General features: G+C 39.8%; 1 protein-coding gene across 1 annotated transcript; it reads right to left on the reverse strand.

The window, feature by feature from the left end:
* Positions 1–22,030: 22,030 nt before the first annotated feature.
* RFX6 (regulatory factor X6) lies at positions 22,031–56,798 on the reverse strand. The gene is made up of 19 exons (XM_051614205.1): positions 56,612–56,798; positions 56,151–56,307; positions 54,381–54,504; positions 52,794–52,855; positions 44,747–44,824; positions 41,555–41,582; positions 38,214–38,321; positions 35,802–35,879; positions 35,595–35,708; positions 33,730–33,779; positions 32,780–32,939; positions 32,243–32,387; positions 30,851–30,960; positions 28,660–28,777; positions 27,456–27,578; positions 25,842–26,051; positions 24,808–25,317; positions 23,608–23,826; positions 22,031–22,469 (listed from the first exon to the last, which is right to left on the reverse strand). The coding sequence occupies exons 1-19, from the start codon at positions 56,796–56,798 to the stop codon at positions 22,303–22,305; spliced, it is 2,748 nt and encodes a 915-aa protein (XP_051470165.1). The 3' UTR covers positions 22,031–22,302.
* Between the last annotated feature and the right edge of the window lie 15,291 nt (positions 56,799–72,089).

A 72,089-nucleotide genomic window follows, 5' to 3' on the forward strand; every position in this document is an offset into this window, starting at 1 on the left:
CTAGTGAAGCATGTCACCAAATGTCCTAATTCTTTCACAGGTTATGTTCTTCTGGAAGTTACAACTAGCCCCAGCTGTTGAAACATTTTGAAGACCAATCATACTGATGAAGGGTTGCTTCATGTGTTGAAACTCCAACCAGTAGTCCAAATGTAGGATTACTTCTAGTCCCTTTGTTTTTAGAACTGCTTCACTTACTACCACATGCAGGATTTTCCCCTCACAGGCATCAGTTTGGTAGGTCATTTGCAGGATTGATAGTTTTGTAAGCTCAAGGCAGTGATGGACCTGAAGGGTTCACTGGTAGAGTAGCTGCATGCTAAAGATACAAACATATAGGTATCATATGGAAAAATCTGTCTGTAGTTAAGTCTTCATTGCCAGAGAAATAGAAAAGGAGAACATGAAATCTGGTGTTTTCCTCTCTCAGGTTCTTCTATGAGCCTCTGTCTTCTCTAACTTGCAGCACAGAGAGGAAATGATTTTGGGGGAACCAGAAAACCATTCATATAAATAGAATTCTTAGAAACACTAACAAATACCATATATATGTATTCCTCTTGGTGATTCCTTTCTTTCTTAATAATACGTTTCTTTTTGGTGTGGGAGGAGTGATACAAAGGACTATGGAAAGAACATATTTTACTATAGATTTTACATTAGGATATATTCAGCTGTGTTGTCAGTTAGGAGCACTGCTAGGTGAAAGCATGTCTTGAATTTACCTTGAAAGTAAAAATAATGTACAGCTCACGACACCTGTGGCTGTAGCATAGATAACCAAAACACAGGTAATTGAATGTAGAAATCCAAAGTCCTTAATTCTATCATTTCAAATGGTGGGGTTTCTTTCTCTTTGCCTTCACAAGAAAGTCTCCACAGTCATGTTTGCAGTTTACATTGTTTTGCCATTCTTTGACTCTATTCAAAGCGTTTTCCTCCAGGCAAAATAAAGAACTAGAATGAACAAGGGTTTTTTGTAGAAATCTTTGCTTATCCTCCTCCTATACTTTTAAAATGTGTAAACAAATCTTTTAAAAGTTCATTAAAATGTGCCCTATCTTGCCTTTTATTCTGTTGATGTACAACTGGATGATTTAGCAGGTGGCAAGAGGAGAAAAAGTTTGAATGGAAAGGACCTTGCTGAGTGCCAGTGACAAACAGGCAGAAGTGGGAGATATATGTATTTTGAAGATTTGGGTTAGGAGATTGGCACTGCTGAAACAATGTAATTTGAATTATGAAAAATAATTAATGATTATTTTTTAAGGCTTTCAAGGAGTTACACTACAATTTGTTTTTACATAGATTTGTATTTTAGCAAAGAAAATTATAATATGTTATTAGGAGAACTGAGCATGAAATTAAAGTTTTACCATAAGGGAGAGGTATCAAGACACGTTTTAGAAACACATTCCTAAACTGAATTTGGCCGTGAGTCTATGCAGGCATGAGGGTCACAAGCAAAAAGAACACACAGCTCATGCTAGGCTTAGTGAGATACTTTTGAGCTTTGTAGTAGATCCCATAATAACAGATTTATGCCTGAAAATATCTCTTTGCTCTCACAGCCCCTGTGAGATAAGGATGTGTTAGCTATTCCATTAACCCTTCCCCATTATCTCTATGGTTGTCTTAACAGAAAAAAAAAAAATCATAAGAAAGTTCATGACTGAAACTCGCAATAAAAAGCTTAATTGTTAGGCATGAGCCAGCATGTCCTGAGAGCAGCTGGTATTCACTCATCACCCTGGATGGTCCTGAGGGCAAAATGGGAATTCAGGCCCCCATCCTGCCCGAGTGGGCTGGAGGACACGAGGATGGTAAGGGAGGCACCTCTGCTGTGCGGGGATGCTCTGTGCTGCGTGGAATGTTTGTTAGAGCGTGAGAGGAGTGTCCTTCTGCAGGGAGAGAGGGAGCAAGCAGGGCAGCTGGGCAGTGGCAGGGCTCCGAGTGGGGGGAGATGAAAGGAGGAGAAACTGAAAGCAAGTATGCACGCCTCCAGGTCTCCAAAGGCTAAAGCTGTTAAACTTTGGAACTACACTAGCTCCAGGAAATAGCTGAAGTTCACATCCTATCCCCACAGTCTGCATTTAGCTGCACATTTACTCTTAAGTTTATTTTTAATTTTATGGCCAGTCCACATGCCACTGGTTGGCCTATGTTCCTGGCCCTGCCATATTTACTTGGGAAATTCAAATAATTCTTTTTTTTTTCCCCTTGGTCACACAATGCTAAACCAAACTAACTTCCACCTTCCCCAACTTTCCTTACCTGTTAAAGGCATTTTTTTTTCAGATTTCCACAGTAGCTTTTGCTTTAGGAATATACAAGAAGACAATGTAAGCAAGCTGGCTAAAAAATTCATTAAGATTATTGAAAACAGTAACACAGGAATCTATAGCATTGTTAACAAAAATGAAGTGCTTTAAATAATTTTTAATCCAGAAGCTGAGGAATTAAACACTTGACCAAATAGTCAAGCCCCAGCCCTTCCTAAAACCAGGATCCTCAGTTCATACATCTGGATCTTGCCCACCTTAAACACAGCAAAGATCTGGCCAGTGAGGAGGCCAACGATGGAGTTTTGCCATCTTCCACCCCCCAGGGGCAGAGGGAGAAGGAGGAGGTAGCAGGAGGTGTCCAAGGTGTCCAGCCTCTTAGCATTGCAAAGCAGAAGATGGATGAAGAGCAAAGGGAAGCCCACCAGGAGATGCTCCTTTAGGCTTTCCTGACCTGCTATGGGAATAGAGGAGAAAATCCATCATCCTGGGTAACATCTGTAGCAGATGGATTTTCCTCACAAACACTAGAGGAATCTGAAAACCCACAGTAGCTGTAATTATGCCAGTTTTGACAATAATATTCATCTTGGCTGAGGTCAGGAACACACTTCTCTGAATGTGGAACATTCACAGGGAGTTAGTCATATAAACCCAGACGGCAAAGCCAGCTACAGCATGGAAGATTTTACTACAGATCAGGATTGAAGCTATGGTGAACTCAAAGTACATTGAAAATAAATGCCTTTAGAGCATCTCATATTAGTAGTTTCATAATACTGAAAGCCTTTGCATATTTAGTAGAGTCTTAAAAAAAACCCACAAGTAACTATGCCTACTTTACCATCACATTTTTAAATTGGTAAGTCACATTTCCTTCGAGGAGAAAATTCTATGATAGTTGGATGTGGGTTCAGGAGCAACTTCTAAAGAAACCTTCTAGTCCAGCTCCTTCAAGGATCCTGTGTTACGTGTATAGGAAACTCTCACCCATTCACCTCTGTCCTTAGCACTAACACTTCTCACCAAACCCCTGTGAACACTGCACTGTTTGTGTGGAATGAACAGCATCGCTTTCCACTGAATTTTGTTAATCACCTACATACGTGGTAGAAATCTGGCAGATAGTGGGAAAAAATGAAGTCTTAACTGGCACCACAACAGTGTTAAAAAGGGGATTAGTATTAGCATGTGCTTTGAATTCAGAGTAATAGAAGTAAAACCAGACACGTTTTGTTTGGCATCTATTTCATGTCCCACTGAAACTGGCATACCACCATTTGATCAGGCACGAAGCCATCCCAACAGATGGTCCCCAGCAGCAGCAGCCAAGAGACCATGTATGAACATCAAATGTGTTTGCAAAGGGCAGGGCTCCAGGCTGCCAATGTCAAAATTGTTTTCCATTCCCAGGTTCCGTGCTGATGGCTAGAGAGGCTACACAGCCTCTGCTCCAGCCCAGGGACCGACCCAGTGCCGTGCAAAGGGTCTGCTCTGGAGCCAGCGCTGTGGAGAAGGGGTACTGTCAGGAGTCTTATCAGACCTTCAGTGCCCACCCCCCTCTGGCCTTTTGGAGCAGAACTTCATTGCATCAGCTTAAGCATGTTCCTGGACACATTGTTTGGGTTTAAACAAAAAGATGGAAAAAGCATGGGCTTATGCTCCACGATCTTCTCAGGACTTGTGTAGATGTAAGGGCACCAACAGTGCTTATAGAATGGAAGCATCTGGGAGGCAATGAGACTTTTTTTTAGGGACCAAAAAAAACCACAGAGAAGCACGTTACTGTGTCAGTCACTATGTGTTGCAAGAAGAGATTTTTTTTTCAGTTCTGATTAGCTGGCTGCTGAGCAAATCTGTTGCTTGTGTTCCTGTGTTTTAGCCTACACAAGTTATGAGTCTTGTTTGAAGAATTAGGTGTTTAGTAATGCAGTGTGGATCTGAATGAGCCCCAGCTCTCCCTCTCCCAGTCATCTCACCTATACGTGCAGGGGCAAAAGTAATTCAGGCTCTCTTGAGCCGTTTGCAGTCACAGAGCACCATCCTCCTGAAGTACCTGAGTAGGCATGTGCTCCTACTTCTAGGAAAGGCTGGAGCACTGGGAATACAGCTGCTTCTTCTACAGCTGCTCGGCTTCTCCTTTCCTCTTGTCATCCTGCTCCAAGCATAAGGTGTTTTCACTGTCAGGCCAAACACTCCCTCTCTGTCACACAGCAGAAGAAAGAAGGTGGCAAGCAGGCCTACAACCTTGGAAGAATGACTGTAACACAAGTTCAGTGTCCTCCCTGCTGTGCCCACCAGTGCCTGGCCTGGGCAAATCCATGGGCATGGAGCAGGAGCAGTGGCAGGAGCTGAGTCCAGCTGGCTCCTCATGGTCATAGCTCTCCCTAGTGCACTGTGCAAACAGAAGAGACGCCTGAGGTCACCTAGATCTAAGGGGTAATCTCCACAGCACATGGCACACAGGGGTCACAGGCTGTGGAGAGGATTTTTCACCTCTTCATCTCCTGCGGGTTTTTCTGCTCTACAGGAGCCTTTACCCTTTTGTATTACAAAAATACTCTAAAGTTCCTTTGGAGTTCACAGTGCTGAGGGTCAGCTTCTTTTCACGCAGGTTCATGTCTTAATTGTCATTCACTGTGTATCATGGTGCTGTCTATCAAAGAGCTTCATAGAGCTTAACACGCCAGACACATAAGCATGCAAATATAGATATATGTATTCCAAATAACTTCTCTCATTGCTGAAATGCAGCCACCCCGCCATGAATTGTGGCAATTTTTCAACAATGTGCAGCTGCATTACAAAACCGTGCAGAATAGGAAGTGAAGGATACCTCATTTCAAGGAAACCCAGGAGGAATCTGAGGTTGACTCCACAGAATTAATCCCATGTGAATTTGTCTCCTGACCAGGTTAAATAGTTGGCAAGTGGAAAGGAAACAAGAACATATTTCATTAATACTGAGGCTTTAATTTGCTTATATTTGAATGCTTTTGTGTGTATGAACCTTGAAAATAGCTTGTGATTCAACATCAATGCTTTTATGCAGTTGTCCTGCCAAGTGAAACTTGTTTGAGCTCCATTGATGTTCCAACACCAACAACTGATACAATCTGTCTAAACCTAAATTTCCATTTGTTACGCTCTTTGCCAATACTAAATAAAGTGTCAAAATTTGAGATGGATCTGTGAATATATTGGAGAGCAAAAAAAGGAGTTGCATGCACTGATTTGTATATCCAGCAAATACCAGAAGGTTTTGAATAGCAAAAGGTCTTGAAGGCTAGGGTGCCAGAGCTGGTGCCAAACTAACTCCAAACAACTGTCCCAATAGCATCTCCCCTCATTAAGCCCTCAGGTGGACCAGCTTTAGAAAATGCTGACAGGGTCAACACAAAGGTGCTTCCAGCAAAGTCTTTCAGCACCACCTAATGAACGGCAAGGCTTTATTCCTGGCAACACCTGCAGGTCTGTGGGAATTCCTCAATCAAGTACTGAGCAAGCCTGGAGTCTGGAGCAGGAGAGAAGCAAAATGCATGGCTTGAAAATAATACCTCTGCCTGCAACTTCCTACTGGGAGCTCAAGGAATAAGTCAGAAACAGCCTGGCTGTAAGTTTTGCTCAGGTTTGTTTGACTTACGAGGTTGTAGCAAGGTGGGTGTTTGTCTCTTCTCCCAAGTAACAGCTGATAGGACTAGAGGAAATGGCCTCAAGTTGTTCCAAGTGAGTTTTATATTGGATATTAGGAAAAATTTCTTCACTGTAAAGGTTGTCAAGCACTGGGACAGGTGGAATCACTATCCCTGGATGTATTTAAAAGATGTATAGAGGTGCTGCTTAGGGACATGGTTTAGTGGTGGACGTGGCACTGCTAGGTTAGTGCTAAGAGCTTAAAGGTTTTTTTTCTGACCAAAATGATTCTATCTGGGTCAGACAAGACTTAGCAGCAGTCTTGCTACAGGTACTTTATGTTCTTTATTGTTCTGTTGGGTTTTTGTTCTGGTTTTTGTTTTTTGTTTTATGCTGTTGTTTGTTTGTTTGTTTTGGGGGGTGGATTTGTTTTTGCTATGTTTTAAAAACAAAATAAGCAAAGATTGTAGCAAAACCACATCAGCTCTGTGTGTACCAAGGAGCAGATTCTTCGCAAGTCTGACATATGGTCCTGCTTATCAGAATGGCAGCTCTCTAATTCCTCTTATTTCACCCATTTAAAACAAATGCTGAAAAAGAGGGAAGAGAAATGTCACAATTTTGTCTTTCTGTTATGAAATGTAATGATTCTGCAAGTGATGTGAGTATGCTTCTATATAAACTGGTAGCAGCACTGAAGCAATGAATTCTACAGTCATGTCTCTGGCCTTTCTAATTTTTATTATCTTTGTTGGTTTTGTTATTATTGTTAGTCCTTTCCTTTTGTGGGAGACTGTAGCATTTTGGAGAAGGGTGTGCAGCCAGTATAGCACTCAAGGACTTCTGTCATGTACGGATGCAGTTTCAGTTTTGATCTTTAACTGATTTTTTTTGCAATTCAGTTCAAATACTTACTGGACATGAGCATGTTTTCCCTTTTAAATTCTTCTTTCAATAGGCACAAAAGTGCTTTGATGCCCTGAGCCTCCTGGGATTTTGCTAACAGGGAGCATATGTGGGGGAGTTTTCCCAGCTTTCCAAGATTCTGCTGCCATCTCCTGATCAAACCTGAGGCTTCTCCTGCTGAAATCCGGCTGAGACGAAGGCTTGTACCTTTTCCCCTTCCAGAAAGGACATTAAATGGTTTTTGACCTCTAGCGATGCCAGTACCTGCTCTGCAAGGAGCAGCATCTCTTTCTGCTCACCTGCTCTGTTTCACAAGGATGCTTTTGCAGAGGACACCTGTGAGCAGGGTGCACTGAGGCTGGACTGGGATGCGGACCAGAGCTGCTGGGAGGTGCTCTGTGCAGGGCTCTCCCTGGTTTGCCCCAACAGGCATGGGAGAGGCTGAGTACAGGCTGTGCCCAGTGTGGGAAGATGGGGAACAATTCCTGAACTGAAGTCTTTTTAGGAAATTCAAACTAGATTTTTACAAAGGTTTTTTGTGGGTTTGTTTGTTTATTTGTTTTTTTTTAAGATATACAAACCCACCTTTTTTGATGCATTCACTACTTGCCATCTTCAAGGTACAGTCCGAGGCCGACAGGGACAGGTCTTTGCCCAATCTCCTCTCGTCTCCCTACCTCAATCCCGTGACTTTCCCTTTTCCCTGTGTGCCTCCATTTCCCCGTGCCCCCCAGCCAGTGCTGTACCAGCCACCTCCCTGCCACCCGTGCTGCTCCTGCCCCTCTCATGCAGCGATGGGCTGTAGCACGCCCCTTCTCCCCATGACGCCAAGGGCACTTCTCGTGTTTCCCCTTCCCCCTAGCAAAAACACTTGGCCACCGTTTTACCGCAAGCAGGGCACAGTTCGGAACGCGGATTTAGAAAAAAAAAAAAAAAAATTGTGCCGGGTCTGCCCTGAGGGTCCCGCAGCGCGTCCCGCAGCGCGTCCCGCACCGCGCTCCCGGCAGGGTCCGGCAGTGCCGCTGTGCCACCGGCAGGGGGCGCCCCCGGGCCGGGGCGGCGAGGGCAGCGCTTCTCCGCCTTTCGCTGCTTCACCTCTTGCGTTTTGTGGGCTGAGAGGGCTGGGGCTGCTCAGCCGAGGGAAAGGAAGACTCCAGCGGGACCTCGGAGGGGTCTTGCAGTGTCTGAAGGGGCTGCAGGAAAGCTGGGGAGGGACTTTTTACAACGGCTTGTGGTGAGAGGGCAGTGGGGAATGGATCAAAACTGGAAGAGGGGAGGTTTAGGTTAGACATTAGGAGGAAATTCTTTACTGTGAGGGTGGTGAGACACTGGAACAGGTTGCCCAGGGAAGCTGGGGAAGCTCCATCTCTGGAAGTGTTCAAGACCAGGCTGGATGGGGCCCTGAGCAACCTGCTCAAGTGGGAGGTGTCCCTGCCCATGCAGAGGGTTGGATCTACATAATCTTTAAGGCCCCCTCCAACCCTCTTCATTCTATGATTATGTGATTATTTTATATTATTTTGTTATTTTAATTGTTTATCCTGAGGGCAGAAACCCTACCCAGGTATAAGACTGCATTTTGCAATAATGATTTAAGGGACAGGCTTATTACTTGAAAGGAAGAAGTAAAAAGTTCACTGTCCAGTTCTACATTTATTATGGCAAAGTATTTCCCTCTCAGATATTCAGTGGCTCTCTTGCATCCAAACCAGAGTAATATTTATTCTTTACCCCCTACTCACCTTATTTATTTAGGTTTATTTATCTCAATAAATGAGACATTATTGGAAAGTCTTTTTAGCCATAAAGTATTAATTCAAGACTATGTTCCTTCTAATACAGGAGGAAAGACTTAATGGCAGCATACCACCTCTCTTAGAGTATGTTTTGTGTCACTAAAGTAATGGCAAGTGGAATAAGAGACAGGTGGTGGTATCTATAAACTCTGCTAATGGCCCCATCAACATATGTTTAATGTATTCTAAACTATACTTCACATCCTACTGTTGCTAGTACATTTCCTCTGGCACCTCTCCTCAACAAAGAAATTTGGAGAGGAAAGGAAACATTAATAAACTCAAAGTGTTTAGTTTAAAAGCAGATACAAAGTTTAACACTGCTCATAAGAAGGCTTATTTGACAGGAGATCAGCTCATTATAGACCTCAATAATTTTGTTGCCAGCCTTAGTGGAAGGCTTTGACAAAGGAAAGGCTTTTTAGATATAGTTATGGCCTTTCTGCTGCATTTGGTGTTTGATCATGTCATGCAACAGCATCACTTTCTAATGGATTACAAAAGTTGACCAAGTCATGAGACAGCCCTGGGTAAATGTTTGTTGGGAGGAAAAAAGGTCAGGTCTACAACAACAGCTTTTCCACTGCTTAGTTTTTAAAAATGTGTCTTCCCCTATTAAAAATGTGTTTTGTTTCCTAATGCACAGGTGTAATTCAGTCTGAATTTGGATTCCCTCTTTTTTGGTGAGGCCTTGAACAAGCCTACACTGCCCTTCACCTCCAGATTTTTGGAGGCTGAGTTTTGGGTGGTGGGAATTTACCTTCCTCCTCTTCCCTGCGCTTGAGGATCCAGCAGCATAGCAGGGCCACAACCCCTGGTAACGTCACCAAGTGCTTTGAGAGCACCAATAACAGTGATGATGGCACTCACAGTCTTTGTGCTGGCAGTTTGTACCCAAAGCCTTGCCAGTACACGCAGAGTGAAATCGGCAGCCGTCAGGGTGCAGAGCTCCTATGAAGAATTATTGCTGCAGGCATAGCCTCCTGGGAGTATGTGAAGTCAAGATGCAGGTAATTAGGACCAAATTCTGCCTGATCTACTGATGAAACCTCTACAGAAAATAAATATTTAGTGTGGTAGAGAAAGGCAGAATTTGGATGCTGTGGTTTCTAGCTGGCCCAAGGAGATTACCCAGTTACTGTCAGGCAGCCTGGCTTAATAGCTCTGTTATACTTGAGCACTCTCCTCCAAAGAGTTGTGTTTCTTGAAAAACATTGTAACTGCTATGTTAGCATGCTTTTCCTGGTGTTGTGCTCACCTAGCAATGATGCCAGACAAAACTCCCACCTGACCTGTAGTATTCACATCGTGTATCTTGCCAGCATTATCTACTCTAAGCTAACATCACTTGAATCAACCAGTTTTCTCATACTGTGCTCAGGATACAAGGCCTTTTCCAAAAGATGGACACTTGATGTGATATTGGGGCAAAGAAACAGAGTTCACTGTAAGTTCCAGTGCAGGAGAGATGAGAGTTTATGCACCAAACTTCAGCGGGAATTCAGGTACCCATACTCCTATGTATGACTATGTACGTGATCTGCTTAATATACTCCTGTAGGCAGCAGGTCCTCACAGCAGGAAGCCTCAATCCTTAGCTCCCATTGGGGCTCAGAAAGAGGAGGAGGTGCTTTTATTTCACAGCTTCTCCCTCAAGGTTATCTGCCTGGGCAAGGGGTCATCTTCCTCTCCTAAGGGAGAAGAGTCCTGCTTCCAGAACTGGGCACTGAACATCAGGCCCAGAGGTTCTGCATGAGAACAGTCATGAAAGAGATACTGGGTTAAATAAAGAATGATCCCAAGAGCAGACACAGCACTTGTGTCCCACACACACTACAGGTAGAGGCTGAGATCTGATGCAAACTTGTGGCTTCTGCCCAGGGCTAGGATTTTTTAGATGCTTTGACTGGGCCTTATTTGTTTGAATTGATTTCCTAGTTACAAGTACATGCTTAAGGGGAAAAAAGGGAGGCAAGCATGAGAAAAAAAAAAAGAAATTACTAGAAATTGCAAAGGCCTCTACAACATGCTCTAAAGTGCTCTTCGTTATTTATAGATAGCAGCAAAAACATTCACTATCCTATTCTAGGAAAAAATACAAGCATCTTCTACTCCATAGAAGGAAATAATTCACATTGCTTTTGTGTTGTCAGTGCTCTGCCAGTCTTGCTATGATTTCCAACAGGACATGAATTTATAGGGTTTTTTTCTGTTGTTACAGAGAATCAGTTTGACACTAATGAAATAAAGTACTTCAGCCTTCACTTAGTCTTAACTGAAAGTTAATCTACTCATATCTGTAAACTTAATTTAATAAAAGCAGGACTGGAATGTGCAGTAATTTGTAGGATCAGGCCCTAGGAATGTTTCCTCTTTCATCTTAACGATTAAAGAGGATTTTCCTTTAGATTCACTAGGGTGCTCCTTTCCCTATATTTTAGCCAGTGCAGCTCCCTGTCTCAAATGCTATTATTCCCTAAGAACCACAGGAAAGTAGCTCGGCTACTAGAAACTCTTATTTGACTTAACAAATATGATCTCAAATGCCCAAAGTTACTCTTAATCTCTTAAAGTCTGTAAAAAAAAATATAAAGAGGTAACACAATTGGGAGAATTCCTGCATTTTGTAGTATTGCTGTTGGAATCTGTTTTCCCTCTTGCTTTAGCATCTGATTTTTCCTAGTGATCAGTGAGGGTCAGTGGTGAGAAGAGGTGTAGAAGATGATCTCCCACTTGTCTACTTTTGGTTTTACTTTCATGAGTATGTATCTCTCATCATCAGCTTGCCAGATCCTGCTTTTACCCATCCAGCTTGGTAACAGAGCAGTGCCTCACTGTACATAGTGTGGATGGTGGGTATCCTGTCATGATGGAAGTAGGTGGGACCAGGTTTTAGCATGCTGCTAACAAAGCAGAGCCAAGTTTCCCCTGCCTATTCTGGCTCCATCTTTGAGTTGATGTTTATAAGGGACGTCAGAGCTGGAAGGGACCTCTGAAGATCACCTAGTCCAAACCCCTTGCTAGAACAAGATCACCTACAGCAGATCACTCAGGAATGTATCCAGATGGGGTTTGGGTGTCTCCAGAGAAGGAGACTCCACAACCTCCCTGTTCCAGTGCTTTGTTACTCTCACAGTAAATAAGTTTTCCCTTCTGTTTAACTTGAACTTCCTATGCTTCAGCTTCTACCTATTGCCCCTTGTCCTATTGTTGGACACTGCAGAAGAGAGACTGGACCCATTCTTGTGACACCTGCCCTTCAGATATTTAGAAGCTTTTATGAGACGTCTCCTCAGTCTCCTCTTCTCCAGGCCAAACAGACCCAGCTCTCTCAGCCTTTTCTCACAGGGCAGATGCTGCATTCTTCTAATTGTCTTTGTGGCCCTGAGCTGGACTCCTTCCAGTAGTTTCTTATACTTTATGAACTGGAGACCCCAGAATTAGATGCAATATTCCAGATGTGGCCTCACCAGGGCAGAGTAGAGAGGGAGAATAGAGGGTTTATCACTATTAAAGATTATGTAGAATCTATGCACTGTAAAGGCCAAGACCAAGGCTCTTAGCTGCAAGAGCAGAGCTCGGCAAGGTGTTCCTGCAACATGCTGGATAGAGTTGTTGGTTTCCCTGCATGTGAAAGATCAAACCTGGGACATATGAAATAACTCCCCAATTTTCCTTCTCCTGTGCCTTCCCATGTCCCATTATTTTTTTCTATAAAAGCCATAGTCTAAAATAAAATGCTGTGTATTTCACAAAAAATTCATTTCATTTTACATATAAATAGCTCCACCTGCTCATATTTTTAACCTCTGTATTAATTCCTGTTAAGGTGCTAATAATTGTCTCAGTTGTATGCTTGCAATATTGGACTTTACCTACCACCTTGCTGAGCCTCAGCTTGCAGTATAGTATTGCAGTTTGTTTCCTTGGGTTTGTTTGTGGCTGCCTCCCAGCCACCCATTGATACTGAAGCAGAGATGGTTAACAAATACAAGCTGGGAAAATCAGTTGATCTTCCATTTGCTGAAGGCCTGATGGAGAGTTGTACTGCAGTAGCTAATGCAAAGTTCTGGTTAAATATTGTCCCACCGTTTGCACTATGCCGTCTGTTGTTTTTACACTAAAGGCTTAGCAGAGGTTGGAGGCAGTATTGACTTTGTAATTAAACTATTTTAACTTCAGGATTTTGTAATCACCGTACTTAAACCATCTGTTACCGTACATGGCTGACTTCCCCACCCCCCACTCTACCCCTCCCCTCCGGGAACAAAGCCCCCCTTAGGATGGGAGTAGAACGGGACAATGAGGATAATTTCCTTTTTCTAGGACAATCTGCAAAAGCCCTGTGAGCTCCTTGCAAGTGGAGGTGCACATTGGACTTCCACTCCTGGGTCATCCTCTCCCTTGATCCCCAGGGGCAAAAGCAGAGGGCTTCTTCCCTGTCCTGACTAGCTGCTTGGTCCTCACAGAGAATTCCCCTGGGAGAAGGAAGGAAAGGGGATGAAGCCTGAGTTCTACTAGAGTAGAGTCTGGTGAGTGGGGTTGCTCATGTGGGGAACCACTGAGCTTTTTGTGCGCAGGGAAAGAAAATAGAAGAAAGGGTTAAGGCAGAAGACAGAGTGGCAGATTTTGTGAAGCTATTCTTGTCTGTTGACCTACCTGAGTGTCTCCCTTGCTGACCAGGACATCCAACACCTTGTATCTGAAGTTCTTAGCGCTGCTCAAACAGTAGCACTGCTGGCCCTGTATAATCTTGGGTAAATCCCTCCAGATTTGTCTATTCCTCCAAGTTGCACTAAGTCAGTATGGAGAAAGCCCTAGCAAACCATCCCAGGGGTACAGCGACCTGGCATTCCCAGCAAAATGAGCATTACTACTTGGCAACACCAAATTCTGGATTTTCAGCAGTGTAACTAAGTCAATGCAGAAAAAAAAAAAAAAATCTTAGCTGAAACAGGTATGATAGTAATACAGCTGGGTGTTAAGACCTGGGCTGTCTTTCTCTGCATTAGTAGAACAAATTAATAGCATCTTCTCTTTTCTCTCAGTTGTGTGGGGTTCTTTGTTTAGTTTTGTTTCAGTGGGTTGGTATGGTTTCAGCAGATCCAAATGCATGCTGAACATTTGCTGAGACAAACTAGGGGTTTTCCCATTTTACAAGTATAAAGTTAATCAGAAGTCTGAATTCTTGGTTTGCTGCTCTGGATTTAAATAACTAGGTCAGACATTTTTGTGTACCCCTTAGTTAAAAAGGTCTTTTAATTTTTCTTCATGTTGCTTTAGTTTTGTGTGTTTGCCTACTTTTTTTTACTGGCTGTCAGCTCAGAAGACCCTTTTGAGCAATGCATGAGAGAAGTGCACTCTCAAATCTTATCACATAAATCTGAGGAACTAAAAAAAAAAGGGGAGACACAAGTGCAGGGAATCTACCCAGTTGTACTGAGCAGAATTCACTCTTTTTCTCTTGTTCTAGTTTACCAAAGAATTTTCTTTCAGGAGAGATGAAAGTGCTGAATCAAACAGCAAAGGTTCTATGCACCTAAGTATCAAATTCAATTGTTCTCCCACATATTGTGCCCATCACACACACTGTGTAGATCTACACTTTGATCTCATCCCAAGTTTGTTTTGCATTGTAGCTCCTGAAGCTCTCTTTGGGAACAGCAGATAAAGCAGAGCTTGAGAGAGACAGATTTTTGCTGTCAAGCAGTGCAAGTGTACCAGGACTCCTGAGGCTGTGTCTGCCTGTCCAGATGGAAGGCTGGTCACCCCTTGGTGTGTCATACGTGGCCTGCCCCACCAACTCAGTTCATGAACCTGTCTCAGGAAAATGACAATTTCTTTAAAATTCCTGGAGGCTGAAAGAAAATTGATCAATGCAGCATGACTCTACGTGGCTGTGAAATTCAATTCTTTCAATCCCGTCTGACAGCAATAAAAACTGTTATCAATGGTACTGGATTTCACTGATTTCTATCCCCTCGTAAAGAAATGACGTTTCTATTTATTTCCTCTCCCAAAATAGGACTCTTGTACCAAGCTGCCATTGTTGCGAACAAGTGTAGAATTTTACCCAGTGCTGCCGTAGGCCAGTGACATGAAGCAGGACTAGTCCCCCCCTGTGCCCACCCCTACACTGTAAATTTTGTTTGTATCTCTGTGGCTCTTCAGCCTGCACTTGCCTGGCAAAGCCATTTTGTTAATGCCGGGCAGCGGGAACTGCTGAGTGGGCAACACTTCAGAAGAACTGTTTGCTGACTTGAGAAACTAAATGCAGATGCGGAAGCCTTACCTTACCTTTCTGGTTGTCAACAAGCTGAATTAAGGGAAGCTAGTATTTTCAGGCTTGGGACCCACAATGTCATGGGTTTTTTACATGTTTTTATGTGTTGCTCTGCTTAGCATTGCAAGGGTGAAGATCTGTTTCCTTAAACACAGATACATTAAGTTTTTCTATAGAAGTAATTTTTATATAAATTAGATGCCTGGGTATTTTTAGAAGGCATCTTCTATTGCTTACAAGGTTAAGGATTAGATCCTCATATATATAAAATGCTCTCCACACCTATCAGTGTTAATGAAGCTAAACTCAAAAATCTATTTTCCAAAAAAGCTTGGGCACTTGTTAGCTTATCTTTCTGGTCACCTCTCAGCTTAGCCCCCAGAACACGTAAACACACAGCCAGATGTTAACTAAACACAGCTTCTCCATCGCACACAATCTGAACATCATCCAGCCTCAGCTGAGATGCTGTGTGGTGCCCAGTTCAATGTGCCCTGATAAGTGACTAGTATTTCTTGGAGGTTGGTCTTAACTCTCACTGATTACACTGTTGCAGGTCTGCAGACAGCCTGGGGCAGGTGGGCAAACATCTTGCCTTGGCCTCAGAGAGTGCAGACACTTTCCAGGGCCATGTGGGGACTTAAAGCTTGTGTACTCTACTGCAAAGCTACTGCATGTCCTGTTACCAACCAGATTTCTCAGCTCCAACTGAGGCATGAAGGGTCCCCATAGGATGTATGGAGAGACTCATGTTTCACATGGAAATCATGTGAGTCACAACTCAGGAGAATCCGTATGAGCAACAGTGCTAAGCAAAGCCATTTGCTGAGTGAAAACATCCCTCAGGAACAGCCGTCTGCTTAACTCTATTTTGCCTAGAGGCACATGGGAGGGGGACATAGTGCCAGGCCTAAATAGTTCAGCTTTGCTTGTCTGTGAGTACTCCAGGACTAAGGGTCATATCACTCATGAGTGACAGATCATGACTTGACTGCTGTCTTCTGGTGGCACTGTTCCACATAACGTAAATTTTGGAGCAGCATTACAGATCTGATTTTCTTCCAAGAGAGCAAACACCATGATCAGCTGAAGTAGCTCAGTATCAAGCTTAATCTGTGGCTTGGTTCATATATTTATTTAAGAAATGCGTTATATCCCTAGTATAACGGGCTGAGTCCATTTCAGTCTCATCGTCAGCATTTTACTCTTTTAAAAATGTATTTCCCTACAATTCTGCACACACCTTTTAGTTACATTGAAATTTTCCTCTCAATTTTAGGAGGAACTTAATAGTGTAGGTAACTTCTTATATTATCTTCTAAGATTATTTTTGAATTACCCATACTATCAATTATACAACGACAAGTATTTTGGTGGTTTCAGAAATTGAAATGTTACATCCAGCATGTTGATTATGCTGAAGCATCAGCTCTTCTTCAGGAGCCAGAAGATGGAAAACCACTACCTTAAGCATACCTGGAGACTGGCCATGAGATCTCTCAAACTCATGTACTTACCAAAAACTGAAAGCTGAAGGCTGTCAGAAACCCACAGCCTCTGTGAGTGTGGGGGAGGACAGATCCAGTCAATCAGCCAGCTGATGGCACACCTACTTGTGAAAAAACATGTAGAGTCAAGGTGAAGATGCTCTGAGAGAGTGCTGTACCTCTTCATCTGCTTTAAAGATGAAGTTTGGTAAAGACCATATTAGAGAGAAAGGAAGGGCTGGTTTTTGCCCACCTCTATATCACACAGATTTGGTATTTTTACTGTAATTAAGACTTTCTAAAACATGTAATTTAATTAAAATCTGAGTGTTTTCTATGTATCTTGATGTGAAATAGGTGACTAATCAGTAAAGTCAGCTTCTGAACAAAACTGAATTATATGAGAAAATTAAATATAACTGATTAAAAAGGCATATAATATCAAACTCTAAATGTAAAATTTCACTGTATGTCTCTTTTTACTGTAGTAACCAGGGCACAAGGGCAGTATGAACATGTGGCCCTTTATTTGATCAAGGATAATAATCAACTAAGCCAAAAGGAAGGGAAGTAGATTTTCCTAGTTCAGCCACTAATATAATATTTTACATGTTTCCAATTGTGTAACCATTGCTCCATGCAGCATTGTAACCTGCAGCCATTGTTAGTGGGGAAAAACTGTGTGTATAAGAAAGAATCCAAAATGTAGATAAATGGTATTTGGTGTAACTGATTATGCAATGGGCACAATATTTTGCCTCCCTCCATTTCAGATCCCAGCCCTGCTTTTCTCCTCTTTTGCCTGCTCATGCCTCCTTTGGCAGGCTCAAGTCCTGAGAAGTGATTCTGCTGAGCCTTGTAATTGCTGCAAATGTCTGGTGACCATGGAAGCAGCATAGTATAAGATAGGATCTCCTGCTTGCCTAACCTTTCACTATCCCAGCAATGTTGATTGAGGTCTCATCATTAGCAACGATGTAGCATCTCTCCAGAGGAAACAGATACCTGCAGTCCTTTCATCTAGGATACATTATCATCTTAGGCTGTGAAAGATGCATCTTTTTTCCATCAGAGAGGTTTCAGTTAATGACTCTTAGATGTGCATGGATCCTGGCTTGCAGCATTTCTGACCTAGTCCTAGCCTTTCATTCCAACTTTTAGCTGAATCTAACGACTGCATCAGTGACTCCTACCATTTCAGTAATAAGCACAAATCCTTGCAGGTCTTAAATACACAATTAGTTCAGATTCATTGGTTCATGTTGAATCCCAGCTGGCTGGCTGAACCCCAGCCATGACTTCAAATTCTCCTATGTCAGCTTCAAAATTATGATTGACAATGTGGCCTCCACCACTTAAAACCCTCAAATGAGTCTCACTTGTTTCTTGTAGACCTGAACTTTACCTAAATGCCTCACCTTCTTTCATTTCCAAATGTATATTTCAAATCAACTTTAAGTCTACTCTACAGACTAGACACTGAAGGAATCATAACTGGATCACCTAGTCTGACTGTAGGTTTCATATAAGCTCCATTGCCTCTGCTGAATGCAGAAACAATCCACTTTCACCAGTTCCTGCCGAAGTAAATATTGATTTTAATTCTTACTATAATATTAATCTATAATGGTCCCCTTACACTCTGTTTTATCTAGAAGGAAGCATAGTTTGTGGGTCCCTCTAAGCAGCTGCATTAAGCTGGGCTTGATGGCCACTTCTAAATCCAATACTGACTCATCGTCTCAGCTTTATGTCAATCCAACCACTGAAGTTAGCCTTAACAACAAAACTGACTCAGATTCAAGCTCCACCTTGAGTACATCACTAAGAAGAGAGTAGGAAACTTTCCTGAATTAACTGTGTAAGGTTAAACATACCCTGTAGGCCCTACTGGCAACAGCCATAAACCAAGCTCAGGCATTATGCAGGTTCATCCAACACACTAGCCTGAATCCAAGCTCAGAAATCCAGTTATAGCTATTCCCAAATTCTACTGAGTTCATCATAAAAACTAGACCTGTGACCTTTATCAGGCAAATTAGTACAGCTTTACAAGCCCTTATTTGCAACAGTCATAACACCCATATTAACCAGCCCAGCCTGCCCAGACTCCATTCCCAAGGCTAATATAAAATTTAATCCAGTCCCTAAAGTTAGTTTAGCTATTCCAATTAAACCATAGCCTGAAACTAGTCATACAAAAGGCTGTTACTTACAACTTGGGATACATCAGCCCTAAAACTAACTCTAACTTACCTCTTCCCAGGTATCAACCCCAGGTAAGGCCTCCTGCATTGCCTAGATCCAATCACTAGCAGGCAGCTGCAGCAATTTGAAGTTTAGCTTGATGGCCCCTTGTATTTTAGCACAGTACTGTTGGCTGCTGTGGGGCTCATTGCCTGTACCATCACTTCTTTGCCAGAGGTATGACATCAGTGGCCTATATTGTTGCTCTTTGGCTTCCACAGATTCTTATACTTCCTGTCAGATCTTTGATTCTGTTCCTAACATATTTAGTTTCTTTAGTATCAAATAACTGTTTTTCCAAGAGTGATAATGTCTCTACAGTTTTTCTTAAAGTGCTCTAAGAGCAGGATTTTTTATTTATTGTTTCTTTTCTGGACCACTTGATCCATAAACCTAAAGTCTGCTTAGTTTTGATCCTACACTGAGGGAAACAGCACCATGACAAATAAAGAATCTGTTCTCATTTGGCACATCTGCAGTGAGGTTATGATTTTCTCTGTCTGCCTTAAAATATGTGTTTCTGCTAAGTGGCTCATCTCTACCAGCTGCACTGCAGGTCCTCTTCCTCTCTGTGACTGCAAACCACTCACATACCAGATGGAGACAGCTGGCAGGATGCTGAGCCAACCGGTAAGATGCACTTGGCACGAGAGTATGAGATCCACCTTTACTTTTTACAAGTAATTTCACTGTGTTTTCACTACACGTTTAAAGGTAAATGCAAACTTTCTCTTGCAAATTTTTAATCTGAAGCAAAATTCCTATAGTCCTGTGTTCAGAGGTGAAGAACTGCGCTTCTTTTCCAGGACGAGCTACCTAAGTTTCCATGTTGTTTACTAGCCCTGGGACAATAGCTCACAAAGCAATCAGTTCTCCAATGTTGCTTCATCTTGGTCAATATAATTTTGTCTTAGAATCAGCTTTATCCCAGAAGCAGACTCGACCAGTTAACCCATCTCTTTTGCCTTTTCTAGCACCAGTTCAAATTCATTGATATTGGCAAATAGGATTTCATTTTTAATCATTCCTTCTCCCAAAAGAAAAAGCTTTTTTTTTTTTTTTCTTCCTCCTTAGGCATTATTCATTTGCAACTGATTGTACTCAATATCCACAATTTTTAAACACAGATTTTCTGGTACATATATATTAAAACCATCATATTAATTGCAACTGAACTGAGTATTTTAAGACCGCTGAGGGGGGATTCCCTTGTTTTCTCATATTCTTTCCTGTAATGCTGCTACACTACCAAAGGTAAAAATCTTCCCACGGGATACCCACAAAAACTATGAATTATTAAGTTTCCTACAGACAAAATATACTGAATTCATGAAACCACATATTTGACTGAACTAATGGGTCATAAAATGGAAAATTCTCATTCAGTTTTGCTAGTTACAATTATGGGTGTTTTGTTCTGCAACACTATGAGAGATCCCTCTTAACTAGCTATTTGAATGTTAGCCTTTTTTTTTTTTTTACTGCTCTTTGCTGTTGATCATTTGCAAGTGTGATACTTCATGCTACTCTGCGTTTTGCAGCCATCACCAGAATCTGCACATTTAATGATGTAATATTGTTTCTTATCTCAGATAAAGTGCAGATAAAGTCATTTACACCCAAAAAAACCACCACACCTTCAATGAAAAAAGGTTCACATAAAAAAAATATATTACTGGAAATGATGCATATAATTTACGTATGAGTCACAATGTACCATGAACTGTGCTTTTTATGTAAGGCCTGATGGATTAAGACCCTGTCTCCTTCTGGCTGCCTACTTACTCTAAATTCTACTTATTGCTCTTATATAAGTTTAACAGGCTAGAAGCCTCCAGGTGGAAGAAATTATTTATGCCATGTCATTTTGTCAGCAGAAAGAGCCAACCATTTCAGGACAATGGCATATCCCTTCCCATAGTAACATATTCCTCACTTTGTACTCCTTTTACCCACCTTATCTCACTTGGAATGGGTGTGATCTTTCTTCACTGACTATAGAGGTGACCCACTTAGATAAGGAACCTTACTCTTAAGAGGACTAATTTTAGGAGAAAATACATCTTGTTCTGAATAATCATGAAGAAAGAACTCTTTTGCAGTGCTCACTTCACTTCACATAAAGCATTGCTCCATAAATAGTTGCTTGAGCAGCCTGTATTACCACTACATTTCACTGGGAATCTTTGTTCAAACCAAAACTTTCACACATCATTATGGCATTTTGGGTCACAGCATAAAACTTCTTCCTGAATTAGGAAGCAGTTGAGGTGGAGGCTTCTACATCTCAGTTACTGAACTATGGTGCCTCATTTCTGCATCAAGTATTTCATATCAGGAATTATTCATGAGCTAGTCCAGTCAATGATCCTTATTGCTTTTCTGCTGTAGGCAAGACTTCTCATGATAGAAAACACTAAAGGAAATTATACAGGATTAGAATTCAGAAATTAGGAATAGAAATAAAAACTTCTTCCACCAAAAATACCCTACTATATAATTCGATGATACCCAGCACATGGACTGAACACTGATCTGAACATTAAATAGCCTCAAACAATTCAGAAAACCAGACTAGAATCTAAATCTGAATGTGATGGTGGGACAATCCAATTATAAAATAACATCTGATCTTTCATGAATGTGTATCAAGAAGCTTGTTTTGTGTGTTCTCTGTCCTACTTAATACGATTAGTGAATAATCTTCACGCTTTTTTTCCAGGCTGAATATCATGACACAACTTTTTATTATAATAGTTGATCTAGAAGGTTGTAATATTTTTCATCATCTTTACTACTTTTGATCTCAATATACACAGTTGCTCTAAACCCATGAAAGCTGATGGATGTCTTTTTTCTGGATTTCCACTTTTGGGCTCATGCCACACATAATTTTGAAATCCCGTAACATTTTGTGGCAGAGTTTAATTTGGTTCAGTTATCCAGCTACAGTAGCAGGCTACTGCAAATATTTAGCTTGTGATATTTGTACGTTTTGTTGGTTTCATTTTAAGAGAAAGTGGTTTATTTTAAAAGAAAAAAGAAATCCCAACAATATGTTTTATTCATTTCCTGAGGACTTTCACTTACACAAGTAGGCACATTTGAAATTGGCTTTCCAGAGCAAAACAGTAAAAAAATTATAAATTTGGCTTAGTTTCATTTAAATTAGTAAAAATTGACCTTGTAAACATTTCCATAGGAGGTAGGATACAGACATTTGACAATCTGCCAAATAAGAGAAAGTAAACAGTTACTCTGTGATAGTAATAAATAATGAGCAACACAGGTATTAAATAAACATTTTTATACAAAAAGATAAAAGTGAAAGGCTAAAATAGCTTTTTTAATAAATTAGGAATAGATGTAATAATTTCTTTACAACTTAGTCTTGCTTTCAAGAATCTCTGTCTCTTTCTGCTCATCTTAAATTTTTGACTGAAAAGCAGTAATGGTGAGAACAATCCTGAGTGATTCACAAGCAGAACCCAATCTGAATATAGATATTTTTGTGTGTGTGTGGTGAGCTGCTACAATCTCTAAATTGGCTCATTTAACACCAAGATATAATACTTTTCTATTCCATCAACTTGAAGAGGATTGTTATCATAGCCTTAATGTCTGGATTTGGAAAACTAAGCTTAAGGCACTGATATGTCTCTCCCAGTTCAGGTTCCTCCAGCAGCTGCTCCCATGAAGACAGTGTTGATAGGTGGTAAAGATGACACCATATCTCTGCTTGGTGGGGCATGGGATTCCAGATTTTCCTGAGAGGGGAACTGACCAGATGTTCCATACATACACTGGGAAGTAGATGTGGTTTGCATGTTTGAAGCTGTGGGGAAAAATGTTACCATCAATACAAGTTTTCTCCTTATTGAATGTAACAAAAAAACCCAATTCAATTTCATTGGATGGAAACCCTTCTCTAACCAGGCACACCATCTAAAGGACAGAAATTCCAAAACTTCCATACTTGTCTGAATTTACCTATACCTCTATAACTTCAGCAGCTCCTCACACCTTCAGGGAATAGGTCAAAAGTCATGTGCAAGTGAATTCTGCTGAAAATCCAGCTATGGGTCTGAAGTTTACAGCTTGCCATGTGAGCCATCTTCTATGAAAATTGTGCAAAGCTATTTACGCACACTTTACTGGTCTTTCCTTATCTTGCACCACTCAGGTCCATATTCAGTCACCACTGCACACATATGAACATAGAATACAGAAGATACTGGATGGGCACAAACCCTGTGTGGTTGTGCTGGGCATCTTTCCCTCTCTTTTTAGCATCCTTTAAAGAACTGAGCACTGAGTTCTTGCAAAGCCTTGAAGAGGTAAGTAATGTCTGATCTTCTGTGCCAGGTTAAGAGATAAGTAGTACGGAGAGGTAATCTTGTGGAGAAACAAATAGTGCCCTAGTTTATAGCTTCCATGCAACCCTTTTTGGAATGTGAGACCAAACTCAGCTGCCATTTTTCTAAATACATATACCAGAACCAACCCTTTGGGGTTAAGTAATTTCATCCAAAAAATGACGGTCAGTAGGAGATTTGCCTAACACACACAGTTGTTGAAGCACAGGATAGGAAGGGACTATACCACAGAAGTATGTATCTAGACATCCCTGACACAGGGTTCATTTGACCTGTTTGACAGTGAGGATCCTTAAGAGCCCTTAGAAGAGCCCAATCCATTATTAGCTCACTTTAACAGTTAGCAAGTTTTTCCTAATATGGATTTTTCTGCAATTCAGGCCAGTCATTCCACTCCTCATAGACAATGGATCATAGTCCTCCTTATGGGAGTAAATACCTATTAAATCCACTGTTGTGGGTAACTGTAAGTAAATTTTAAGGAAAACACAGCTTCCAATATTTATTTACTATAAATCTGAGCTACAGTTTAATACTTAGCACTCGTTAGGATGCTGAACAGTTCATAGCTGCTCCTCAGTGGCTGGCTATACTTACGCATAGGAGTCCGACAGACAGCTGAAGGTGAGGACTCTGTGTAGTACGAGCCTGTTTGTTTTCTTCCACTGTCATCCAAGATATTCAGTGGATCATGTATATCACTGTATGAGGGCAAGGATCGAATGCTGCTTACACTGCTGATTACAGAAACATGCTGATCCACCATTGTTCCAAGTCTGTGAGATTCTGGATAATTTATATTGTTTCCATAATATCCTATTAACAGGAGATTGGAAAAAAAGCAGAGTGAAACAGCTGTTGAAAAGAAAGGGTAGGGTAGGAGCCTGTGTATAAACAAATGGTAATTGTTACCGGCTGAGTCCCTTGAGAATAAGATGATTTATGCAGACACACAGCCTAGGAACATTAGTGACATATGCAGTGACTGACCCAAAAGAGGAGTGGTTATAAGAGAGCAAAAAATCCTCTGTGCCTCAGTACAGAATTGCCCTTCCATTCTAAGTTGAAAATTAAACAGCAGCCTGCAATCAGTGTCCATAAGAGACAGCATGAGGACTATTATCCACAGTTCATTGCTCCCTTCTGAAGCTCAGAATCAAGTAAAGTGTACCTGAAAAGAAAATCTGCAAGGTAATACATACTTATTGCATATACAAATCCATACAAAGGCAACATTTCCACTGTGTCTTTCCTCCAGAATAGGGAAGTGTTTTTGCTGACTGTATCTCTGAAGCAGATTGTGGCAATAACTTCACATTTGAAGTATGAGAAATACGAGGGCCAAGGTCTCAAACTAGTGCTAATGCACATTTGTATACTTCATTTTGCCATCCTGACCCTGTGACTAGGATGGCCCATTACGCTGACCCCAGAAGTAAGCTATCTTACTCCTGCCCTATTTCATAGTAGATGTTTTGGGGCCTTCCCAAGAGATCGTTAAATCATAAAAGTCATCCTGGTTTTCCTTCCTTTGTGCGAGACATGGCAATGTTGCCAGAGGAAGATTAGCATAGGTGCAGCAGATGCATTTAAGGCCAAGTGAGGATTCAACATAGGAAAATAAATCCTTAAGTAGCTTGTTAAGCTGTTTTATGGTCTCTGTGTGTCATAAGAGAAGTGGAAAGCAGGAAGGTATAAATCAGAGCTGAAAAACATCTTCCACAGAAAAAAAAGTAGAGTGTTTTATTCCAGCAAGAAAAGAGAAACAGAAGGTAAAAATAAAATATATATTAATACCGTTGGAAGCATTAGCGGGATATGCTGCTCCTGGGCACGAAGACACTGAGTTGCTCAAGAAATTGAAACTTCCAGTATTCAGAAACTGAATATTTTGTGTGTCCTGAGACATGGTTGAGGGACCATAGCTGGAAGGGGATCTTGTATTGTATGGAGATACAGCACAGCTGTTGCTGAAGTAGTCTCTGGAGAACTGCTGTTCACTCAATGCATTGAATCGGCTGTGCTCTGCTCTGTGGTGGTAAACTCCTGAAGTGGAATGGGCCTGAGTTCTGAACATAGCCTGGTAATTGGAATTGTTTCCATAGTAATTCTGATTAGTTTGTGACAAAGTCTGATAAAGGGGTTCCGAGTAGGAAGAGCACTGTGCATGTGTGGATAACACTGGCCCTACACTTGGAGGTCTCACAGCCATTGGCCCCTGGTTGATAACACTTCCTCGGCTGACCATGGCTGGTGAAATGGGTGGAGTCATCAGGTGACCAGTGCTTTGAGATAGCTCCATCTGACCTGGAATAAATAAGCATTAGCCCATGATCAGTGCTCATACTACAGTACTGCTGAATAGTGCCAATCTGTTAAGACACTAACCCCCTAGTGAAAAGTGCATTACCATTTTAAACCTTTACAAAGGATATGCACTGTCCTCCACCGGCACAACACACAATCCATGGCTACAGGCTATAAAGCTTCTCACTTTCATTCTCCAGCTTGGAGGCTGCCACATTCAGTGGGAAATTCCAGCATTTACAAGCTTTGTGTGCTCCAGGTGTTACTGTCCATTGTCTCCTCACAAAACCTCATCAAGCCAAGAGGTGTAGGATAGTTTTACCACGGTTCCAAAAGGATATGTTACTGGCAGGGCTCTACAATTGGCACCTGCTGTAAATCAGCACAGAGGGTGAGCTCATGAAACATTATTTATGAGATGTCTTTATAAATACATGTGGTCATTGCTCCTTGTACAATGTGTTACTGTGGATTGGGGGACTAACACAAAAATAAGAGGAGAAACTAGAACAACTGGTACATACCTGTCAGCTGCATATTCTCACTGTCTCCTGCGGCAAAGGGGTTCAGACCAGAAGGTACACTGCTGGGCTGGCTAGCTGACAAGGACACATAGGTTTGCTCTGCTAGACACTCGTTTTTGACTGAAGTGTCACCAGGCAGAGGAGCAGCTTTGTTACGATTTGCAAGGAAGCAAGAGCTTGGTGATGCGGTAAAGGTGGCTTTGCTTGCATCTGCAAGAGTAAGTGAGAACTCTTGGTGGCTGTTATGCATGCTCATTGCACATAAAGTCACCACTAGTATACAGACAGCATATGAGATGCCTGGTTTGTTTGTACTTTTGGTTGCTTATTCTAATACCCAGTGGAGCCTCCACATTTTGCGTGTAGCCAATGAATACAAATATTGCTCTAGTCTTGATCTTCCCAGTGGAACTGATTGCATGATATCCCCTGACCACAGATCTACATCACAGAGTATCAGCTCCTTACTGAAGCCATCATAGTGAAGGTATGAATCACATTTATTCCCTTGCAGGAAATGTCAGCAGTGAAGTCAAGTAAATTGCACTGAGCGAATTAGGCTCATGAGGCTTCATCCTAAAGAATTAACAATGGGAATTTTAGAACACTTGAACTCTGTTTTCATACTGATATCTAGAGATAAACACTTGTTATAATCAGCAGTTCTTTAGTTTTCTGCAGACTATTGATAAATTTAGTAGAAGTTTTGCTATTCTTCAGTGGGAACCATTACTTTACCTCATGGATTCAAGTACTTTAACTATAGTCCAAGGATAGGGCAACTGTTACACAGGACAAGATTTTTTCCTGAAGGTTGAACTAAAACAAAAACTGTAGCACCTACTGTGAGTCAATTCTATGCAAGTTGCTTGCAGTGAAGTACAGACTTAGAGTAACAACAACCAAAAAGTTAAAGATTGATTGCTGGTGCTAATGTTAATAAAAAATAATTCAGCAGAAACCAGTTGAGTTTCACTGGATTTTTAGAGATTGACTTGGACCAGAATTTGATCCAAATCACTCTTCATTCGTTTTATAGCAAAGGACCTGAAGCATATGACTTCAAATTGTTTAACCTTGAAGAAGCCTGGTAGGTGGAAAAGGTTAAGGGTACTGTTTTAAATTATTTTTGTTTATCTTCCACACAGTAATACTCCAGCCAGATGCTATATAGGGCTCCCAACTTAAGTTCCAACCTTGCAGGGATATTTGCATTTTTGTAACATGTAATACATTCCTAGTTCAAGGTGTAATTACATATTTAAGCTTTGGCAGCAAAACTGGATTAGGAATTCCTGTCCTCTCTGTTGCTTATATCTCTTCTCGCACTTCAGCTCACGGCTGGTCAGGTATACCTGCAAGTGTTTGTTGCATCCTAGGTTGTTTCAGTAATCCAGTGTATTCACAGTCTCACAAAATGTTATTAAGGAAACTATGGTAGGAGGGTTGGAATGAACTCCTGAGGGAATGGTCACAAAGTTTTCAGGATACTTTGGCAACTTTGTATATAAATACACATCAGAGGACAGTGAGCCTGCTTCTGTTTAAAGTTAAACAAATATGTCAATTTCTAAAAATACAGGAGTACGTTCAAAAGAACCAAGCTCTAGTTACCTAAATTCTTCATGTATTTGTCCAGTAGATTCTGGAGTTCTTGTTCTTTGTCATTGTTGAACTGTGTCTCCATGGCGAGCAGGATGTACTCATCTAGTAGCATGCGGATCAAATGAAAAGAACCTTTTGGAGGAGAAAGAGAGAGAGTAGCTGAGTTATCTTTGTGACCATCTCTCACCACTCTACAAGAAGCAAGTGAAACAAACAAATAATTGTGGACTTTAAATGACCTGGCAAGACCAACAAGGAATAGTGCCTAACTTCTAGCTCTAATCTCTCTTTGCACTGGCCCACCTAGCTCAATTGTTTACTGTCCTGTAGGCTATTTGACCACTAATTACATCAAAGAAAAATACTGATGAAAGTGAGACATGCTTTATACTTGAAGAGGGCACACAGTGGAGCTAGATAAGGCTGAAGTCTGCTAGAATGCCCCTGCTCTATTTCTGTTTGCCTTGTGCTAAATAACCAGACAATAACTGGTGAAGTCTTTGACCTTATTTCAAGGATATATCACATCAAAAATGTGTCTCCTTACAGCCATTTCAAATACCCTCTGAATTTTAGATAACTATGTACTTACAACTAAACGTAGGAAATTAAATACTAGATTTAAAGTGAATTTCACTTGCTCTACCATCTTCAATTTTAGAAAAGGTTCTTCCTGAGAGTCCCCAAAAACGTAAACATTTCTAAAGACGGACAAGGGGATCTTAATTTTTAAAAGCTACAAACACTGTTGAACTGATTGTCTGATCATCCCAGAATTAAATAAACTCCTTTTGTTTTTATGAAAACATACCACGCACAAGAACCTCCATACAGCAGTAATCCTCTACCAAACCGATCCACACGTAAAACTAATAATTTAAATCTTCTGTTTCCTATACTGAGATGTGCAGTTGGACTTGCATTGCCATACCAAAACAGAGCTTGTACCTCTTAAATGGCAAAACAGTACCAAACAGCAATTAGAAAGAAAAATAGTTTTGAAAAATGAACTTGTGACAGAGATCACCAACAAAATATTGCTAGTATTTACTTTGAAATGTTAGTTTGAAAAAGAAGTTGCACAGTATCTGTGGCTTTGATCAAAGAATCTTTATAGACTAGTACAGGCTCCTCTTGATAAGGAAGTGGTGGAAAGCTGGTAAGTGCTAGCATATATGTACAAAATATGAGTGTTTTTGCAAAGTCAAAGTACCAAAACTTGACGCGTTGTTTAGAGTCAGGTTATGCATCACTCGAGCACCAAAAAAACTCCATTTGAGAAGGAAGTCTTGAGCTCTCTTCTTTAATGACCTCCCATTTTGCTTGCTTGCCTGAAAGAGAATAGTGAAATATTATTACATATTTTACTATTAAATACTGTTAAGTATAACTTGCTTTCTGCACACAGAATAAAATAAAGGAGAACTGCATATATTTGAGAGGTAGGAGTCCTTCACCCAGGTTGATGTGGCAGGTTGGATCAAGCTGTCTGATTAAAACTCTTTTCATAACGTGTGTCCTAAAGTGATAAAGAAGAACAGAACTCACTCTTTTGGTGCAACCAAGTAGAGCTCTGAACATGTCAGGTAAAGCAAATTGCTTATTGCTTGGGCTCTGCTGTGCCCTTAAGATATAAAAATTAGCTCATATTTTAGTACTAAAGATGCCAAATTATCTGTAACTATACAGATGTACAGGTCAGAAAGAAAAAAAAAACCAACAACACCCTCTGGCACTATGTTATTCCACATAGTCAGAGAACAGAAATTAGTCTTTGTACTTTAATGTAATCTGTGTAATACTGGCCAGACTTTCTCTTACAAAATGATATGTTTCCTATCATAGTGTTGATGCTTTTAATACTGCTCACATCATACTGTCACTTTGCTCTGGCAGTGATTTGTTCGTGTGGTAACATATGCCCTGGTGCTTTCTCAAACAGCGAGCAGAAATTAGCTGTTGTGTGAGTTTGACTGTAACCACACTTAAACATGAACAGAAGGTGGACAGCAATGGGAGGATTATATGTTCTGTAAATTATTAGCTTCTGCTAGTTGACCTAGCTGCATATCAGGACTTGTAGGTATTTCTTACTCGTAAATACAGAAGAACAATGCTAGGAACTATACCTGTTAACTATAATAACAGAGTACCACTCAGTAGATGCTGAATGGGAGAGTTTCACCTTTTCTTCCTGGCTTGTTTATCAGGAATTGTCTTCTGAAATTGTGGATCAGTTTTAGACTAAAATCACTCAATTCTAAAATAAGTTGTGATCGCTCAGCTTAAGTAGGATTTTTGTGTCTAGGTAAGTGTGCATGAGGACTGGCTGCCCTGAATCATCAAAAAAGCATCAAAGCATTACCCAGAGCTCCTCACTGTGCTGCTCCCATATGACAGTAAATGTTAGGAAAGTCAGAGTGATATAAAAAGAACAAAAAAATTATCACTGTCTCCAACTAAATTTGGGAAAAAGGTGAAGAAAGGAAAAATGCCAACCTCATGGTTATTTTACCCTGTGCCAGTCACTCTTCTGCAAGCCAGCCAAAGCTAACTACACAGTCTCATCTTCTTGCACCCATTCATATAAAGATACTCCCTAAAATGATGGATTCGATATTGCATTTCCATCTACATGTCCTGAGGAGAAGACCAGTGTTTAACAACCAGCAAACAATGTGAAACATTTTATTCTGCTAGTTTGCCTTCATAGTCACAAATTTGGTAAATTTGAGTTGTAACTCATAACTCAATTATTTTGTTCTGAATTATAGTGTAATCATTCCTGTGCATGTCCTAACACCATGCATATAAAATGCTTGTAATTATAAAGCATCTTGTAAATCAGAGGAAAAAAAAAAAAACCATCCAAACCATCAATTACCAAGTTAAGCACCTTATAAAGCTACAAAACTGTATCTTCCATCCTGGTCTATAGAAATCCTTCTACAGATTAGCTACTTGTCAATCCACCTGCTACATTAACTCATAACATACACAGTATCATCCAAATAACGTGAAAGAAAGAACTGCTTCTCTGAGGAACAACTTTTGTTCACCTTACACACTGGGCAATACACCTGTGATTCTGCATGCTCAGGTAGTATGGGGTTTTTTCATGTACAGTTTATGACAGTGCTGACTTTAATGTTTTAGTTAAGATACTTTTTAGCTTGTCACACATGTAAGACTGTTTAACAGCACTCAACATGATTAACTGAAACTAATAGTGCCAGAACCTCTCAAACCAGATGAAGAACTCCCCTGTTCATTCCTGTAAGGAAATGGAAGCAGAGATGAGAATCCCAAGAGGGAAACCAGTGGGACTGCGTAAGTAAGGGACTGTGTAAGGAGTAAGGGGAGTAGGATTTGATCTTCAGTCAGGCAGAACATTTGAAAGGTACCTTGATAACCCTTTGCTCAACCACAGTATCCAACCATTCAATAAATGATTCCACAGTGGCATTCTTCTTTAGAAGGTCCTTCAGTTCTTGGAACACTGTAATAGAGTCATCTACCATGTAAAAAGGAGAACATATCATTGCACAGTGTTCTGAACATGACAAAAAGCCACTCACCAGCCATATGACAATATTGTAGCATGGAAAGGAAAAGCAAAGAATTAGAGCAGTGAAGAAATGAGCAATTCCCCAGCAAAGCAAGAAGACACACATCCATCACACATACAGATTAATTACTTGGGCATTGCGACAACGCAGGTTATAAGACAATTAAGTGTTACAAGAAAAGGAAAGTAAAAAAAAAAAGTGATGTTTTCCATTAATTCTAAGATTCTGCCTTGAAAACATTTCTACTACTAAGTTTAGTAATAAAGCTTTATCTGTAATGTGGCAGACTTGCAAACTTCTTAGCTTTCCCCTGTATTTTTCAAGTTTCTCACCATACAGCATGAAGCTAACTTCCCCAATTCCCAATTTCAAAAAAGTGCCTCAATGACCAGTTATTTCTCTTCTCCTTTTTTTTTACCAGTGGTAAAGAAACAAAGAACAAAATAGAAAACACTTACAGAAAAAGTAGGAAATGGGCAACCCAAATGAGAATGAGAATGGGAATAGGATTGTGAACCATTAAAGAAAAGAACAAGCTTTCATGAGCGAAGTAACAATATTTAGAAGACAGCACATTGCCATTGGTCTCCTTTCAGCTCTCCAAACTCAGATCAACATGTTTCTTGTAACAAAATTTACCTTTTTAATAGAGAAAATGGTGATATCTTTTTTCAATAATGACTATGCATATGAAAATTAACACCCTCAAAATTTGTACCTACTTCACTCTGAATATCAAAATAGCTGTTACACTTTATAGAAAAGTATGTATTTTTTTAAAGATCAACTTTCAGAAAAAAAACCCCACAAACTATTCACACCAAAAAAAAAGTAAACTAGCTCAAATATCCCCTAAATTAAGCCATAATTATATGGAAATTTTCAGGCATCTTTCAATAATTGATCTGTGCTAATATCTCCACATGATTAGGACAAAACTTCAAAGGAGTTTTTATTACACTTAGCTACTGACATGTAAATGATTTTGCCAGCAACCATTTAAAGTAATCTTGCTCGGATGACTTCCCAGTGCAAACTTCTGTTCTTTTAAGACATCCAAGTGCAACCAATAGATTTCTTAAAGCTATAGAGGTTGACACTAAGCTAGATTAGAGAATGCAGTGTCTACATGTGCCTTTTCTCAGTCCATCACCGAGTAGACTATTGTGGCATGGAATGAAAAAGCCAATTACTCTAAATGATACAAATATATCCCCACGCACTTACATTCATTGTAGACCTCTCCATCTGAGTCTGTGCTCCCTGAGACTGCAAGGAGTGCCTGAGAGCCAATACTATTCAAATCAACTTTTTCAATATCTGACACCATGGAATTCACCACATGCTGGTCAAAAAGGGCTGGCCGAGCAATCTGTAAGAGAAGGCAAGGTAAAATGCTGAGACCCTGTTGGATATCATAGACAAGACAGTGAACCTTTACAGAGCAAGGATCATCTGGTATTTTCCACTTTGGAAATAAAACAAATACTCATACATTGCACTTCATAAGTTGATTGCCAAAAGTTTCCATTATAGTAGTTCATTATAACCATGGTCTTTTATTTCTTTCCTGCTACAAAAGTTTGAAGTTTTGGTCAGATCTGTTTATGGCCATTTCCTTCTTCCATGGCTAGAACTACAAGGTGTAAATCTTCCATGGCTGAAGTTGAACCTTGAAAAAATAATGCATTATATCTCATAGCCAGCAAGGTGCACTGAAATGTAACTGACAATTTTTTGGATGTACAGTCTTACTCTGTTTACCTGTGCTAGGTGTAGGAATGATGTCTGTCGTTTCAGGGAGGAAACAAATCGTCGTGCAATAGGCAGCTTCTTATCTGCCAGGTTTTCTGGTAGATTTTCCAAAGAGGAAATAACCCACTGTTCCCAGTTTTTTGCAAAATTTCTTATATCCGCCAGTAAACTATAGGGGAAAAAAAAAAGTTTATAGAGCAGTATCAATAAAATTTGTCTTGCATTAGTTTAAATATTTGGGTTTCAATATATGATTAACAGACTGCTGGACATATCTGTGAATTACTCCTCGAGTAATTTCCAAAAGGAAATGACCAATCACCAAAAGGCAAAAATTGAGTATATGTTGATCTGTACCTCCTCTGAGAAAAATTGTAAGCCATCTACCAGTTGAAATAAGTTGAAAAACACTAGCTTTAAGAATAAACATAAGAAATACAAGAGCCATTAGAGATATCTCTAGGTAAGTGCCTTAGTCAGATACAAAACCCCAAAGAAGATGCCCTTCAAGGGAAAGGAAAGATGAGAAGATTCAGAGGCAACTTATAATTATTCTCTTATTAATGTAAAGTCTTGCTGAGGAAATGCTTAGATATTTTGGTGATGTATAGGAGACAAACCTGAAAAGTGTTCTGAAAAAAGGTATCAGTAATTTTCCTTAAACAACACAAATACATTTGTTTCTTTTTTTATTTTCTAGGGCTTTAGTGTAGAAGAAATCTATTTCAAAATACCCAACAAGCCAGTAAAATGGTACATTAAAATACTAAGTAATATTTTAAGGCTGTTCTATAGCTATCCTCAGAGTGGACAGTATTTTGCCATACATACTCCAGTGTCCTAAAAATAAGCAAAAATATTGTAATAAAATTTCCAATACAGAATTTCCACTCTTCACCTGGAATATGCCTAAAAACCAGAATGTAGCATTACTGTTATTAAGTGTTTAAACTACCTACCTTTCTGGCATTTCTTGCATTGTTGCAGGGATGAGTACATCTGTAAGAACCTTCAAAAAGGTAACAGAAAATTTTATCAAGCTTCTACTGGCCATTTATTCATTCACATCTGTCTTGTCTACTTAGATTGCATAGTGACTGGAAATTTATACAGAATAAAGCCATTCAACCTATTGTCCAGATATTTAGGTACCTAGGTTTCTCCCATGACTATTAGACAGCAATTTATGAGGTTGTTATATATCTAGATAGCCCCTGTTCTTAATGTATGCCAGCATGCCAGTAAAACAAATGCTATCACTCAGGTATTACAGTAGGGAAATCAGCAGAAGTGAGATGCAGAAGCACTTTGTCTTTTATAGCATCACTGTGACCCTCAATAAAGCAGATACTCAAACATGTCTCAAGTTCTTAACTGCTACTAGCCCGCCACCTGACTCCTCTTTCTGCCATACTGCATTTCTGGCACTGAAAGCATTCAGAGTTTAGGACAAATCCTATAGGTAAGTGTGGTGTGGAACTGTTTTGGCACAATAATGTGCCATCCAGCACGCCTTCTGGGGAATGTTATTGTGAAGGGCAAATTTGTTAGCCTATATTCCAAAAATCTGTTTCAACTCCTAATACAAATGGGTTGACAACAACGCAATAAAATCCCACCTTCTTTCTGGCAGCTTTTAAGTGAGAAATACTGAGAGACCCACAACAGGCACAACAGTAAATTTATGAACTTTTGAGAAATTCTGTCTTATTCAATTTCTAATGTAGTGCTGCTGTAGAATTTCTCCTGACAAATATTTTTTACAAATACAGTTAATATTGGACAAGAGCAGGAAAAAACTTGAGGTGAAATATAATCTCTACAAGTAAATGAGCCTTAATGGCTTATTTCTAGCTTAGTAATTATCTTTGGTGCTAATCACCTTTCACTTCACTCTGCTAGCTAAAACATCTACTTTACAGCTTGATACGCTTCTTAGAAATACAGATTTTCATCTTTTCTTGATTTTCCACCATATTTTTGTACAGTAAAGAATGACAGATGACAATAAGGCTCTCAGTGAGACAATAAGGCACTCTCAGCACCAGAGACTCAAGTCTCTTGCTTTGACTGCTTGGTGCTTACTGTTACACCAAAAGTTTTATCTTCCCACCAATACATCTGTCACTTAATCCTGATCTTGCAATACTCCTTAGTTTCATTTAGTTTCAGTTATGTGTGAACTAGATCAAATAACTCATATTGCACAAAAACTTTGCAAAACAAATGTTCCTTAGCTTTTTTTTTAAAACCCAAACTAGTTCAGAGTGCAGAAGTTTTGCTAAGACATCTAGCAGCATAGGAACAGAAACGTAGGAGACAGGAGAGGCAGGAATAACTAAACCCTGTATTGTTCCAGCTCTGAAACATGAAACCATGGCCTGATATAACCTGTGAGTAGCAGATTTGTATGTGGAACCACCTTGCTGATCTGCCACAGAATCTCTGTGCTGGCAGAAATTGCAATAATCTGTTAAGTAAAAACATGGCTTCAGTTTTCATCCAGGTTTAACTTAGTCAGCTGTGTCAGTGAAGAATACAAGCATTTATTTTGGCTACATTCAAGCAAGTAGGTCAGGATTTCACCGTTAGTGAGCTACTTATAGCCACACATCAAGGCTGCAGCAGAGCTGAGACTGGAGCTCATCTCTTAGCTGTGTCAGTTTTATGTTCTTGATTTCAGTGGAATCCTTCCTGATTTACACAGGTAAATCACCTAGACATCAGTCATAGCATCCTGTTATTCCAACTTCAATGCTGTTTTTACACAAGCAAAAGCTGTAATGTGGTTGAGATTATCCATGTAGATAAACGCTTAACTTACCTTATACAGTATTGAGTCACAAACACAGAAGATGTCAACAATGATGGGATTTTCAAGCAGGGGAAGAAGATGGTCAGGCATTCCTTGCCAAAAATGTAATAGGAAATGTTGAATCTAAAGGAGTAGGAACCAGATTCATGGACATAAATAATGCTTTCTTGGCTCCCTGTGCATATATACCAAGAGCGTGTGTTCAAACAACCTTACCTCTTCAAAGTTCCCATTAATTGCATTGTCAAGGACACATTGGCAGTGTGTTTTGTACATCATGATAAGAGTGTCTACCTATTTTGGAAGAAAGAAAGATTAAGCAGAGCTTCTAAGCTTTCTCCTTTACTGCTATAGCAATCTAGGTTTCTGCTTTCTGTAACTACTATTTTAAGTATAGGACATAAACTGTATTACAATGCATATTTACAAACAGGCAGGCTGTACATCCAGAAGTGATGAGGAGGTGATTCATCTCTAGTTTTTATCTACATCTTTTAAGTCTCAATGCTGTTGTCAGACATGTAGCGTCTAAATCTGCACAAACTGTGAACATGCGCATATCAAAGCAAGGCAATAGCTACATTAGCCAGGCAGATGCTAAAGCAAATTCACCTTTCTGAAGCTAAGATTAATCTCAAAGAGTAGTGCAAGTTAATCATTAGGCTACTATAGGCGTCTATGAGTGTTCTGAAACATCATCTAGTTGGACAAATGAGAAAATAGCTGCCAGTCATCTGGTCAAAGTTTAATCACTGCCTTCCATGAACTGAACTTTAAAAAGCAGAACTCCCTTTCATCTCCACAGGGAAATTTATCTGAGTGGAGTGTTCCCTTATTTTAATAACTGTGCAGAGGTATTACAAGGCTTCATAAAAAACTGGAGTAATTTTTTTAATTTGTAGGAAATTATAAAACAAGAATTTTGTAATGTATTTTAAGGAATGAGAAAATGCTAACAAAGCTGTTCTTATGATCCAGAATCACAGGAAGTTTGCTGCAGCTTGTGAACTTCTCCAGCAAACAACATCATGTTTTGGATGAACCTAGTACCACCTTACTTCAGTAGGTCTAGCACACAGATTTATTTGAAAATTTGAGAGCTGCTTCAGTAACTACACATATTTGAAAAATAATGGTAAAGTGCAAGATTCAATTATGTTTTAAAGAGGGTTTTTTTGGAAGGGGGTAATGGAAGTTTAAGTTTGGCTAAGTTTTCTTCAGAAACATAAAATGTAGAAATTATCAATCTATTTTAGAGCAAACTGCTACACTCATGGACTCTTCAGAAGTTTCAGTTTCATACAATTTTTTAGGCGTTTAATGCAGGAGTCAAACTTCATGTATGGGCTCTCAACAGAGTACCTAAATTTCTTAGGTTCAATAACCATTGGTCAGATAAGCTGAAGGAGGGGAAAGATAGGAAATAAGAGAACAAGGAATGACTAGCAAGGAAAGAGAGAGAGTGAGATGCACAGAAATTAATCTCTCTTCCCACAGTCTTCTCCCAAATCCATGAGCCTGTTTCCAGACAGAGTCACCTGCAAAGCCCTGCTGGGCCCTCCCATCACCTGCTCCCAACATCAGAGGAATTGCATGCTATTGACACAGGAATGAAGAGGAAATGAGTTGCATCTTTTAGGTCATTGTTAGACTGGGAAAATTCAGTTTTGCTTAAACTGGTATGTTGGGTCTGCAAGGAACCTCTCAAATGCTCTTCAGATTTCAAAGTTATGAGAATGATGTATATATGAGAGATGACAGTTCACTGATGGAGACTATAGCAGTTAGTGATGAACACTGCTGAGTGCACCAGTTCTTGAGCTCTCCTTAGGAACTGTTAAGATTTCCAGCTAATATCTCTGTACTACAGATGGCTCCTTTTGTTTAGCTCCTCACAATGGGAATCCTATGTTTCACTACTTTCACAGAAGAAATTTAAGAGGAAGGGCTCATAAACAAAAAAGCTTTAAAGCAGCACATCTCAAGACAGCCACCATCATGACCCATACTGGAGGCTAAGCTGGAGAGTTCATAATGTGTACCAAAAGGTTTCTAGCACAGTTCAGGGATGCTGCAGCTTGTAATGTGACCAAAAACAACAGAGACATAACACACATGCCAGCAATACTTGTGATCGAACCCTTAGGATGAGCCATACTGAGTATTGATTTGAGGAATACAGGTTTACAAAAAAACAAACAAACCCAGACAACCATATGATCAGATTTTCACAGTTTCTTTTCAAATAATTAACACAGAGAGTAAAGTTTATCTAATAATTTGTTGTGAAATATTTGTTCTGATCTAATCAGAACAAATTTACCTTAAATCCGAAGGCATTGGGAATGAATACAACTCTCGGTTATTTGTTTTGCTCTCCTCGTCTTACATACCATCAGTTTGTAAAATACTAGGTCAGTTAATAGGTAAATAATTCAACCACCTTTGCAGTGGAAAGCCAGTTAATCGGTGTTAGTAAAGGTTTGCCCCCCTATAAATCAGTCACCTCTGTTTGATTATGGACATTTCTGGCTCTTTCATGTCAACACCTCAAAGGCTAAGATATGAAGAAACATTCTGTGGTAATTTTTGATCTGTAAGTCAGAGGAGAAGTAGCTCACATTTTACCTTGTCTTTAGAAATGCACCCTTGAAGCAAAAGATGTTGAGCACTTGGAAACTCTGGGAGGAGAGTTCCAGTTTTGGAACTCAAAGAGTATTTACGAGTGAAGCCACCCTGAAATGGAAGGTAAAAGAACAGGAACATTTAAATATCTGATATAGATTCAACCGAAAGCAACAATTCATACTAAACTTACATATTATCTCATGAGTCTCTCAGTCTTCCAGAATGTTTACATTCAGATAATCCTTCAAAAATATTGATGTTTATCTAAATCTGGATTCCAGCTCAGGAAAGTAATTAAATACATGCCTAGATCTAAACTCCACCAAATACAGTTTTCAGAATCATGCAGCCTTTCAGCCACATAATTTCATGGAATTCTAGAAGCTTGGAATTTAACCTATGTTTAAAAACTAAAGCAGAATGTAGTATATCATAACGTGCAAGTTTCCAAAAAGGAGTATTTTCCTATATAAGGTGACTCACCAGTCAGAGGCCAGTTTCAAATGAAATTTTCTCAAATACTCAATTCAGAAAACTAGAGCTGTAACTGAATTATTCACCATATATATAACCCTAGTTTTATAGGGTGATACATCTGCCAAGCAGACAGCAAAGAATGAAAGCATACATTATGTTAACACACTTTGCCTGTGCTATCTACTTTTCAAATACATACAAAGCTCTGAGTCAAAGAAATTACAGAAATTACAAGCATTAGTACTTTATGTCAATACTTTTGCAGTTTGATAATTGCCAATCAGTATCAGGAGGTTTGGGGTTTTTTAATAACAGGAGCGTAATCTCAATGATTTTATTATGCAATTAGCCAGGAAATATATTAAAAGCACTGATTAAAAGGGATTAGTTCATTTAAAAGAAGGCAGTGATGCTTGTGGGAGGTTTAAGAGAAGATAACCTGCAATGTTCTTTACCTTGCTAATGGACTTACATGACTGTGCCTCAGTTCTAGACTTAATATTTTAACTCACTGCCACTTGCCCTTTCAATTTAATGACATCTGTTTCTAATGGCCATTTAACATTAAGATAATGACAGTAATATTATCTGCCTAATTAACCATGCAGACTCTAATGGTGCACTAACTGGTTTAGATAAAAGAATTTGCTGATATCTCCCCCTACAGAGAGAATACTAGAAAATGTGATAAAACATACCAGAGGTAAACAGTATCCCTGGCACTCAATAAGTGTTCATTCAAATGCCATTTACTCAGTATATTTAGACAATCAGTGCTTTAACATCTTTTCAATGTCTGTATGTTCCTGCTGAGAATTACACCTTATGCAATCATTGTAAATCTTTCTGGAATACTTCATTGCATGTACTTTCAAGCAAATGAATAAAGGTATATCACCTGTTCACTTGAATAGAAAGTATGTTGCCAAATTTTAAGTATGCTGAGATTGCTAAAATTCAGTTTTGACCATGACAGCTGTTTCTTTCTTTTAAGACATGCTTGAATAATTTCAGATAACACAGAACGAGGCAATAAAAAAACCCCAAACATACTGTTGTACCCTTTCTTACTTATTTCCACCAGCTTCTCTGTGGTTCTTTTTCTGGGAGCACCAAAATACTTAACTTAGGGGCAGAAACAGGACAGGTTATCGGACTGTCAGTTCCCAGACAGACTGGGAATATGCCACATGAGAGATGGAAGTAAATGCACACCCATTTAGGCCAAGGAAAGCAGAAATCTTTCAGACCAAAACTCTGCAAGGTTGAATGCTGTATCAGTGTTCATGAATCCTTGAATATGTTGGGTATATGCCATGGCATAGCACTATCTTTTTTTGATTAGATAGCTGATTATCTGAACAGGGAAAATGCAGCAAATCTAATCTATGTGAACCTCAATAAAATACTTGACGTGGTGTCACCATGGGAAATGATTAGTTATGCTGGTGAGAATGGGGATTAGTACAAGAATGTAAAATGTTTAAGAAACTGACTTCAGCTGAAATGCTAACAATTTGTGTTGACAGGGAAACCACTGGCTTGAAAAGGGCCTGAAGATTCTCAGAGATTAGTCTTGGGGATGATCTCATTGAACATTTCATAGCTTAAATTGGGTGACATGAGCTAATGAAATTATCAATAAAGAGGAAGACCAAGAGGTCATGTAGAAAGACCTGGATGGCTTTGAGATAATGGCAATAAAGGGGATGAAAATCAATAGAGGAAAGCTACACTCTCAGGGACCAGTAAGGACTTCTGCTATCAGCCAGGAGCTGCTTATCTGGAAATGAAAAAGGAGAAAGATTTGTTGTGTATCAGTTGATCACAGAAGGTGTATTTAGTCTAGTAAACTAAATGGTGCCAGGAAATGTTCCCAGGCAAACCTGGAACAGTATTCTTCAGAGTGGCCCCTGACATTCTTTTGGCCCATGCCAACTAGCAGTCTCCCAAACATTTCCTAGCCATGCTTCAACACTTACTGCATTCTAGGGACTTTTCTCTGTGGCAATGCTGCTGAGATGTTCCTGTGTTGTTTTGTAGGTTCAGGAGTTCAATGATATAGATGTGGGCTCTTTTATGCCAGTTGAACTCAAGAGTCAAAGAATAATCCTGGGAACAATCCTTAACCCTAAATGTACAATAATCCATAATTTTCTAGTATAAATATGACCAGAGTAACAGTGACTATACCATAGCATACAGTAATGAAAATGTAGGTGACTTCTGGGGAAAAAAAACCACAACCAACCAAACAAAAACCAAATGCAGTTCTACGGTTCATTGGAAGGGATATTTTCAATATAAACTGGAGACATGCCATTTATAAGATATTATGATTTTTTTTTTTTCTATACAGATATTCAAATTGGAACAAGTACAGTGAAAGTCTTTAAGGCTGATCAGAAGTGACCAACAGCTGCTGTTTGCTCCATCTAGCAAGCAAAAGCAGCAAAAAAGATGTTATCACAGAAAAATGTCACAAAGGGAAAACAAGAGGGAAAAAAGAAACCTGACCAGGAGATATAAAATTCAGTTTAATAAAAATAAGCATCGTTTGACTTCCAATCAGACAAATGAGATTCTGAAGCCCTCCTGCAAAAGTAATGGATGCAAAAAATTAAGCTAGAGTATGATTACTTGCCTAAGAGGGTCTATTATGAATCTCTGTGGTTATGGGGAACTGGACTGGAACAGAAACCCCAGAAAGTGCCTTCCAATATTATTTTTCTTTGAATATTTAGCGCTTATGTTGTCTAATCTTTAATTAAAATTATTGCTGTAATTTTCAAGGAAATTAATGTGAAGAAAACCACAGGTCACACAGTATTTGGATCATAACACAACTGAAAGGAAAGACTTACCTCATTCTTTAACTTGCTTCCAGAGAATCTTTGAAAACAAACACATTTTATTATTTTTTCATAAGGAGAACATTTTTTGAGTTTGTAGTTTATGTATATGTACATACACACATATATACATATGAAATAGATATATAAAATAGATCAATTAGAAAAATGATCACATTTCTCTGAATGTAATTATAGTAAAAATAATGCTGTTTTCTTAACTTCTTCCATTAGTTTGCAAGTGCCTGAGGATATCAGGAAACCTACTGATGACTTTCAAAACATGAAGATTCAGATAATTTACCCAACAGTAAAGTACAAAACCCAGTTTCAGGGTGTTTTTTTTATCTTTGCAACTTCACAAATATCCAAAGGGCAGCACAGGTGCAAGTTCATAAGGTCTTTACCAGGAAATACATTAAAATTTTGATACAGCTGAGTAAACTCAGAGCAGAAAAATTATATCTAAAATTTACACTTCTCAGGAAAATGAAGAAATCACAGCAATTTTCAACTTTTTTTTTTTTTTTTTTTACCACATTATTATTTTGATGCAGGTGAAATGCCTTCCTGAGACAAAAATTTAATTAACTGTCAAAAACATCTTGCAGTACAGTGCATGTCCTATTAAGAGTTCAATTGAAAGATGTCCAATCAAGTCACTAAACTATCAGGCAACTCTTCAGTGCAGAAATTAGAAAGCACACTTCTTAAATTACAACTACTAAACTAGAGAACGTGTAATGATAGAGATTCTAATGGACCAGTATAATGATAAATGTTGTTTGACTATTGTTATTTCCTGTTCTGCTAGCTGCCAACTGATAAGATACTGTGGGCAACATGAAGTCTTATAATTATTAGTGGCAATATTGTATTTCATGCTGCTGAGATGCTCTGCTGGCAGGAAATAAAACCAGAGAGTGAGTGGTTGTGGAATTCCTCCTGCCCAGGCCAGGCACAGGCACCTGACAGTTCCCATCACAGGATGATCCAACATATGTTCCCTACAGAGTTCCCCTGGTTGTTGATGAGTATGAAAGAAGACATCACTCAGGAGTGGAGTGAGCCACGCAGCTTCATAGCTGGATGCATTTGTCACAGACTGTGGATTTCCACATGTGCAGTAAAATGTGCATAGAATGTACATCAAAAGCACAAGGCAGCCATCTGCTAGCATTGCTCCTCCAGAGCCTTAATTGCTAGGTAAAGCAACCCTTCACACAGTGTTGTGGATAGTAAGGATTTCTGGTGTTAAGAATGCCCCTTTCACAGGGCAATGCTTGATATTTAAAGGAACCAGGGAATTAAATTTGCAGTGGAATTTAAGGATTCAGGCATCTACAACTTTGCAGTGGGATTTAAGGATTCAGGCATCTACAAACTTGCATTTAAGGACTACTGCACTCAGCTCAATTACCTAAATATTAATATGTGAATGCCAATTAAGTCTGAAATGGCAGTAGAAGCATATATGTAGGCAACTAAACCGAGGCCCATTGCCCCTTTTAATCTTTTGCCAAGCTGCTATCCAACATGCAAGCCTTGTGGTAAAGGCCTCCATGTGCCTTATTTGTGCATGGGCATGGTGTGATCTCATACCATTATCAATCCATATATTTTCCCTGCTTATTTTTGCCCCAAGCTTGATCCAGCAACCAATTTTATAGCTCACCTACCAGAACAGGTATCAGACAAAGGACAAATTTTATGATGGATCACTACATGCAGCAGCCAGCAACTGAGAGATTCACTATCAATTCTGCATCCCTACACTGCCTGACTCTTTCCTTACACAGAGGTTGTTCTTAACCCCAGGCTACTGCATCACTTTCTTCACACAGGCAAATAAAATCACAGTGATGGCCTGGACTGTGCAAAAGGAGCACCTGAGCTTCTGTTCTAAGCCAGCTAGGGAGGCAGTTTGACTGCTGTACCCTGAAAACTCAACATCTCATACATGAGAGCCCAAGTCCTAACACAAATAAAAGGTTCCTAACTAGTGAATCTAGTGAATCTAGTGAGTATTCTTGAAAATCTCAGGGATCTTTATGCAAGCATATACTGTTGGAAACCCAGCCATGGGGAATTTTGCAGAACTTCCACTCTCTTTGCATTCATTGCTTTGAGGTTGTGCAAGGACTGACTGAGCTTTAAATGAATTGGGCACTGCCTGACACAAAGCTGAGGACTAAGAGAGATTATATTCCCTTAAATTAAAAGAGCTGTATTTTAGTCAATTAAATAACCAATTTGTTCAAGGTAATTCAGTATTATGAAAGAATCTCATCTTGCTGTGTACCAGAAACACCTCTAGACCTCTGGATAAATACTGGACAAGAAAATAGCATATTCCAGTCTACTATAGCTTAAGTCCTATAGTGGAGAGATCCCTCCAATTTAAGCATCATTGGTAACATTACTCTCAACTTTTACATTTGTCCTGCTGTTTGGAAAAAGTGTCTTTGGATATAACCTAAATCTGCCACCAGCTGAATTTTCTGTGTGTGATTACAAACTCATTTATTCCTTTCCTTTCTCAGAGTCCCCACTTACACAGGTACACTGCCACAGACAATGAAAGCCATCATTCAAGCCATATGTGAACAGAGACATTTGTTTTACGAACTATTAATCTTTGGCAAACCAACAGGCAGCTATCGTAACGTATTGATCCTGCTAGCTGTCCCTTAAATAAATATAATTAGAGCTTCCTGGGTTAGGTTTAAACTGATATTAGCCAGAAAAAGGATCTGTAAATATTAATCTGCACTGACCCCTCCCCCCTTGTCACAGGTGTCAGCTTCACACCATTCTCCAGACGTTTCATAATGGGATGCTGTCCTGGAGAAAGAACTCTGAGGCTGACACACAGGCAAACAAAATGAGACAAAGTGTTCTGGAAATGGTGTTTTCCTGCCTCACAAACTGGAACAAATCATCTGCTGGTATAAATTGATGCAACTTTACACTGACTGCAGTGAGGCTGTACTGGAAGACACTAACAAAAGAAACAGATCACCCTCTTAAAATAAAATCCTCCTTGGAGCAAACGGCTACTTAAATCTAGGAATGTCAGACATGGAGACAGGCAGCAATACTAGATGTGGTGTCAACAAAATTCAGCATCCTACGAATACCCTCCTAAGGGAAGGTTAAAGTTAGACCTTCATTGACTAAATCTTAGAAGTGATATTACAGTACCTCGTTAAGCCTTTTCCAGAATACACAGAGTGGTAATATGCACTGCTTTCTTTAATGCCAATTCCATAATAGTGATATCTGTGGAAAAAGAAGAGTGTTTATGAATGACACGTCCAGCAAATCAAACCGTCTAACTGATTTTCAGTGGTCTCTGAAAAAATTTTCTTGACAGTGCCTACCAATTCCTTTTACTGACATGGAACAAAATCTGATCTCATAGAAAACAGCTTTGCAATGATATGATTCAAAATTCAAGTCTATAATTTTCTTTACATTTAAAATACTTGCTTTCTTACAAGAATGTAGCTGGAACAGTAGATCTCCTAGAAACATGTTATGTCTCTTTTCCCTAATGTGCATTCTCTTTTATTCTACTTTGTTTGTTGAAAGGGTCCTGGATTTGATCTGCTAGGTTTATTCTACTGGGCTTACTGCAATGATATTTAGACAATCCCATAGAGCACCCTTCAGCCCCCATGACTAAAAATGCTAACATACTATTAATTCATTCTCTCAGGTTGTAGGCAGACCAACTGCTGAATTATTTAGCTGCTTAAGCAGTTCTCACACACATTTGTCTCCCTTACTGCTCTCCTGGAGATCAGTGCACCCAAACAGAGCTCAATTAAAGAAACGTGCCTAATGCTCAGGCTTTGCATTGCTGAGCCCAACACCTTAACCTGAGACACTGAAAAGGGTGGGTTGGTGCTAAGAAAACAAGCTGTGCAGTAGGTACTTACTGCTTTCCACTGATTTTGCTACAAAAGAAGTGACCTTCAGGAGAAAGGGCAGGACAGCAGAAAGCTGGGGGCAGCTATTTCTTTACCAGTCATAGCAAAGTTTGCTTGAGTTCATCTATCAAAGGTGATAGGCCCTGTCTTATAAATTCCACTAAACAGATTTCAAAGCAGATTGTGTTAAAGCAAATTTGTCTAAGAATGTTATGGAGAGTATACACAAGATCATTTCATTTTTACTGAAGCTACTTTGAAAACACCATGGCAGCTGGATTAACTGAACTGCCTCAAAGTAATGCTTGTAGTTCCAGTGCATTGTATATAAACTAAGCCTAACACTGGATTTCACTGAAACTTCTCAAAAGCTTGAAGACATGCACTCTGAAGACACAAACCCCCCAGCAAATTGTTCATAGAACACATAAACAATTTTTTTCAGTTCATCTCTGCTGTTCCTGATTATGCCTAGTAAAAAAAAAAAATAAGCACAATCTTACTGTGTGTTCTTGCATGGGACACTCACAGATAAGACCAAAAATCTTTAAATACTTTATATTTACAAAGCTGACTAAAGGCATTAGATAAAAAATGATATTTAAGAAAATGCTCTTTAGGGTGATATATTTGCTAAGTCTAGGTAGCTTTGCAAATCTCAGCTGAAATATCCACTCCATTTCTTGACAGTCTGCTGTGTACATTCAAGTTTTTACAGCCAAGAAATGTGACAAAAAGTGGCTGCTGTTAAACTTCATAGCTTTTACTGTTTGTCTGAAACTGATGAGTCTATATAACACCACTAGATTGCAGTGGTACCTGGTGACCCATAGGAAAGACAAAAGTTCCTCACCTATTTGCTTGCTGTTAGTTTTCTTGCCTTGTAAGTGTGGGGTTTTTTCTGAGGGATGTTGATGTGGTGACTTGACCATTTTAAATCATAGAATCATGGAATCATAGAATGGTTTGGGTTGAAAGGCACCTTAAAGATAATCTAGTTCCACCCTCCCTGCATGGGCAGGGACATCTCCCACTCGACCAGCTTGCCAAATCCCCATCCAACCTGCCCTTGAACACTTCCAGGGATGAGGCATCCACAAGTTCACTGGGCAGCTTCTTCGTGTCTCACCATTCTCATAGTGAAAAATTTCTTCCTAATGTCTAACCTTAATCTCCCCTCTTCCAGTTTAAAGCCATTACCCCTTATCCATGCCCATATAAAAAGTCCCTCTCCATCTTCCTTGTAGGTCCCCTTCAGAAGCTCAGACATATGACAATCTGTTCCCTTTTTATATGCTGAAGTCAGAGTTGTCTGATGAAAGCAAAGTGACACCTCAAGGTGGTTCAGGATGCCAGTTGGACTTTTCATTAAATGTCGTAATGCTAGACAGTTGTCTTCCATGTCACATACAGTACTGTGTCACCTGTGTTGTACAGTAAAGTCAAGTCCTGAAGGTTTTGAACCACTGCTTTTTGTTTAGGAGTATTAAGCAGACAGACTTGGCCCAAGAGACCCAGATCTGGGAATTCTTAATATTTTACAGAGTTATGACACAAATGCTAAAGACATAAATATTTTTCTTCTTTCATGAAAATGAATTAACTTTCAATGTCACACAAGAGGTATTGAAAATATGCATGGATGGATTCTTTGTAATTACAGTATTCACTCAATCTTGAAATGGCAAAGATTGTGCATTCAACAGGAAAACAACAAAACAGAGCTGTGACTTGTTTAACATTATCTGCACACTGACTATGCAAGCAAGTAGTTGCCTACATATTGTTACAACACCCTAAATCTCCTGGTTTCAATTACATGCCATTTTTTAAATTCTAAAAATAAAACTTTGTTTTCACCACATATTTGGAATTTCTTCCTGCGACTGTTGGAGTGGGCGATAAGCCAAGGAGAAGCACTGCTTCTTTACAAAGCTAGGAGTCAATATAGAGATTATTCAACATCTAACTCCATATTAACATATTTAAGCTAGAGATGGCTACTGTTGTATGATCTAGATTCTGACATTCCCAGTGTTAGGCAAAAACACGTCCCTGCTCTGGAATGCCTCAAGACACCAGAATTTACCATTGCCATATTTTGTTATATGGAGAATAGATATTTCCAGTACCTATTCAGTGTGCCTTAAAGGCACAGCTGTTATGATTCTAACTTCTTTCAGTGATTTGTGTACTGAATTTTTAGTTTTAAAAAATACAGCTTTCCAGTCATGTCACAGAAGCAATTAAAATTTAAAACCTTTAATCCGTACTTTTCAACTTCTGTCTGGAACACTTTATAGAGTAACAATGTAGGAAGATTTTTATTCTCTTACAAGCCAAAGTCATTAGATGAATAGCTTATTTTGGACTCCCTGTTGAGACCAGTATATCCACCCCAGACACATCAAGAATACCATTCACCTACAACTTCAAGTACCCATCTTCTGTCTTTTCATATGCATATTTTCATACGTATGTACAGTAAATATATGATTTTCTATGTTATACCTCTAGTGTATAATTAAGAAAATGAAAACTTAGTTTTCTTAAAAAACCTTTTAAAAAAACTAACAGAACTGCTTTACTCTTTCAATTTCAGTGGTTTGCTGTAACATATGTTCTTTCACCACTACTAGCCCTGATTTTAGCATACACTGACACAAATGATGGCTGATAAGGAAATGATGGGCTTAAGCTGTTCAGGGACTTGCAATAACTTGTTATCATGGAGCCAGCTGCCATATCAGTTTTATTAACCCACTAAATTACTCCTAATAAATAAGATAATAGTTTTCAGACATGATGGATAAAAGCTAAGATTCATCATTGATCAAAGTCTACAAAGAAATTAAATTGTAACTTGAGCTCAAACAGTCTTCTCTGTGTATGGTCTGAGCAGCATGTACATTTTCCTGAATAGCTGCTTCAGGTAATGCAGGTACAGTGAAGATTGTAACTGAATTCTAGCAGTGACCTCAGTATGTTCAGCATTACCTATGCAAAAAGGTGGATTCAGAACCTGCTGCACAGACAATTGTTGCTTATGAAATACTAATTTAAGAGCAGTTTTCCATATTTATTGTGCCAGGTCCCTTCACACGCAGAAGGGATGTAAAAAAACAACTCCTACATTCAGCAATCTGTAGTGATTAGCACGGGCATGAGAGATGAACAAACTCTTGTGAACAAAATTGTGCCCGATGGGTTGTGCCTTCTTGGTCAAATATTTAAATGAGTGTTTTAGTATTGACACTTTTGTACAAATGGGTTGGTGGATGTAAACCAACAGAGAGACATTCTGACTCTGCAGTTCAAATTCTAAGATTTATTAGACCAATTTTTAACTTTCTCCTTTGCCCAGAACTGGAGATGACAAATGCTGCTTGGAATCAGAGGAGGAACTAAAATTTGTGCATCTATTTCACACCTCAGAGCAGCGACTGTGATCCACACCTTGGTGGAGGAGTTATTTCTCAAATCCAATTCATGCTCATGAGAAAGCTAGGAAAAGCTTGGCCTTGTTTTGGTGTGGGAGAAAAACAATTTCTGTCACGTTGGAGATGATGAAAAAGGGAACTGTTTTTCTTTGCTTTCTTCTGACCACAGCCAAGCTCTATGGATACTCAACTGTGTACGCATGCAGCGTCCAGTAAGGCACTTTATTCCTGAGGAGTTAGCTTTTCTTTGCAATGTAGCTTTTATTTGAATTATTCCACTGGAGAGGAATTGCCTTTTTCCTTTCATGCTTTTACAGCATCTGGCTCAGTAGGGTCCTAGACAATAAGCAGAGCTCCTAGGCAATACTGCCATACAAAACATCACTGTCAGGAATGGTTAGTGCTGTTACTGCTCCTAACATTGTATCAAAATAATGGTAGGAACAACTGGAATGAAACAATATCACTATACTACTATGCTTTAAAAAATAGGTTTTAATTGCCACTAAGCAATGTCTCTTACCAGTACCAGTAAACCAGCTTTGCTCCACACAGAAACAGCTTATAACATTCAGAGTCCACGCTGACATAAAAGCAGAGGGTAATTGGTCATTTACCAAAACTAACGAATAGTCCATTAATTTGATTATTAATTCAATGGAAATACTTATGTAAATGATGTTTGTGTGACTAAGTGCTACCTATGGTCCACAACATCCGAGATAAACAGATAATCAGAGGTTATTATTTATACTGCCACTTCTCTATGACTACTTGCTACTGTATTCAGTCTCTATATTAGCGATACTGTCACTTGTGCCTTTTGAGGTCCTTTTTTGCACACCAGGAACAATATAGATGTATCCGAGTGGACATGAGAAATGCAGAGGAAAAGTCTCTGAGGAAAACTTTGATTGAAAAAAAAGGAGAAACAAATGCCAAATGTTCAAACAAAACCTGCTGATGCCTCATCCCTTTAAGGAAATTGTTCAAGAACAGTTAATCCACATGAAAATATGGCACATAATATTACCAAGGTCAGCAGGGACAAGGGATCTGCCAAATACATGTTGGCCATGAGGCATTTCTGTGTTAATACTATTAAAAGTTTTAGAGAAAAGGGGAATATAGTGACACATGTCCCAACACAATTAATTTTGTAGCTAGATTCCCATGTCAAAAACTAGACTTGAAATATACTCCTTTAGTTGAGAGATGTTGACTTACTGTGCTTTAAATTATGCAGACACGTGGTATGTTTTGGAAGTCTGGATCTTGATTGGATCTTGTTTATCAATTGATCTGATATGTCAGATTAAAAATATACTAAGCACCTGGGAGACTTTTCCCCTTGTATTATCTCATTCATTATAACTTGAAAGTGATTCTCCAGATACATTGTGTTAGGAATCTAAGACTTGACCAAGGCATTGATGAATTAGTAGGTTGTCAAATATTCCTACACAACTTGTGAATGCCACATTTCCTAAAATCTTTAGCACAATGCCAGCAGCCAATATCCACTTGCAAAGATGACTAAGTCTACATTAGCTTAAGCCTGTGACCACAACTGAACTTCACCAGAGCAGACAGTATATGAAATCACTCTTTCCCCCAATAAATAACCTTTGTAATAGTAACTCTCCTCAAAACCCCTCTATTCAGCACCTACAGGTCATCTACAAAAAGGGAAATGAGCTTCAGCTCCAGTTTTCCTCTACACAACACAGATTGTTTACTCTCTCCTGAAAAAAACAATGGATTACAAATTTATAAGACTGTGACAGAAATTATGCAACAACTGTCCTCTGTTAAAAAAAAGAAAAATATTCTTTGTAGGCTTGACTTCTTTTGGACTTTATTTTTATTAATGATTATTTAAAATAAATACTTGAGACATAATAAATAAAATGTCTTTGTAAAAATTTGGAATTGAAATTCTTCCCCACCTTTGTTTATACTGCAATAAAATTTAAAATTCACAAATTACATTTCCAATACGTTCTTCAGCAAAACTAAGGTGGAATTGAATGGCTATTGCTTGCATTTCTAATGCAGGGAGAAAATCAAGCATTACAACATGAAACAACCCCCCACAACTATAAAAGTAGAAAACGCATCCTTCAGATATTCCTAATATATTGCAAAGCACTTAGGAAAACTACAATCTGCTATTTTTTTTTTCCTTTCCAGTCTTCTTTCAAGTTTTCTTATAGATCACTGAAAGACAAGAGTAAATTTGTCTTTCCAGGCTAAGTTGTTCTAAATAAAGATTTTCCCAAAGAAAAACAATGTTTGAGTTTCTTGTATTACTACCAGTACACTCATTTTCCATCTATCTTCTTAATTAGCAAAATGTTTCTGTGCTAATTTTCTAGGTTTTAGGTTTATTTCAGTAAATCATCAACTCTTTGTGCTTTCTTCTGTAAGTCAAGGGCAGTTTCATGAATCTTGTTCATTAGGAACATACACACATTCCTAATTCTAAGCATGAGAAAAATCCTAGGGATACTCATATATTTAAAGGCATGCATCTCCTAAATATAGACAGTAAGTAAACATTTAATTTCTCTGTAAACACAGAAAGATGGACACAATATCTGTCTTAGTTTGCTCCTTGTAACAGTATATTTTTTTTAGGAAAATATATTTTTAATTAATAGAAATATACAGCTAAGGATCTGGTCTAAATTTGATCTGTGATTGAAAACCCTCAAGTTTTTGGAGAGTTACTTTAAAATAAAAAAACTATTTAACTAGTTCTATTTTAAATAGAATTATGTGAACAGTATTCACGTTTCAATATTTTTTAAAACCAGATATGGATAAACACTGAAATAACATTTTAAAGCACAACACCCCAAAAAAGCATAGAGTTAATCTTGGTTTCAGGCAATATGGGGAACTCTAGTATTTGTGATTCCTCAAACAGGGATAGAAGTTCCCTAGAATTGCCTAACTCATGGCTTGACACTAGCAATGCCCTAGAGCATTATGTTGACTTCTGTACATCCCTTACATCAATACACCACACAGTTTTTCATCTCCTTAAGTAGCAGCATTCCCCGACTAAAAACCAAAATCAGACTGGGGACAACTCATCAGTCCTTCCTCAGCAAACATAATAGCAGGACACAGGAGAGAGGGTGGATGTAAGGGGATATGTTGTTACCACTGTTCACCCCAGCTTCACAAGAACTTTATCGTGGCCAAAAGCATAACGCCAGAACCAGAATTAATAAAAACTTCACCACAGGTATCTATAATGGTCTGTGATGTATTCCTGCAGCCTAATATTCCACAAATCAAACAGACAAATTAATTGGATACACGATTGATTAAGTGACTGCACTATAGGTTATGTACTTTTTAGAGGTCTTACAAATTACCCACAACTGAGAGCAGACACACACCTTCTTCTCAGTTTAAGAACATTTTTTTTTTCTAGTATATTTCAATCAATCCAAATGGTTATGTAGAGGACACAATGAAAATCGATAGGTTTAGAAAAGGCAAATAAAATCATAGCTGAATTGCACATTATTTGTAGAAAAATGAGCAGCTGAAACAAGGATATATTAATTATTTAACATTCTTATATATAAGACATTGACACATACTTGCAACAAATGCATTGCTCTATAAATATGACAAGTTTTAGAAGCTTAATCAGTTTAATTTTTAAAATTATGCCTGCAGTAATGTTTTCAAACTCAAAATCAGTTTCATCATGTACATGGAAGTTACCTCTTGCACCTTGCCATCTGGATAGTGTGTCCCCCCCCCCGCCAATTAGTATATATTATGCAGACGTGGAAATATATGTCGTTCCTATAATATATTCTGTAAGTGGTTACACAGACAATGGTGCCTTACTTTGAATGACCCCTTGTTCCAAGCCGCCTTGTGGTAAGGAGCGGGAATTTCTGACGAATGGTCTAAAGAGAAAACAACTGCATTAATTTCTAACATTGGTATACTTTCTTAGCAGACTGTTCATAGAAAAATCATAGTGTAAATATACGGTCTAATACAGTCCATGAATTAATACTTCTGACACTTATGTCACAACATAAAAAATTAAGCATGCTTTACACTGCAGGAGTCTTATCCTCATCCATCTTGCTGTGCATCTCCAGTCTTTCCACCCATAACCTCTATCCCACTCTTTCCACCTGTTCTTACTTTGTTTTCACTTCTACAATTTAAAATCTAGGTTTTTTATCAGGGTTCCGTTTCATTCAGGTCCCTTCAGTACAACTGTACCTTTTGCTTCAGAGATTTAAACAGAACCAGGGAAAGATCTGTCTCCTAGCTGTTCTGTTTTCAAAGTCAAATAACTAAAAATAAACTGATTTTTTTATTTGAAAAGTGTGATCTGAAGGTTAAAGCAAGCAAATATTTGCTCACAGGTACTTTTGTGTCCTCCATTATCAAAGAGCTAGACAGTTTTAAACTTATTTATGCTCACTGAAACCTTACGAAAGCTTCTGTTAGCCCAATGCTGCACATAAAGAATTGATGTTACATGATTTAATCAAAGTAAACCAAAACATTCTGTTACTGGACCCTGAGATTGAGATTAGTGCCCTAAAAACATCCTATTCTTCCTGTAAAGAATGAAGCTTAAGGCAAAAAATTTATTAAGTAAAAAAATAATTCAGTAATAGAGGAAGATCTAGTAGATACATTCAATAGATAGACCACTGTCAAAAAATGTTCAAAGGAAAAGCTATTGTCTTCCTCATTTATACAGAAACTGTGTAATGAAAATTAGACATACACTCTCTATCTCGCTCAAGAGGAAAAAAATAGTAAGGGAACCTTTTATGAACTGGATTTTAAATCCATTATTATTATTTCATTAAATTAATGCATTTTGCTATGTATGAACAATGAATAGATCAGCAGTGTTTTAAAAAAGATGATACTTGGAGCGTTTCTGGTTTCTTGTTTCACTAACTACTCAGGATTTAATTTGGAGAGTTCACATCTCCCTTTCAATAAATGATTTCAGGATTAATTGCAGGGATGGGTAGAAAAGAGGATGAATCAACAATTTTTCATTCAGGAGCTCTTTGTGTTATTAATTTTTATTCCCCTTGTATGGCTTCTTGTGTCACATCTCACTTTACACTGCCTTTATTGTAATTAAAAGTGTCTTTCATGTCAGATCTGGTTTTGTGGAAAGAACCCAATTAATGTCATCATCAAGAAAGAAAAAACAAAAAAAGCTCTCAGAGAGAATTTTTTTAAATGAAATAACAACAAATCAAAGGGAATTTCAGTTTAATGCTCCTAAAGCTGATGTAATTAAATCCCTTCATATGGAACCGTGTAATTAGTCTGATTCCATGTACATTAGCAGCAGAAAACGTGAATTTGAGAGGAATTTTGACACAGATATACTAAATTGTGATTCTATCAAAGAATTAACAAATCATAAAGGCATTTACTCTTTACCTTCCCAAAAGTTGCAGCACAGGCAGGTTCCAGCTTCTCTTTTCTGCAGAAGTCTAGATAATGTGCATAAAGGATGCATCTTGGTAAACAAACTCCTTCACAGACAATGTAGTTTTCTTCCAGCCTGTACAGAGAAAGAAACTGCCAGAGTAAGAAGCAACATGCAGTGTCTCTGGATTTTATTTTTCCTCTGGGTTTTCATACTGCTCTTTTTTGTGTTTGTTTGTGTTTTCTTTTTTTTTTAATTTTACTGAAGACTTTCAAGAGAGCACACAGATTAGTTTCTCCTGCACGAGACAGACACTACAGACTGACTCCACACTTGGTGCTTAGGTTAGCTGCAGAGTATGGAAAACCTGGGGTCAGGCCCCTTTTCTTGAGTCCTTTTCAATGTCCGGACTTTTTTGCTTTATATAAAATACTAAATGATCATAAGCTAAGAACGAGCCTTGCTGTGAAAATAAGAACACTACATTAGGAAAGACTTGGGTTTAAGTGTGTCCTTTGAATAGAGGAGGGGTTTGAACTTGCATCTTCTGTCCCCCTGTATTTTTTAACACCTGGGTTAATGTATATTTTTTCGTCCTAATTTTGCTTTTTAACTTCCATGCTGGACCCAAAACTGTTTCTAGAGCAAACCATACTGGAAAGCAAACTACTGGCTTTTTCTGAAGGGGGGACATTTTAATGTAGCTTCCCAATCAGTCTGCAGACTACAAGTGCCTAGTGATAGTCATTAAAGTAAAATTTTAAAAACTGAAGTAAAAGACTGGCTGTCTTCACTTGAGCTGAACTTTTGGTAACAGCTGGTTATTTCAGCTTTGCTTTGTTTGTCTTCTTTATCAGTACATATCATTTGCTACTCCTAGGATGATGTGCAATAAATTTATTTCTCAAATTTCACAAATTTGTAAGAAAATACTGTGTAGTAAATGCTGCACACTGAATAATTTTGCATTGACACATCAGACTCAAATCCTTACAATTTATGCTTAGATGTCAGATGTAAACTAGACTAAGAAACCGGGTAATTTGGATTATTCTCATCTTTCAGTTAGAAGGACAAAAAATAGATTTACAGCTTGCATTTGGTAAGTTCCCACTTAATTCAACAGCACTACTCCCTAATTTCCAGTGTGCTTTAATAAAAACATTTGTCAATTAATGCCTGCAGAATTTGACCTCTTTATTTGGTTAATTTTTGCTCAAATAAAATGAGGTCAAGTTAGGGCTTCCATGGACGGTAGAATATAATGTAAAAAAACGCATTATAAGAGAGTGAAAATCTAACATAGTCTTAAAGGATAATTAAAACATCCACTTATAGATATGACTCTTAAGTCATGTTTCATTCATTGTGTTTCTACATTTTTTCAATACATTTTCGATAGCCACATACTGTGAGAATCTGACAACGATTTCTGCTCATCGGTAGACCTTTGCCAAGGTAAAAAAGTTAGAAATTTGGGGGTGGATGTCCTTATTTGTAGGCGAGGCTTATCCGAAAACAAAAGAAAACCAAACCCAACAATTAACCAAACATCTCACAACCCCAGAAATCTGACATATTTCTACAAGAACAGTGAGATGCAACTCTCCTGGCTGGCTCAGCTTTTAAAGACAATTCCCTTCGGACCTGAGGACACCCCTGCCCGGCCCCGCCGGCGCAGCCCAGGGATGTCCCCGCCGAGGGGCTGGGTCCGTGGTCCCCAGGCAGGTGCGGGCGCAGGGGCAGGGGCAGGCAGCCGGGGCTGGCCGCCGGAGCCCTACCATTGCAGGGTGAGCTGCGTCTGCTTCTTCTTGTCCTTCATGATCTGCGTGATGCTCTTCTTCGCAGACGGGCTCTGGTCGGCGGCTTTTAGTGCTCCGTCACGAGTATCTGCATCCTCTTCTTCCGAGGAGAGGGACTCGCTGTGCAAGTGTGTTTCTGAGAGCCAGGAAGGGGAACAAGAAGAGAAACCCAAGGGCACGGTTACGCAGGGCAGCAAAGCCGCCTCCTCCCGACGCGGCTGCGGTGCCGCGGGCGCCCACTTAGCCGGCCGCCCCGGCCTGCCCGACGGGACGCGCCCGGCCGCCCCGAGGCCAGGCGGCAGCGCTCGCCCCCCCGCGTCCCCGCCGGATCCCGGGCGGTAGCAGCGACCAGCCGGGGGCCGGCCAAGCCTGGCCCTGGCTGCCCGCACCGCCCTGACCGCGGGCGGACCAGGGAAGGCTGCCGGCACCTCGCCGCTTACCTGACTTGATGCCGGCGGGCAGCGCCGGCTCCGGGAGCCCCCTCTCGGCGCACAGCCCCTCCTCGGCGTAGGGCAGCAAGCCTCGCCCCGCCAAGCCCGCGTAGCAATCCTCCTGCGCGGCGGAGGACAGTGCCTGCGCGGCCGGCAGGTGCAGGAAGGCGTCCTCCTGCTCGGGTCCCTTGGCCATGCTCTTCACCGGCGCCTGCTCTGCCCTGCCGCGGCGCGGGGGGCGCCCATGGGCGGCGGGAGGGGACGGGGCAGGGCGGGCGCGGGGGCCTTAAGGCGTGGGAGCCGCGGGCGGAGGCATGGGCCGCTCCGGCTGCTTGTGCGGGGCTCTGGCAGCTCGGCGGGACACGGGGTCAGCCCAGCGCCGACTGGGAGGGGAAGCGGTGCGGGGGCGGCGGGGACAGGTGTGCCCTACGGCGCCTTCCAGGAAGGCTGCGTGGCTCCCGTGCTGGTTCCGCGGGCGCCACTCCCCCCTCACGGCAGCTCCCGCTCCCACGGCGGGGGCTCCGCCTTGGAGTTCGGTGTCAGTCTTCCCCCCCTGCTTCCCGCCTCCCAACCTGCCGCGGAGCTCGGCCAAGCTGGTCGCGCCTGGGGAGGACGGGGCAGGGCAGGGCTGAAGGCCCGGGAGGTGCAGGGGAGCCGGCCCGGAGCGGATCCGCTGGAGACTTAATGATTAACTCCCGCCGGCCGTAGCTGCCGCAGGTGTGAAGGAGCAGATCTTGGCCCACCGCGGCGACGGCAAAAGGGCACCCGCAGGGGCTCCCCTCATCCCCGCCGGGCGCTCCGCTCCTCGCAGGGGCCACGAAGGCCAGGAGAGGGAGCGGGGCTGTGACGGGCAGGCTGCGGGACCCTCCTGGGCACCATCTGTTAGTCAGTTTCTCGTGTACTGCCTAGTGTTGGAACAAAACATCTTGATTTTGTACAAATAGATCACGGTGATCTGGCAGACGTGTCTTTGCTTGGCTCCATTTCACCATGCTGACAGAGGGGTGGCAGGGGACAGTCACAGAAAGATGGTCCCTGCTTTTTCCAGGGAGCAAAGACGGGTGGAAAAATAGCCTGATCACTGCAGCACCCAGCGTTTTAATGTGTCATCGTTAAAGCAAAATCTTGAGCGTTATACTCCCGCCCCCAGATAAAGGCTGGGAAATTGTAGTATGGCTTGTGGTAACAAGGAGCCCTGAAACACTGTATCAGGTGGCATTTTTCCAGCCATCAAGTAGTGTTGGGCTGTCACAGACACAAACCCTGTGAAGAGATGTTCATCCTTCTACTCTCTTTACATCTTCTATTGCTTCTCAAATCACTGATCCCACCAAGCAGTACAAAGCAGCAGAATATTACAACTTCCACTCTTGCACAAATGCATCATCAAACCATCAGCTATTGCAACCGTATTTAACAAAACCCCATATGTGCCCATATCTGCCAAAAGGCCCAAAACCACATTGTAAGTATGAATGACAGACCCCAGAAATGAGGAAAGACAAGTGAGAGAGTCCCAGAGTCTAAAATGACATCTAGCCAGAACTTTCTGCTGCTTCTACTCAGACCTCTTCCCTTAACTGTGTAAAGTCTGTTCCCTTCCTTACTGGTTGCCCTATTCAAATATTTCTTCACTGTTCCCACATCCCTTTCTTCATATGTGTTGCTATACATGACTTTGTATGCCTGTGTCCATACATGACTTTGTCAGTGCATCAGTTCCTAGTATAAATTGCTGAGGCAGTTCAGCTTCTGGTTTCGGTGGCTTTATTTTGAGGTTACGCTAAAATCACATTTGACTCTCTGACTTCTCTGTGACTTTTAGCTGACCCAAGTACTTCAGAACGTGGCTCATGAGGACCCATATTTCTGCTGTATAATAAAACGTTCCAGCTACTGATTGGCTGTGTTGAATCTTTTGTGAGCAAAATCCAATGTGCCATTGCCTCTTTGGTAATATGGAGCTAAATATAGTTATTTGCTGCGTAAGAGCAGGATTCTCCTTCGCTGTGGTGTCAGAATATCTTCAATGACGCTAATGAATTCTCGTTATCATCAACAGAGGGATTAACTGAGTGAGGGAGTCTAATCCAGCAGCCAGCTAATTTCCACCCTGGGGCAACAACAATTTCTAGTCCCTTCCTGTCCCTTCTAAGAACCAAGCACTGATTTAATTAGCTTTACCTCAAACTGATGATGATTTTAAAGGCTTTTTCAGTAAATACAAATTCTCCTTGGACCTGGTAACCTTTTCTGGCTCAGACAAACGGCGCCCTGCTTGTTCTTTCAAAGCCAGTGAAAGATTGTGTCGTGTTACCAGCTTTGTATAAAACTAAGCTTATGTTTGCAGTAGTAAAGAAAGAAAAGTGGATAAGCTGGTGCTCCTAAGTAAATACATCATCTTCACAGCATGCATGTGAACAGGTACATCATCTAGTGCCAATATGTGAGAAAATATATCCACTCTATAATTTTTGCCTTCTTGTATTACCATGGAAGATTTCTTTACCATTCCTCAGAGTATACCTACTCAGCAGTCACTGTGTCATGCTTTGCTGTTAGGGCTTCTCAGAGTAGTTTTAAATGTCACATTTCTGGTATTTGCACGGTATTTTACTGGCACTGTGGAACTCCTAACATGGCCTGCCAAACCCAGCCCAGTCCATAGGTTTGCAAGTCTCAAGTAATTCTCTTCGCAGTTTTGCCACTTCGCAATTTTCTTTGTCACTTCCTTAAAAATTGTGATACTGTCATAATCTTGGATCTAAAACAATTGCCCTAGTTTTGGTCTTTGTCTTATATCTATTTAGTTAATCCCTCATTACCTTCTTTCAGACCATTGCTTCTTCCACCCAGTTCCTACCATTCTCTTTGTACCGCATTGCTTCCATTTTCAAATCCATTTACCAGTCTGTTGAACCAGACTTCAACCCTGCATTCAGTGACACCTTTGCTATTATTTTTGTTTACTTTCCTCACTTCCCTAGAGATTTTGCCTCACTAATGCATTCTGAAGTACCTAAGCAAGTCACCACGAGTCCATCTTCTGTTTACTGGACCTTAAATGTGAGAAGTGAGAAGTTCTTACACCTGCCTACTGAAGGTGTTGATTTGAAGCAACTGAAAAGGTCTATTACAAAATAACTAGCACACTGTGTGCTGCTCTTTTTACTTCAAGGAGGTAATTCCTAGTTTTCTGGGTTTTGTTGTAATTTCAGGAGCATTCATCCTGATGGAAAGGTCATATTTTGCATAAACAAAAAGCACTGCTTTTACTATTGCATAGTGCTCTTATCCTCGTACTCTCTCTACCAAGAAAAGAAAAGTGCTTTGAGTCCTATTTAGCAAACATTTCTGAGCTGCAAACCCCAAATCTTCAAAATGGATTTCATGCTAGAAACTAATCTTTGGAATCTAACACAAGTTTTAGGCTGTTGCCCATCTACAGGCTCAGTGTGCTTAGAAGAATGGACTCTTGTACTAACACCCCTGCAGCAGGGACTGAGTTTCTCCCTGCACGGTGCACAGATCAGCACAGCAGCATCTAATAAATACTGCAGCAGATGGGGAGAATATCCTCCTATTTTATCTGATTACAAGTAGGTGTTCTGTAGGCGCCATAGGAGTAAAAAAAGCAGAAATTTTAGACCAAGATCTTTAATATTTTGCCTAAAAAAAAAAAAAAAAAAAAAAAAAAAAAAAGCTTTTTAAACTAGTAATGTCACAAGAAAGAAGAGGCTTTCCCAAAGGCAGTTTGCATCTGTGTTTCAAACACTAGCTGCCACAACTGAGAAGAGGTAAGTTTCCAGTTTCCCTAGAAGCTGGTAACATGGCTCCCGTCCTGTATTAATCAGGAGATGGTTTCTGCTAAGCAGTGTCTTAGACATGGGAATGGGAAACAATGTTTCAACATTTCCTGACACTAGAATCAAGTAGTACTCAGCAGGTTGGAGATGAGGCCAGGGGAGGTTCAGAATGGCATGTGTTGGAATGGGATATCACTGTCTTTTATGTCAACTCCATATCTGAGCTCTTGGTGGCCTTCCAGTACTTGAAGGGGACCTACAGGAAAGCTGGGGAGGGTCTTTTTACAGGGGCTTGCAGTGAGAGGACAAGGGGTAATGGTTTTAAGCTGAAAGAAGAGAGATTTAGGTTAGAGATCAGGTGTCAATTCTTCAGTGTAAGGGTGGTGAGACACTGGAACAGGCTGCCCAGAGATGTTGTGGGGGCTCCATCCCTGGAGGTGTTCAAGGGCAGATTGGATGGAGCTCTGAACAGCCTGTTCTCGTGGGAGGTGTCCCTGCCCATGCAGGGGAGTTGGAACTTGATGATCTTCAAAGTCCCTTCCAACTCCAAAAATTCTGTGATTCTGTGATGTTATTGTTTGATACAGGCTGCAGAATAAAGTGAGGTAGAGGGCACTGGGACCTCCTTGTTCTCTTCTCCTCTTTGTGGGATTAAGAGACTGACTACCCCAGTACAACACCACTCCCTCACTCAATCCTCTTTTGAGATCCACACGCCACTTCTGAGCAGCAACTCTGCTCCGGCTCTTTGTGCTCCGGCTCTTTGCTGGACTAAAGGAGGGACACCAAAAGCTAAGGCAGGTGGACAGTCCTACCTCATGTTTAAGCTCCCTGCTGCTGGAGCGGAAAGTCCACCCAACATGTATGATCTCAGTCTTTGGGAGACAGAAGGGAGTGCAGATGCTTAGTTAGGCTAGCTGGAGCTTTCAGTACCACAGACATTACAGCATTGCTAGTACCTAGGAATTTTTATTGCCATTTTGTGGTGTGTCCACTGAGAACTGGGATCCTAGCAATATTGCTCATTACTGAGTGAAATCTAAATGATGAAGCAGAACTGGTAAAACATATATCCACATATATCTGTTCATTCAAATTCAAAGATTGTACTTAAATATATATACATACATATATATATATATGTATGTATGTATGTATGTTAATTACAATCATTATATTTGTCCCTGGACGTGAACCATAGGATACCTCTTGCCTACTTTCTTCTCAGAGTTATTTTGCTGATTCAAATCTGATCACTTCAGTCTCACTTTATATTTGGTGGAGATGAAAAGATGTATCCCAGGGATAATGCATACTAGGCACATTACCCACTGAAACAAATAATCCTCTCACAAATCTGTTTCTCTTCCTTGTCTGTACTGAGATCCTAGGAAGTTTTGCTTTGTTTTAGGTGAATTTTTTAATGGTGTAATCCTACCAAAATTCAACAGATTCTGTTATACAGTCTGAATAAAGTGCACCAAGCCAAAAGCCCCTGTGCATTAGCCCTGTCATTGCCAATGCCTTTTGAAAGACTATGACAAAGACGAAGGTTTTTAATCACACAAATTTATTTAGGGAACTATCTACTTAGCAATTTAAGGGTCAAAGCATTGAAGCATCCTCCATCATCTTAGGTTTATTGTTTCCAATAATTACCCAATCATTCTTTTTGATAAACTAATTGTAATGATGGCTTTAGATCATCCCTTACTATAAAAAATAAATAAATAAATTGCATATTTATTGCAGCTTTTTCCTGAGCCCTTACTAAGGTGCTTATACATCAGCAATGTTTTTGAAATAATTTCTCTAAAGAATTTATTTAGTTCTGGTGGCAGAGTAGGATATGTGTATCATCCCTTGCTGCCACACAGTGCTGTGACTTCTCTGAAGCACTGGGCAAAGAAATGGCCATCCTTAATTGTGGGACCAGGGATCTCTGCCCTCAGTGGGGAAAGGAAAAAGCATCCTTCACTGCCTAGCAGGGCCAGCCCAGCAGCTGCAGCAACCTGCACTGGTGCCCCTTGCCCTTGGCAAGTTCTGTGAGTCCTACTGCTTGTCCCAGTGCTGTAAAATCATACCAATGTGGTTGAACATTATCAGTGCAGCCAAGAGAATGAGCAGATAATGTTAAAAACTATGGATCTGCAGTCATCATGTGCTACCCAGGGGGACAGTTATGCAGTTCCTTGCTATGCACACCTGTGTGTGCACACAAACATACCATAAAGAAACAAAATGACAACCCAAAGTGTGCTATTGGCCCCATACCTGACTACCCCTACCTTCTTTTTTTTTAAGTTCCCATTGTGGCTTACTAACAGTTTCACAGCCTGTATTATATCACCCTGAACTTTTTGTGTTTGTTTTCATAATGCTGAAAATCTTTCACCAACCTGGTACTGAAAAAGTCCACAAACCTTGGCCTGCCAATAACTATATGAGCAGTGTCAGATCTGTGAAAGTAGAGGCTTGTCTGACAAGTTAATTCAACAGAGAAGCTTAAGTTTCCCTTTGTAAGGAACAAATGCTGGCATCCAGTAGATGGTGATGTTTAATAATGTATTTCCTGCTCTTTCAGCAGCTGATAAAGGCAGACATCTCTGTCTGTCTCTATATTCGGGCATTTTACTTATATCATGTTCTTTAAATCTTTTCACGCTTCTGTTTTTCTCTCCAAAGAGCGAACCTCAAAATAAAGAAACTAACATTACATGTTTGTTTTACACTAACCCCCTTTCTAGTTCATGTTTCCATCCTCTAGAAACACAGGGAGACTCTACAGTCTGCAGGTAGTTGAGGTAAACTGCTGGTGGAGACTTCATAGTCTGACCTCATGTAGCTACATGGAAGTAAAAATTTCCTGTGCTTACCTCTCTCTCAAATTGATGTTAGACAGTTATCTCAGGTTGCTTATCTTGATTTTAAAAAATAATTTTCCAGTATGTATTCTTTTCTTCTTTGCCAAATTGGGACAAGATGTTTGTATTCATGTAAGTGTGTGTTCCTACAAGCTTGCAGACTGAACAGCCACTTCACTCTTCATGTATTTGCACTGTGCCTTGGTGGGCAGCATCCAGGAAAAGAAAAGTAAGGAGGCCAGCCAAATTTTTCGCTGGGCAGCTATACAAACATCTCCAGTTTCCCTGTGAATGATCCAAAAATAGAGCTGAGTTTAGAAAATATGTTCACTCTTGACAAAGTGGTTTTGAGAGTTTCTACAGATACTCCAAACAGCTCTATCAGCAACGCTGGTTCCTGTATACCTAGTCTATCTGCAAATAACTGCTAAATAGGTGTTAACAGAAGCAAACCACTAAACTCAAGGGACTACTCTCTTTGTGTAAAGTCGAGTCCTAAAGCCTTAGGGTATGTTAGCTGGGTACAGTTCCCTAGAGTGCAGCATTTCACAGACAACTCACCATTGCTCAGGTTGGTTTCCCTTTCTGTGTCTCTCTGTCCACTATATTCCTGGCTACACATCCCCAGGGCTAACTTGGTGCCAGCTTCGGCACTTGTCAGACATTTCTGTATTAGTTTAATTCCCTAAAATAATAGAAAAGGAAGACCAGGAAAAAAAAAAAGCCCCAATTAACAGCATGCTGACATTTCAATGAGTTCAGTCAGCTATAGAGTGTGATGACAGCCAGAATATGGGTGGCATGGTACAGCTGGGACTGAAGGAAATGGACAGAGGATGGGGTAGGATAGAGGAGAGAGAGGACATGTGAGAATGGAGAGGAATGAGATCTGAGTTCTGCAGCAATAAGCTGTCAGATCTGGTGGATGCCTGTGGAACCACTATATTCATGGTTGTCATGGGTGATATGCATGTGGCAAAAGATGCTTATTAGGTTTATACAACCTTCATTAAACATGATCTCACACAGATACTGTGCAACGTTACAGCTCTGTAATGTATAACTAACCTCTTCCTCTTTTCCTTTTATTTTTTATTTTATTTTATTTTTAATCCCAGGCTTGGCTTTCCGTATTTTGTAGAACATTATCAATATTCTTCCTGGTGGGCATCAAGAGAAGGGCATTACACTACGAATCTACTAAGTGCTATGATTGGGTGTATCTGAGTCTGGTGTTCTGTTGCTTTGAATAATTCTGGTTTTTTCACTCCAGAAAATAACTTCTTATTTAGATTGGTTAGCCACACTCTACAGAAAGTCTCAGGGACAGACAGCACCTTAACTCAGAAGTTGCTCAGGCCCTTGATTAATCTGGAAACAAAACTACTGCCTGCCCTTCTATATAGTCTCTTTTGCAGCTTAAGCTCTGTATCAAGATGCAGGAGTCAGGTTTTGAATCTCAGTTTTCTGGATGGAGTCACATTCCTGAACTCACCAGTCTCTGAGTTATATCAAGTCCAGCAAGAATTTTCTAACATTGAGAACCAAGTGTTTGCAGTCAGCAGCCCCTGATTGTCACTGCCTCAATGGTGCTTGCCAGAAATTGATATATTACAGCCATTTATTTTTAAAGTCCAGGATAGAAGAAAATATTATGGTATTTTTCTGCGTAGTATATTTGGACAATATTTTTTAAAGTATTTTTAATACATATTATATTTAATGACAGACAATGTGAGAGCAATTCAATGCCTGATCGAAAGGCAATAGTATTCTGCCTGCTGCCCTCAATGGGCTCTTGATTAGGTCCTTATTTGCTAAGTAAACAATACATAAAAGTTAAGTTTGTCCCATGTACACAGTCACAGAAGTATTGTACTCCACGTGAAACCACAGGTTCTTGCTGGTAACAGATTCTGGAATTTGCTCAGGAGCAAAATGGACTCTGATACCAGTCTCAGAGGAGTGATGTTGCTTATTGTCAAAGGTCTCGTATCTCCAACCACAAAGTGGTCACATTGCTTTCAGAGATGTCTGATGGCAAATACTACCCAAAGACAAGATCCTTGGGATACCTGGGATAGGTGACAGAAACCCAGCCATGATCTGGGGAGGGCACAGCTGACATGCTGCAAAGGACTGAGAGATCTAGATTGACAGGGTTTGCTTGGTAAGGGGATACTAGATATGTCTAGTAATGATCAGGTTCCTGGTGGGCAGGGCACTTGCCAAACCACTGGCATTAAATAAGCATGCTTGCTTACTTCCTACTCTGTTTAACACACCAAGCCTAGGGAGGTTGAGTACCTCCTCAGCTCCAGCCAGCTTCAGCTAGTCCCTTCCTTCACCCAGAACACCTTCAACACCACCTGTTCAACCTGCTACATGTTTTGAAAACATCTGAAACGTCTTTGCTGTGTCCCTTATCAACAGAATAAGTGAACAGAACATTTGTGCAGCATTTAACTGTACATCCCGTTGCAATCTGAATTAACATGTGCTCAAGTTAATGGTGCACTGAAGTGATGGGTGGGTTATTATGATGGTGCTCAGTAAAGGGTGCTGTAAGAGACAGGTCTTATTGCTTGCTTCCAGCATCTCTGGTTTGTCCTTGGGAAAGTCACCTGCTCTATCTGTAAAATAAAGTTAAATGGTTCATTGGGTTCTGTTAGCCTGTAAATCTTTGGGGGAAGAAGTGTTTCTTTCTATGCATAGTGCCTATAATGGCATCAGCTTTAGATGCTGGTGGTCTCAAAATACAGAAATACACAAGTAATAGTATATGCTGACATTTACGAAAAGGACAATTACATTTAGCTTGCACAGGATGAAGAAGTTCTTAACTTTTTATAGGCATTTTTTCTGACTTTTCCATGCAACCTCCTTTTTACTGTTTTAAGGACTCCACAAAACATTACTTCATAATACTTTTATTTAATCAAGGGGAATCCCACAAAGAACTTCATCAATCCCAAAATACTTCCTATTTTGGGGTGAAAAATGATGAGATGCAGTTACAAAAACAGCCTTTGGCCCTTATCTAGCTAGTTTTTTCATTTTTCATATATATGTATATAAACTTGCAGAAAGCAGATGTGTATTTAACTGCTTGTTTATCTAAATTCCAATCAAAAGCTACTGCTACAATTCACTAAAAGCAAGGGTCGTGGACATGCACTATTTACAAATGGGAATTAACATAAATAAAACAGACTGAAAAAGACCTGGTGAGAACAGGAAATGCCTCATGAGAATGAAATTAATGATGACAAACTCTGGAGATTATGTTTCTTCAAAATATTTCGTGTTGGATTGATGGGATTAAACAATTCTGACCCTAAAATTCACATATGAAACTTTTTCTCTGAAATAGCTCACAACAGGCACATTAATTGTGACTGAAACAGCAGCAGCTTCCTCAACCCTCTATTAATGTAGTCCTGGAGAGGCAGCTCCAATAAGTACTTCTGAAATTCCTGTGCCTGAGTTAGTCTTCAAGCAGGGCTATTATCTGTAATGTGAGCACAGAGAAAGCTGTGTACTTACGTGCAAAAGGGGTTAGGAGAAATTGCCAGTGACAATGCATCTGTGTTAAATCCTCTTAAACATTATTTTCCAGTTAGTGAACATGAACCAGAGATTTTTTCCTTTTATCCACTTTACTTATCTCATAGAATAACATTATTTTTAAAGTGAGCATTTGTTTGAATAGAAACCCTCGCTTAAATTTTGAATGCCTCTTCAATTTGTATTTTCTGATTATTGTGTGTTTACTAAGCCAGAAAAGACAAGATGACTCCAGGCCAAGAGAAGCATAACTATGGGCAATCTCCTGGGGACCAGAGTTTGGGATTTTCTGGGGAAAGCTTACAGATAATTTAATTCTCCTTATTGTAGATCCCTGCTCAGTGGTGAACAGGTCCAGGATGAACACTCCTTTTTCTTATCCTACTATAAAAGAGTTTTTCTGTTGTTGATAGTACTAGGGTAGGTGTTACATCAATCCTTATCTGGCTTAGTCATACCTAGTGTCATGTTGGGCAGCTAGGAAAAAAATAAATCAAGTTCATACGTTCCTCCATCTCTTCATTCTGCCTCCCTTCAGAGACTGTGCTATTTAAATGAACTCATCACTAAAAAGTCACGTTTGAGTCTCAATGCACTTCTTGTCAGTACCGGTAGGGAAGGGGATTTGTTTTGCTTGTCTTTTAACAGTGGACTAGTAATTTAGGTACCAAAATAAAGCTTTATAATTATTATTACTAGGAGGATTCACTTGCAATTGTAGTTGCTGTGGGTTTGGGTTTTTTTGTGCATGAGAAACAATAATGGCGCCATTGTAGTCTTGGAATATTTAAATACAACAAAGTAGTCTTTCATTGACAGTCATTCAAACTTGACAACTCATTGTCCAGTGCTCTGCTAGTTTCTGTTTTCAATCAGCCAACCACTGAGCCCTGACTATCAGCATGTGATCAAAATGCATGATCTGTGCAAGGACAGAAGCTGGGAGGATTAAGGAACTGTTTGACTTACATATACTGAAAAATGTGTCAGGAATACTATAATAGACAGCCATACTCATGACAAAATAATTCTGTAATTGTTTTCCTTGTTCTAGTTGCTTGCTTTTGCTTACTACTTGGATACATACACAAAGCTAGTATTTCTGAAGATGAGCTATTTCCATTTCCGTTTCTTTTCTTAAGTTCTTCCATTAGAATTTATTTCTTAATAATGCAATGTGTATGTTACTTTGCCATATATTAAAGATGCTGTTTTCAAAGACCTTGGAAGTTGACAGATTGCATTGTGTTTCAAATTCGAGGGCATATTGGTGCATTCCTAAACATGATAGTCTCACAGTTAATCTTGAGATCTGTCATGGTTAGTTCTGGAGGGCACAGATCGGTCTAGTGTAGCCAAAACACCTCTGCAGAATTAAGCTGTGAATTACTCTGGTGTAATTCAGGAAATAATTTAGTTTTCTGTTTCCTAATTTCTGATTAATGAGACAGGACTAGATTTGGTATCTGTGCAGCCACCGCTCTTACTGCCTCACTTCATGGAATCATATAATTATTAATCACCTTTCATTAACTTATAGATATATTCACAGACTCTAATGAGACCTAATGGAAATGCTACCAATCACCATCATCAAACATCATCATCATCATGTTTTTATTGTGCCTGCTTGATGATTGTATGTAGAAATAATGACATTAACTTTTAAAAGCAAGACATTGTTTCAGGAAAAATGGGAAAATGTTTGTGGCCTTTCAATATGCAAAGGAGGCTTACAAGAAAGATGGAGAAAGACTTTTTACCAAGGTCAGTAGTGACAGGACAAGGAGCAATGGTTTTAATTTGAAAGAGGGTAGATTTAGATAGTACATAAAGAAGAAATTAGTTACTGTGAGGGTGCAGATATACTGGAACAGGTTGCCCAAGGAAGTTATGAATGTGCTACCCCTAGAAATATTCAAGGTCAGGCTGGATGGCATTCTGAGCAACTTGGTCTCATGAAATATGTCTCTGGCTGTGACAGGGAGGGTGGATCTTTAAAGGTCCATTCTAGCCCAGACTAAGGGGCCTACAGGAAAGCTGGGGAGAGGCTTTTAATCAGACAAGATAGTGATAGGACAAGGGGTGATGGTTTTAAACTGAGAGACGAGAGATTTAGATTAGATATTAGGAAGAAATTCTTCACTATAAGGGTGGTGAGGAACTGGAATGGGTTGCCCAGGGAGGTTGTTGATGCCCCATCCCTGGACGTTTTTAAGGCCAGGTTGGACAAGGTTTTGTGCAACCTCATCTAGTGGTAGGGTTCCCTGCTCATGGCAGGGGGGTTGGAACCTGATGATCTTTAAGGTCCCTTCCAACCTTAATGATTCTATGATTCTATGAGTCTAAGAATCTGCTGTCCACCTGCAGCTTCTTAGACAAATGTATGTTAAATAATTCCACATCCATATAAAAAAGAACATTTATTCTGTGTTTTTAGAAAAAGTAGTATCTGCATTTCAGTGTATTTGAGGTTGATGAAGGATTTTAAGGAGTTTGGATATTAAAGTTATTCTTAGTTCATAGTACAACTTTGACAGCCATTGATCATGAAAACTCAGCTGAAGTTTCCTTAAAATCAAGACTGTTTTGAAGATTGTTTTGATTTTCTGAAGTGCCTCACAAATACCATTTTTCTTATCGCTAGGGATAAAACAAAAACAGTTTCCTCAGTAAGCAATGGGAATCTGCATAAACAAGTCAATGTGTGAGAAGAAGTAAACCATCCTGATTTTAAAAAATAACAAAACAGATGGGAAAACACTGGCCTCAGACTCCTGAAATTCTTTTTCTTCCTGCCCCTCTAGATTGTAAAGTTGACATAGAACTCTTTTGCTATTGAAGGAAGAGCAAGCTATAGACCTACTTATAGTACAAGTTTTTATGCATATCTTTTCAGATTTTTATGTACACGCATCTAACAGAAAACACTGGTAAAGGAGGTAACCTTTTATAAATACAGATATTTAAATATACCTCTAGTAGAATGCTAACTTTTCTTTTTCAAGTAAAACTCCCTTGCTTTTCTATGAAAAAATGCAACTTCTGTCTTGCAGTGTGGGAATAACCATTTAATCAACACAGGTCACAAGGGGAATACCCGAAAATTGCAGGTGATTGAATGCCTGAAAATCTACTTTGGAGAGATGTAAAATAAAAAGCTGAAAATTTCACACATATAATGCCTTTTTCTTCTGTCTTTCATTGATTCTAGTCAGTTCCCATAATCTTTTGGGTAGCTGCTGACATAACTTGTTTCTTTTTCCAGCTAATGAAGGTAATGCTAATTGTTCTACCACTCTCAGCTTTAAAGGCTGGGTGATTGCAAAGAGAATTAATAGCAAGCTGAAGATCAGTCATTAATTTGTGTACTACTTTTTGCTGTATTTCAGAAAGCTGTGGATAAGCAGCATGATTGGGGAAGTAACTGCAGATTAAAGATTTTATCCATTCTTGTGGATTCTTCAAAGAACATTTCTTGTCAGGGAGCAGCAATTACTTAAAACAAGGTCTTGTTTCCTATTTTCTTATTAGCCAAAGCTATTAATACTTTGTGTGTGTGTGAGCTCTCCTTGATCAACAGTGCACAGCATGCTGTAGGAAATACGTTATTCTACAAGAGTGAACCTTTTAGCAGGAAATATTCCAAAATATTTTAATTTTGACACTTTTTTTTTTTCCTCAGTCTTTCCTCCCCCCACCCCCCCTCAGTTTTTAACACTGAAAATTGAAGTCAGTCTCCAGAATAACTCCTGCAGATTTACTGTTTGGGGTTCTTTTCCTTATCTGAAAGGAATTTTTATGAGTGTCACCTGTTCTGCTGGTACTCTCTTTGCAGTTTACTTTTATAACACAATCAGTTAAACCTTGTAAAGTGAGCTGAGATCTTTTAAGATCTCAAATGAAAACCAAAATAAATAAAAAAGTCCAGAATAAGGCTGACAGTGACAACCTTCAATCAATTCTCAAGAAAAAGAAAAAAGAAAAAATGGGTTGAGAGCTGAAGTTCTAGGGTCCAAAAAGTTTTAGAGTAAGATTTAAATGTGTTTTAGCATCAAACCTGAACTGAGTTAACTAAAGAGTAAAGCCTATGTAGCTTCAGGAATCTTGGTCCTTGTCCACAGAGCTCCTTACAGCTGAATAAGGAACTCCTACCTGCTTACCCCTTGTATGAACATAAGGAGACTTAGATTCTCAAAAAAAGTCTTCCAAGGCCAGCTGGCTGAGCCCAGGGCTGCCTACAGTAGACTGTCCTGAGAGGAGCCACAGACCCTGCTAAGCTCTTCTACAGTTCAGCACCTGTGAACACCTGCCAGCCCGTGACCCAAAACAGTACTGCAAGTGGCATTATCACAGAATCACACAATATTTGAGGTTGGAAGGGACTTCTGGAGATCATCTAGTCCAATCCCAAATTATCTTTCTCTGTGTCCAATGCCCTGACAGTCTGGGTCAGAGGCTGAAGACACTGTGAACAGCCCTCCTCTAGGCAGATATTCCAGCATCTCAGTTTTCCACCAAAATTACTCCAACTAGGCCACTTGCATTAGGGAAAAATCAACTTTCAGAGTACATCAGGAGGCACATTATAATCTTGTGACCTGATAGAGAAAAATAAGACTCGTCCTCCCCATCGTGCAGCTCAGCTGACACTCACTGGAGGACAAACCCAATGAACTTGAAAATTGAGTTTGTTTGTTTCTTGGGAATTAATGTGTCCGCTTGGCTTTTATCCAAATTCCATTTCACTGTTGATGTGTTTTTAATTTTAAAGGTTTTTTAATAACAGACCACAAATCAAAATGATGGGCCTTGTCCTTCCCATTATTTAATTTTAATATTAAATATTTAATATAAAGTTATGTAGGGTCCCAATGAATAGAAGAGTTTTCTTAAATATAATTAAAATTAAGTAATGCAACATCTGCTTCTTTTATTTTGCTCCATTTTTTAAACTTCCTTAAAAGCAACTCAGTAATCCACAATGGTTCTATTGGTCTAGAAAGCTAGCAATCCTACCCAACATTTGCTCTTCTTAATGTTTTCAGCTCAGCACTATCTACTGTCTTTATTAGTATGGACATAGTCTATCATATTGAAATGAAATGGCTCCATAAACTGATTGCATGGAAAATTTCATTATTTCATAGGGGACAACTCCTTCTTATCCTAGCCAGGAATGTCTTAACAATCTCATTTGTAATGGCTTCTCTGCAGGAAACAATGCTTTTTTCCAATTGTGCAGAGTTT

Source organism: Apus apus, chromosome 3 (assembly GCF_020740795.1).
Source record: "Apus apus isolate bApuApu2 chromosome 3, bApuApu2.pri.cur, whole genome shotgun sequence".
Classification (NCBI taxonomy): Eukaryota; Metazoa; Chordata; class Aves; order Apodiformes; family Apodidae; genus Apus; species Apus apus.

Coding starts and splice junctions, on each gene's coding strand:
- RFX6 (XM_051614205.1), bottom strand. CDS start 56,798: ATGGCCAAGGGACCCGAGCAGGAGGACGCCTTCCTGCACCTGCCGGCC. Junction 52,856..54,380: donor GTGCTGCAACTTTTGGGAAG/GTAAAGAGTAAA, acceptor TTTTCTCTTTAG/ACCATTCGTCAGAAATTCCC. Junction 35,880..38,213: donor GGTGCATTTCTAAAGACAAG/GTAAAATGTGAG, acceptor CTTCCAAAATAG/GTAGACACTCTTATCATGAT.